The sequence below is a fragment of the Dreissena polymorpha genome, chromosome 15 (genome assembly GCF_020536995.1).
Source record: "Dreissena polymorpha isolate Duluth1 chromosome 15, UMN_Dpol_1.0, whole genome shotgun sequence".
Taxonomy (NCBI): domain Eukaryota; kingdom Metazoa; phylum Mollusca; class Bivalvia; order Myida; family Dreissenidae; genus Dreissena; species Dreissena polymorpha.
In genome coordinates, this window is record NC_068369.1 from 32,033,060 (window position 1) to 32,102,329 (window position 69,270).

General features: G+C 32.7%; 1 protein-coding gene and 1 long non-coding RNA gene across 2 annotated transcripts; both read right to left on the reverse strand.

Annotated features, from left to right (window-relative positions):
• Positions 1 to 31,971: 31,971 nt before the first annotated feature.
• LOC127860101 (uncharacterized) lies at positions 31,972 to 34,494 on the reverse strand. Its single transcript, XR_008039599.1, has 3 exons — positions 34,363 to 34,494; positions 33,720 to 33,764; positions 31,972 to 32,038 (listed from the first exon to the last, which is right to left on the reverse strand). It is a non-coding gene; the product is annotated as an uncharacterized LOC127860101 (long non-coding RNA).
• A 2,685-nt stretch (positions 34,495 to 37,179) lies between these two features.
• Positions 37,180 to 52,468, reverse strand: LOC127859670 (uncharacterized). Its single transcript, XM_052397176.1, has 5 exons — positions 52,321 to 52,468; positions 43,441 to 43,594; positions 43,135 to 43,325; positions 38,608 to 38,717; positions 37,180 to 37,188 (listed from the first exon to the last, which is right to left on the reverse strand). The coding sequence occupies exons 1-5, from the start codon at positions 52,340 to 52,342 to the stop codon at positions 37,180 to 37,182; spliced, it is 486 nt and encodes a 161-aa protein (XP_052253136.1). The 5' UTR covers positions 52,343 to 52,468.
• Between the last annotated feature and the right edge of the window lie 16,802 nt (positions 52,469 to 69,270).

A 69,270-nucleotide genomic window follows, 5' to 3' on the forward strand; every position in this document is an offset into this window, starting at 1 on the left:
ATTCAAGCCAAATATGGAATTGACAGTTTCTTCCTTACATGTAAACGTCCATGACATTGATCCAAGTGTAAACCATATATAAATAAGTGACTTGTTCCTGTTTCCTTATTCAAGTTAAATAAGGAACTGAAATAATCTTTATATAGATTATAAATCAAAATGAACCAACGAGATTCATAAATCAACGAAAAATATTATGAATGTAGGTCGGTTATGAAAATACCAGCAATACATTTCTACTTTGTTTCATTTAATAATTACACAGTTCCTTATCCGGTTTGATTAATGAATAAGGAACGGGTTCATTATTCCTTATTTAAATTGAATAAGGAACTGAAAAGTTCTACTTAACAAATAAATTAATATGAATATAGAGACGCATAAACCAAGGAAATGACTGTAAATGTAGGTTTGGAATAAAACATGATTTTATTGCAGTACATTTCTTCTTAGTTATCTTTTGTAATGAAAACCCAGTGCCCTCTTTGCGGCTGAATGAGGAAAATTTGGCCAGTTGCACTGTCTAAAATGTGACTTATAACCACATGGAACAGCGCCATTTTGTCGGTTCCCACGACCTTTAATCGTTCGCAAATGTTGAAGGTCGCCGGATGTAACGTAGGCATTCTTGGGCGAAAAACGCGCTTTCGGAGATACAAAATATATATTGTCATGAAATAAAAACACCCAATTACATCAGTGTAGGTTTATTTAAAAAACACGCGAAATAAAGATGCATTTTGATGGAACTTTATTGTCTTCTAAAGTCGCCTTGACCGCCGTCCCCGATGCAGTCTTGCCTTTATGGTGACGTCAGTAATTTCGCATTAAACGTTGTCCGAAATATTGGCATTCGGTCCGAATACAGATTGCAACTGTTATGCTAAGAACAGCAAAGGACTGTTTACACTCAATACTATGGCCGTGTGCTGACCACAACTGTCGCCGGATATAACAGTGGTCTGCATGAGAGAGAACACGCGTATTCGCACTAAAACACATCTATGAAGAAAAAAAGCTTGTGCAACTAGTATGCGCGCAGATGTTTCAAGTATTTAAAAACAAATATTGATACATCTCAATGAAACTCTAGTCAGTTAGAGGTTCCTGGACCGCTGCCACCGGTGAAGTCTTGATTGTATAATGACGTGTTTAAATCACTTCTTAATCATATCCCTTCGTAACTGTTTACGTATGATATAGGAATAAGACATGTTTAGTATTCAGCTATCATATAGTCTTTGCCAAAGGTAAGGGTCATATAAGACTTAAAAATACTGTATAGGAGATATAAAAACACATCTTACATTAAACATCGCCTAAATGCCGAATATAAAGCTGTGCCATGCGATTATGATCCGAATTTGAGTATCCAAAATTATGGCCTATGAATAAGGAATTTATAAATACATATTTCCTTACTTTTAAGACTGTGTTTGAAACGATCACTCTCTGATAAGTTATTTAGTGTTAGATGTTGTGTGTCTTATTTAAGCTTGATTATGTTATATTGACGTATTTTGTCACATTTCTATTGAACATCTAATTTTACGATAAACGCTGAAAACAAGTATTATGCAGACGATAATAATGATATGGTATTGTCTTACTCAAACATGCACAATCATTCCTTATTCCTTATTCAACTCGAAAAAGGAAAAAACATTTTCTTGAACAAACAAAATACCAAAGACACACATAAATTAAAGAAAATCCTTCTAGATATAGGTTGCGTTTCAAACATATGTAATATAATACATTTCTAAATAGTTAGTATGTGTTATGATAACCAGTTTGTTCGCGGCCCAGTCTTGGCCAATGGTAAGGGTGAGCAGAGACTTCACGAACTGTAAGAGTTATACAGAACAAGTGTTACTCTAAACATAGCTAAAAATACCGAATATAAAACTGTGCTATGTAAAAATGATCCGAATTTAAATATACACAATTATTGCCTCTAAATAAGAAATTGGTAATAAGTTAGTTCCTTATTCAGAAACCTTTATTTCGGACGATCAATTTCGGATTTGTTATTTTTCAGAGGTTGTGTGTCTGTTATTTAAGCTTGATTATGTCAGATGCATATAATCTGTCACATTTTTATTGTATATGATATTTGACGGTAAAAGATGAAAAGAACTAAAATGAAGACGATAAAAGGAAATTGTATTGTCTTACACACACATAAATTAAAATTAACCTAAGAATAATGCATTTCAATAAAAATCAACAGTTCCATATTCGGTTTGAATAAGGATACAAAGTTGATTTCCTATTTAGTATGCAATACAAATAAGACTTGTATTTTCTTACAAACAAAACTAAATTGATGGGAACTAGAGAGACCGATATATATAAATGAAAATCATTGTTAATGTAGGTTGTGTATCAAAATTATTAATAACAGTACGTCTCTACTTAGTTTAATCTATGAAAACATATTTCCTCATTCGATTTAAAAAAAGAATCAGGAACTGGTTTCGTATTTTGTATTCAAATCGAATAAGGAATTGACATTTTCCTACACACATAATTTAATTACACACACGCCGATACATCCGGCGACATTCAAATTTGCGCACGATGAAAGATCGTGGGAACCGATGGTCCTAGTCTTGGTGGTAATCCGCCTAAGTTTCCAAAGTAAGTGCAACTGTCTTATATTTCCTAATTCAGTCGGGATAAAGAAACTTGGTTATCAATTAAATAAAATACAAAAAATGAAATGAACTGCAATATATATTGGCAACGTACATTACACAGGATCTTTATTAATGTATTTGTATTTTGGTTCATTTTAATTATATTTTAGTAAGAAAATTCCAGCTCCTTAATCGATTTATATAAGGAATAAGGAACCAGCTCCTTATTCCTCATTCAGAACGAACACGACACTGGCTTATGAGTGGATAAAACTAAAAAGCAATGTACCGTAATTCATAATTATGATACCCAACCTACATTAAGAATGATGTTCATGTATTCGATTGTCTCTTTGTTGATTTTAATTTATTTGTGTAGTTATAAAATATCAGTACCTTTTCCATTTTCGAACCGAATTCACAACTCGACTGTCAATTAATAAAACCAAGCAACAATGTACTGCAATTTATTGTATTGATACCCAAATTACAATTATAACGATTTGAATTGATTTAGTTTTCTCTTTTTGTTTATAATAAGTTAGTTTTTGTAAGAAAATGCAAGCTTTCATCATTCGATTTGAATAAAGCTTATTTAAGAAACGTGTTCATTATTCCTTATTCAAACCGAAATAGGTACAGGTTTACCATGAATTTAAATTAAGTAGAAATGTATTGCAGTACATATTTTAAATATTTTACCTATACATACAATTATGTTTATTTGTATGTGGTACTGTGGATCAATTGTATTGATGTTTAGGTAAGGACTTTCAATTACTTATATGACTTGAATCAAGAATAAGAAACTGGTTCCTTTTCATCGGTATACATCGGTTTGAACAAGATGTATGCAAGCGCGAAGAACACACGTGAATTTGTAACGTAATGCATAAAGTAAACTATAAGATAATGCCTTTATCAAAACATCGGAAATTATATGTTAACTACATGTTTACGTCTTTTGACTGCACAATTTAAATAACAAGGAAAAATGTTTGTAAACGCCAAATGACGTTGTACATGATGACGTCATAAATGGCGTTATATGAAATGGCGCCAAAAAATGTAAAAATTCGCCAAAAATGAAATGACGTTAAACACTTACATATTTTGTCTTAATCTTATGTTAAATGTGTGCTTTATATATTTAATAAATTGATATTTTACAATAAAACAATCATCATCATATGTAAATATAATCTTCTTAAACTAATTATCATAAATTAAAATAGGGTAAACGTATTTAATGACTTTAATTCTTTCGATCCATATCTATGTAAAAAATTATAATGATAGTTGATTAAATAATCATATAAACTTGCTATTCTATATATCATATACACATTATGGACAAGATAAATTGCATAAAGAACTATTATTTTTACATTCATTTATGTTGATGATTAATATAAAATGTTTTTTCACATATATTTTTTACAAGATAGTTTCCCGCAGCAGGACATCAAGTTGATTTTTTGTATTAAGTCCATTTGGTGATTGCGTTTGAAACTCCTTTATGAATTCCAATTCTTTAATAAGTCTGTAATAATGGGAACTGTCTCTTATTTGTGTTAACACTGATACACCTATATCCTGCATTCTGAGGCCCGCACCATTGAAATGTTCTGAGATTTGTTTATCTCTTCGTAGCCGCACGTCAGCCTCGTGTTCTTTGGCACGTTCCTTTAATGATCTGCTTGTCTCTCCGACGTATACCATCTTTTGGCATTTAATACAAAATATACCGTACACCAAGTTATAAATGTGACAGTTCTGTTTTATTGCTTCGTTTGGAATTTCACTTTTCGGGTTGTTATGAAAACCTCTTTTAAACATTTTACAGACTGTACAATTAGTCTTACACGATTGTGGTATTAGTTGAAAACGTTTGTTTATCTCTTTATTTGTGTTTTCCATGAACTAAAATGTCTACGATATTCCTATCTCGTCTGTATGCAACTATTGGTACGTCTGGGAATATATTTTTCATTCTGTCTGATTTATATAGTTTGTCGGTATGTTTTCGAATTATTGAGTGGATATTTAGAAGGTTGTTAGAATAAGTTATAGCTAGTGGTACTCTCTTGTTGGCTGTTTTATTTGTTTCTTTCTTCTTTAGTAAGTCTTTCCTATATAAATTATCAACTCGGGATAATTCATGGTTAACAAATTTATTTGGATATCCTCTTTTCTGTAGATTCTGTTTTAGTTCTTTTTTCCGATGTCTGTATTTGTTTTCGTCAGAACATATTCTTTTTAAACGTATTCCTATTCCATAGGGTATTGCTTTCTTCACATTTGTTGGAAGGTCTGAGTCATATTGGACATATTGATGTTTATCGGTTGGCTTCGAGTATAATTCAGTTGTTATTTTATTAAATTCTAGTTGAATTTTTGTAGTCCAAACCCATTATCTATGAAACGTTTATAGAATATTGGTTGTTTATTGTATTCAGATAACTGTTCATCCCATTTTCTCATGTAACAACAGGCATAATTTCTCCCATGTTTTGATCCAATAGGTACTCCCTCTTTTTGTCTGTATTCTTGTCCACAAAATTCGATCACATTATTTTCTAAAACAGTTCCGATCATTTCAATCACCGCGTCAGTGTTGATGGTCATAGTACAGCGTTCATTTAAAGCTTGTTTGCACGCTTCTAGGCCCTCTTTCTTTGAAATCGATGGGTATAACTTGACAACATAAAAACAGTATAAGATAATTCCTTCTGGTAATGGTGAAGTTATTTCCCTCTCTATAGCGCTTAAAAATGCTGTGGTGTCTCTTATAACGCTTGGTGTTTTTATAACATAGGTTTCTAGTTCCTTTTCTGCCAAAGAACACGAGGCTGACGTGCGGCTACGAAGAGATAAACCAATCTTAGAACATTTCAATGGTGCGGGCCACAGAGTGCAGGATATGGGTGTATCAGTGTTAACACAAATAAGAGACAGTTCCCATTATTACAGACTTATTAAAGAATTGGAATTCATAAAGAAGTTTCAAACGCAATCACCAAATGGACTAAATACAAAAGATCAACATGATGTCCTGCTACGGGAAACTATCTTGTATAAAAATATATGCGTAAAACATTTTATATTAATCATCAACATAAATGAATGTAAAAATAATAGTACTTTATGCAGTTTATCTTGTCCATAATGTGTATATGTTATATAGAATAACAAGTATATATGATTATTTAATCAAATATCATTATAATATTTTACATAGATATGGATCGAAATAATTAGTCATTAAATAAGTTTACCCTATTTAATTTATGATAATACGTTTAGGAAGATTATAATTACAAATGATGATGATTGTTTTATTGTAAAATATCAATTTATTGAATATATAAAGCACACATTTAGCATAAGATTAAGACAAAATATGTAAGTGTTTAACGTCATTTCATTTTTGGCGAATTTTTACATTTTTTGGTGCCATTTTATATAACGCCATTTATGACGTCATCATGTACAACGTCATTTGAGGTTTAAAAACATTTTTCTTTGTTATTTAAATTGTGCAGTCAAAAGACGTAAAAATGTAGTTAACATATAATGTCCAATGTTTTGGTAAAGGCATCATGCCGAAACGTCAATTAAAGGAGTATAATCAGAGAGTTATAATTATTGAATATCCCTTCGGATAATTCAACTGAGCGTAAACTATAAGAGTTAGATAGTTTGTATTACTTAACTATTGTATAAATGATTTTCTTAAAAACTCTCTACCAAATAAAATACTACAGAATAAGAGAAAAGCAACCGAAGTACTATCCAGATTGTTTTATCATGTTCTTAGTTAATAAAACGACTAAACAAAACAATCACGATAACTGTAAATGGGATCGGACATGTGCACCTTTTCAAAATACCCCAGAACATGTAATCGCTCATGTCGTTATTAATACATGTAAAATTTAGAGAACTGATATGTCTGCGCTTACAATGTTTGAAAAGCAAGGGAACTTTCCACATAATTGTATAATTTTTTTAAAGAAAATTGTTCAACGTAAGAGACCCAATTTAGTCGATGCTCTTTGTCACTTTGGGTTCTAAACGATGGAACTTAAACTTAATTAACTAGTTAGTGTATAGATAGGTACACGTGGGTGGATAGTTCAATATATGCCGTTGATGTGACGGTCGACACACGAATTAAAATGATCATCTGTAAATTATGGCTTATGAATAAGAATCACACACATATATATAATCATATGTATTCAACAATTAAAAAAATACATTTCAAAATTGCAATCACTTTAGCTTGATCAGGGGAGCAGTGCTGTCAAGTGTATTTAAGTAATATTATTCTATTGAATGCAAGTATAATTATTTACCTTCGTTTTGGTCCAGATGATTTTTGCCATGTCGTATTTACGCAACAATAAACTCCAAATGAACATGTACTCCCAGTATGGCAAAAATTCTTCAGTATTCAGCTGTTTCTCAAATGAGTAGATCGCAGGTAGTTGAGCGTCTTCAATGCCTTTAATTACAAAGAATAGTGAACTGGTTTTGACATGAATACACATTTATATAATCTGAATTTATTACTATACTAATGCATGTCGTTTAAATAAGTATAGTGTGCAATCAATGTTAAGTATGCGATATATTAATAAAATATATTTGTTTTCGACACTAGGCATTTGCTACATCATGAAACTCAAAATTGTAATAAAAACTGTTTCTGAGGTGGCTTATGCCGATATGATGATGATGTAAGATTGTTTATAGCAAAACACACAGCTGAAAGTTGGCATTAAACAATATGTTTTTCTGATGATAAAAGGAAGTTACACGTTGTGTCAATAAATTACGCTCTAGTAACAGATATATTGCCACTGAAATATCAAAACACACATCTTACATCGTGCTATGGCTGAAATCTATCACACTGTTAAAACATGTTTTGCCCGTCGACTAACAATACTAAGTATAATATTTAAATAGTTTGCATAGTTATTCGTAATATAGTGTAAATCAATACTAACGCTGTCTTGGTGGTATTATTGCAAATCTGCCAATCAATCAAATCAATAAGCAATTAGTGCACTGCCTCTTTCGTTGTAATGCAAATATCGCAGTCATGTTGGATAACGATCAGCAACACAATACACTTTTTAAAACAATTAAACGGAATATTTGTTAGAAGCTGGCTGATATTGAACAAACAAGTCGTTAAATGGATTCATAGTGATATTTCGGAAAGTTATCAGATAGAACAAACGATTAAAAAGTAAGACAGATGTTTTGATTGCGCTTGCAAGAAATACAAATTGTTAAGAGAAACTTATTTTCAGAATTCACATATTTTTAAAAAATTGCAGTGTATTTAATATTTGTTTTATTGTTGAAGCTTTTGTCGTATTTATACACAATTAATATTAAAATTATAATGACATAATTAAGAACAAAAGCCATTCAATCTTTTGTTATTTACTAAATATCGAGCCACATGGTTTTTTATGTGCATATACTGTTGAATGCATTTGTATCATTTAAAACCCCGCTATATTTACGTCATAATTGTACAAATATATGTGAATAATTTAAATCATGTTCCATAATAACACGATGTGCAATTTGTGGTTTCAGATATTTGTTTAAATTTATTTTATGTACTAAAGAGTTATCTTTATACATATCATCTCTTGGTTTTTACAATTTCTTAAACGAAACTCCATAAACTATTACAAGAGATAAATTTTCGTTTCAATCCACAACCTTCATTATATAACACTACCTATGTACATAAAATACATAGACTTGGTTAAGCGCCTTGCAACAGTCAATGTATAGCGCTTTTTAGACCGCTTTTAAATCTAGCTCAACATTAATCACATATCTAACGCGCGGTGTTGATCAAACGCACATCCAAATACCCAAAAATATATTAAAATACACATAAGCGTGGTCCATTTATCAGAGATATCAAATTATCAGGTCAGAAATATGTCTACATAGATTTTCCCAACATATTAAGTGTACGCAATATTGTTATTACGTTTCATCCACATGTAATGTTGACTCCAGGATTTGAACAATCTTCATACTATACCACTAGTTTGTGTCATAAACCAAATATAAGAGCACTGAACATGTCGGTTTCCGATCATACTATAACACGTGTTATTTACTATATAAGTCTATATTAACAATATGACCACCAAGGCGTGACTAGTTTGGACCACAAGGGCATTAATTGACTTGAGATTATCAAAGCTGATCTTTTTGGTTAAAACCGGTTGAAATGCGTACTTAATCCCGAACTTAGCACTAACAAATCATAAAACAAACAAGTAATACGTTTAAAAAAATCATGTGCCTTATGTAACAACGTTTCTTCATTTAAAAAAATGACAAAAACATACTGAACGTCGTAATATGCATCATAGCAACATAAATATCATCCTGACATGAATGACATAATGTATCTTTACATACAACATTTTATTATATTTCATATACATCACTCTTGCTGTTTCTGTGACAAAAGCCAATGCCTTTGTCGGCAACACATTTCGCTTTAAATGTGCTCTCTGTAGGCCAACACTTGTTCCTGTACAAATTGGGCACTCATGAGTCTTATAAAATGATTAAGTGAATATAAAGCTGCAAGTAATATTAAGTATTAAAGCATATGTTTTAAAACTATGTTTCAATGTTACAAAAATCAAAATTATCCAGTATATATTACCAGCCCTGAATATTTTTTTAAAGAAATATAGGGCTTTCATTCTTGATTTGGGGAAAGGGCTTGGCCTTCCATTTCGGGAAAATAATATCGATACAACTGAAAATGGGGAACTCAATTTCAAAAGTAAGCTTAAAGTATGGGAAAACTTTCATCATTTAAAATAATCTCCTAGGGACGTGGCCTTTCTCTAAGGGGTATGGGACAATATAATACCCTTGCAAAAGAAGGAAACAAGCCCTGACACACATACAAATTATTATTTAAATCAGAACATTCGACATAACGTTAGCGAAACAGCGCATATTTGGCTAATTAACAAGAACAATACATAACTATAATGGGAAAGCGTACGATACGTTATGCTGTGTTTGCAGTTTAAAATCTAAATGATGCCTCATACGACTCATTAAAAGTTAATGTAAACAAAAATTAACGTAGGAAATTTTATAATTTGTTTACAAATATATCAAAAAGTCGTTGATGTCAAAACATAAATACAATTGAGAACATAACACCAACCTAAACTCGTCCAACTTGTATAGGACTCTCAAAATGTAATGGAAAACAATTCAATTATGTTTTGTAATTAACGGCCAAACACAATCAATGTTGTTGTTTTTTCAATGAGCGCATACTCCTGAAAAATCATATGTATTGAAGTGCGATGCAATGTGCTTGTTTGCTTCAACGTTTCAAAGAACTTTTGAAGAAAGCATAATTTAATAGCACATTTTAAACTAGCACATTCGAAAGCAAATGGGCATTTATCTGAGACATCCGCATCATTAGTGACTGAGTTGTAATTATAAACAAAAGATCTCACAGGTTCACTATATTTAATAAACTTGATTTGCGGTTCAGCAATGCGCGAATGTAAGTGAGGTATCACATTCAGTATATTCTGATCCATAAATTATTGAAAAAAAACAACAACAATTTAATACATGAATTTATTACATAATTTGTTTAGTTATGTTGGTTTTTATTTGATTTATCTGGTCACTCTGTCGCTTGACCCAGGGTTGTCCATTGAAAAAGACTGCCGCGGTCACATCTCAATTCTTCTGACAGATATTGTAAATTGTGAACTCCTCTGATTATGCATGTTTTTATTTTGTCAAATAGTTACAATATAGAGGCCTCCGCATTGCTCATGAAGGTCAAAGTGTGGGATGCCTCCGAAAATGTATAAAACAGCACACGTGTGTTGTTGTTTTTAATTTTCTCCTTAAATGTTACGTTATTTTTATTATCAATATATACTGGAAAATGCGCATCAATTTTTTTGACAATAGTGTTGTAGAGACATACCCAAATGAAGTGTATTATTTTATTATATATAACAAATTAAATTCGTCTACTAAACTGATAACTGTTTGCAACGATGTTGTTCTATAGAGTCTAGTTAAATCCGCCCCAGGAAAAATAATAAACACACACTATTGCACTTTTCACTATATAATACTTGTATTCTGTATAGGTTTATATATATTTCACACACTACTATATTTTTCGTATAAATAATTAATCAACTGTGTTCTATTTTTTCTATTGTTTCTATCAAAATATTTCCATGTCTGTCCTTTCTGTATAACTGCAAAAACTTTAACTGAACTAAAACAAAGCTTATTTTAACAACTTTTTTAAGGTCAAACGTTCATAAAGGAAATTAAATTGCTGCAGTATAAACCAGAGCATAGTGAAATTAATTCTCTTTCAACAGAATGATTTAATGTAAACAACAGGTAACACAATGTTGTTATTAATTTCATGATTAAATGCTATCCATTATTTCCCCTGCAGATTATTCTTCCCTTTCTTGATAAACTTAAGTTTATCAAAATGTCAAGTATACCTGATTTTTTCTTACTGCTTATGCTAACTGTACTCTGTAAAATTTTAAAAGTATGGCATATACTATATTCTATCAAATGCTAACAGTAAGTCATATCTTCTGCACGATGTGCTTTTCTAGATTCAGTGGAAGCGTTACTATTACTATACTAATTATAATTTGCTGTTATGGCATACTATAATGCAGATGAGGAATTGAATCTCCAAATTCTCAACTACAAACAATCGTATCATTTTATTCAACAAGACTATAACATTTCACATGCATATATATGATAAAAGTTTGCAGTAAAAGCAACACAGTATATACATTCTCGATCATTAAAATGTCATACAATCTATAATATACTAAAATGTATTTACAAGACATAAAGCAAAATGTCAAGCTCATCAGTTTCACAAAATGTTCACTATGTTTGTCTTCCCATAAAATATAGATACACAGGGATTATTATGCGCTCTGAGTCAAAGTGCAAATCTGCATATACAAACTTTATACACCTATAAACTGTGGCAACTTTGTGGATTATTATGCCACTTGACACAGCAACCAACATACAACTAGCTTATTTACTCTTGCACTTGGTCTTGAAGCTGAATTTATGCTCTAGTCTTGATCATCTGGCACAATTAAACAAAGTCTTGTAACTGATCTCTTCCAAACGGATTGTCCAATACGAACACTGACAGTGCAAACATGACCATCAGCTCCTGGGAAAATCTCCACTATTCTACCAAGCGGCCATCGGCCTCTAGGCTGCTTAGGATCGACAACAAGAACGACGTCTCCTATCCTAATGTCTCAGTGTTGTTTAAACAACTTCTTTCTTTCAGCAAGCATTGGCAGAAATTCTCACAGCCAACGTCTCCAGACGTGTTTCACGAGTTCTTGTATACGTATCCAGCGTTTAATTGGGCTACAATCTATGTCGTCAACTGAGTCTGGAGCAAACTGGTCTGCAACTTGTCCAAACAGGAAATGATTTGGAGTAAGCGGTGAGCAATCATCAACATTTGCAGACTATTATTTTAGTGGACGAGAATTAATCAAATTTTCAGTACCAGTACAGGCTGTGATGAGCTCTCCATCAGATATATCAGCTGAGGTCAAAATTGCTGATATTGCTCGTTTTCTGATTTAATCATTATTTCATGTACGCCACCCCAGTGTGGCGCGGCAGGAGGGTTGAAAAACCACTGTATTCCTCGGTTAGCAGCACTTTCTTTAATTTTTGTCTACATTCTGCATTAGTTCTCTTAGTTCTTTATCTGCCCCGACAAAGTTAGTACCATTGTCAGAATACACTGAATCTGTTAAACCTCTCCTATTCACCATTCTGTAAAAATGCATTCAAGAATGCGTTTTTGTCGAGACAAAAACAAAGGCTATTTCTAGGTGCACTGCCCATGTTGATAGGCATGTACATACACAAAGAGTAATCGCTTTGCTTGTCTTGTTTCCCTTCCCTGCAATGTAATGTAAGAACCACCAAAGTCTACTGCGACATTTCTATTGCACGCATGGTTACTCTTGTTCTCACATTTGGTAGAGGTGCCATGATTTGATCCTTTGGATGGCTTTTCCTTCGTTAGCATTAAGAACGCTTGTTTTCCAAGTCTCCTATTTGTTCTCTAGCAGCTACAATCCAGTATTTCACTGACAGATCAGAGAGTGTTTGATTTTTTTTTTGCTATATTTGTTCTTTTCATAGGCATCTTTCACAATTAACTCTGTAACTGGACCTTTTCTGGGTAGTAACACAGGATATTTAGTGTCATATGGAAGAAATCCAGAGTACTTTAGTACTCTGCTGCAAAATATATTCTATGTGTTTGTTTAATCATTTCATTTTTGCTTTCTTGAATTTCAACTGCTTTCAATGGCCCACGGACTCGATCTTCTTTCTTCATTTTGCAATTTTCACCGAATCGATTGACCCATGCTCGAATTCTAACACTTTTTGTTATTTTTAATATCTTTCCGGGCTAAGTCTCCACTCTTCTTGTGACAAATAAAACGTACGCAAATTTGTTTGAGCTGTTTTTAGAGTTTTAAAATTTCCATCATTACCCACACCAATTTTGCTATTTGGCTATTACTGTTCACTTTCTTTTAGGACACTAAGGCCTTCCAACAAATTGTTCGCAACAGCAAGATTGTTGACAGGTAAACCTCTTGACACACGATCTGCTGGATTTTTGAATCTTGGAACATTTCTCTATTGACTTGGATTTGTTACTCTGTGCATTTCACAAATTCTTTTTGCAACAAATGTTTTGAATTGTCTGCTTTTATTTCGTATCTAATATATGACATCCATGCTGTCCGACCAAACTATTACTTGTTTGATTTCAATATTAGGAGTTTTGCAAATCCTTGATGCTAGTTTTAAACCAAGCGTTGCTGCGAGTAATTCAAGTCTTGGGATACTAGTAGATTATATGGGAGCAACACGACTTTTTGCAGCTACAAAGCGTACAGTCACATCATCAGTTTCATACTCACATCTCAAATATGTTACTGCTCCATATGCAATTGATGTTGCATCTACAAATGTATGAATTGACATTGACTTCAGCTGTGTTTCATTATTTTCGTTTTTGAGACAACGTGAAATCTTGATCTTATCTAAATGTTTAAGCTCTTTAAACCACATTTCAAAATTCAACTTCTCTGCTTCTCTCAAGTGTTCATCCCAGTCAACCCCACTTAACCAGATGTCTTTCATGATTTGTTTTCCTCGCACTACATATGGCGCTAAAAACCTAAAGGATCAAATAATCTACAAACAGTCTTCAATGCATTTATCTTTGTGATTTCTTCTGGCATGGTCATTAAATTACCGACTTTGTACACAAATTCATCATGTTTTGCTTGCCAGGATATTCTAAGAGCTTTAGTTGTTGGCATATTTCCTGCTCCTTAATCTATTTCTGTTATTTTTTCTAACAGTTATAATGAATTTGAAATCCACTTTCTGGCATGCATATCAGCTTTCTGCCACAAATCTCTCAATTGTCGACATAGTTCTATTTCTACTGTCACGTTTTTTGTAGAATCCAATTATATCGTCCATGTAAGTAGACTCCAGAATTGCCTCAGCCGCCATCGGATGTATGTCAGCATGCAACAAAGCATTATGTTGAGATACATACTGGGCAAAATATGGTGATGAGTTGAACGTGTGAATTCAAATGTGTCGATGGTGCTTTCTGGCGATTCTCTCCAGAGGAATCTTTGGTATTTTATCCTCACTTTCGAGGCTAACTTTCAAATACATATCCGCTTTGTCACAAACAACTGCGTCCTGATTTCTTCAGAACCTTAACAACACATCAAACAGTTCTCTTTGCAATTTTGGACTTGTACTTAGGTACTCATTGAAACGTGTGCCTTCATATTTAGATGATGCATCAAACACAATGCGAACTTTTGTTGTCGCCTTTTCCGGCTTCACTACAGCAAAATGTGGCAAATACCATCCTTTTTCATTCTCTTTTCCTTCAATCTTCTTAAAGTAACCTTTCTCTTCATATGTCCTTATGATGGCACTATACTCCCGCTTTAATTCAGGAGATTTCTTCATTTTTTTCTCAGTGCCATATAGTCTGTTTAAGGCACTACTATATTTGTGAAGTTATGTCTCTTTATCTGATTTTCATGGCAATTGAACTATGTATCTATTGTCTTTGTATTCATAACTGTTTTCTATTTTAACCTGCACTTTTTTGCCGTGAGGTAAAATTTGGTTACACTCCATTTCACTTTCAACTTTCCAAAACTGTTTCCATTAAATATCCAACGTATTATTAGCAAGGAACACAAACATGCTAGTGCTATCATGATTATTCTCTCTATTTATTGGCCCAACAAATGCCCATCCAAGCGGTGTCAATCAAGCCACTGGTTCACCATCGCCACCTTGTATCTCTCCAAGTGACTTATGAAGGTGCGCATAGTCAAGACCTATCAGTAAATCTATCTTCTTCTTTCTACCAGTACTTGGGAATGGTATGTCTTTAAAATGTGGCCACTGCTCTTTCATTGTTTGCCAAGTCACTGCTTGAAGTTTTCCTGTTTAGTTTCTTGTTATCTGTGCTTCCATTGGAAGTTCAAATTCTCTTTTTAAGCTCTGGAATTTGAACATAACATTCATAGGGTTAGGTGCTGAATCTATCTAATTTTCCATTCATCACACTAACTTTTATGACTTTGCATTCATCTTGGAGTTGTAATTCACATGCAACATCTTCGTTTAGATAAGACATTGTACTCCCGTCATCTAACAATGCATTGATGACTTATTCACGATTTCATGCTGATACTACTACCGGAATGGTTCTCAGAGCAATACTTGATCTATAAAAAGCATTATATGTCTTCGAGACATCTTCTTGTAGTACCGGGTGAAATGCTTTAGCATTAACATTCAAAACATCTCTATGTACTACAGAAGCGTTACTGATTGTGTTCCGCGACTAATCGGAAAAAAAATCGCAAAATGTAAGCGTTTTTAACCGATTTAACCGCTTAATAGATTTTCAGCGGTTATTAAGCGTTTTAAACGGAATTCATTGGTTTTTAAGCGTTTTCATCCGTTGAATTGCGCAACCACTTTTGTTAAGCGATTTTACGCGATTAATCGCTACGCATGCGCACGTGTCCATACCGCTGAAGAGCGCTGAATGGGCGGAGCCTAACAGAGGTAGTTGTGTCATTCAATATTTATTTATAGATCCTTGCTTATCCGTGTGTTATCCATTATCAGTTTGAACGTTATACAAAATATATGCTTTACTTGTTTTGTGTATCAAACTAAAATATATGTTATTTAAGAAATATAATCTCTTATTGCAAATCCTAACACAAATACCGAAAAAATAAATGTAGGATACTGTTTGTGGGATAAACATAATTCAATATGAGATGAGGGGATTGACATGAAACACGCTCACAATTGTATTGTCCGACATAATTCTCGTGTTTGATAACGAAGAAACGTGTCGTTATTAACTGTCGATGGAAAAAGTATTTTTCAAATAAAATATTTTAAGAATACACAGTGAGCATGCAAATTGAGAGAAAAAGCAGAAGTGTCTTGTTTTTTTTTTATATTATTCTATGAGAGCCGTAATGTTCGTTTATATAGTATGTAAGCACATTATAATGACATGAGAATTCATTAAAATCTTAGTCAGTGGTACTTCTTACCACAAAAATATTGTTTTCAAACGGCAACTCATTATGCTAATATGACATTTAAAGTTTTAAAATAAATTAATGTTCTTAAAGGGGGATTTCGGTAATTCTAAACATTATAGTTTACACTCGCACTTGTCAAGACCACATTTCCGCGTTGGAAATGGTGTACATTCAATTCCGCTAACTTATCTTTTGATCTCCTAGTGTGGATTAAAAGCGTGAATTAAAGCCATCATATGTCTGCACATGTGAAGATACCGTCATTAATATAATATATCACGCGTCAAGTTCTTATAACAGGTATAATGGCGATCAAGACTTAATTCGTGCTGAGCTTTATTACTCTTAAAATGATTCAGATTAACCTTGCTTCTATTACTAACATTATAACTAAAAAAAATATAATAAAAAATAGACACTAACTATTATGTGGTGATCAGATCGATAACTTTTAATATATTTCGAACATTTACGCTAATTATTACACACAAAAAAAATGCAATATATTCCAATGCCGATGATGGTGTTGTGTGATATAGTGCTTAATTCATGTATTGTGTTTTAATATTCATTTTAGAAGTTCTGACATATTTTATTTTTATTAAAACATGACTATCATTACTAATTGCAAATATTGTCCGTATCAGTAACCAGCGCTTTTGCCAACCAGTGACTGCACATCCGTGAAAAATACCGATTGTAAACAATAACAATCCATTTGTTTTAAAATCGCATCCTCAGTAAAGTACAATTGTGTCGGGATATGTGTTTTGTGAAATTTATATATAAAAAACATACAGTTCAACCACTCCTGTCAGAAATTTAATAAACGAAAACAACTGACACACAGCTTACTGAGTCAGAAATGCAGTCATGAGGATGTTTAGTTTAAAAAAGTAAACTTTTCAACTTACATATTTATCCGTCATAACCAATCAATGAATAATCAAGTATGTTAAATAATTAAAATAGTCACATAAGTAAACAGTAATAGTAACACTCATAACTAACGCGTGTTAATTAAAAGACGATTATTTTACGTGTATATTAACAACAATAGGGAATGGCACCCACTGTGCGTAACTTAACGAAATCCACTTTTATACGTTAGATCATTGGGATTTCGGTACCCACTCGGCGTCGAGAGTGTGTAAAATCTAACTTAAATGCCAGGTATGGAGCGCTTTTTCGTGTACAAAACATGTGGGGGGAAAATATGTCGTTAATATTTTCGTACATAACATGTTTACACACCGGTGAAGATGTGTTAATTTACACGTAGTAACATGTTGGATTTCGGTAAACGCGCACGCGTACCGAAATACCCGTTATAGATAGCTAATATTTTTTAAACTAATAATTTCTGCATTTCCATTACAACTTAATGACACAATCCACTTTAACCAGTGTTATAGGGGATTAAAAAGTTCATAAAAATCACCCGCAATATCGCGTAGTCTGAAGGCAAATAAGCCACTTTGGTATTATCTAACCGCTTAGTCACATGAATAAGTATCCAGACGGATTTACTGCTATTATGAATGATGTCATGTTTTGCTCAATTTTTGAGTAGATTAAAATTAACGAGACGTGTTACACCGTCATTGTTGTTTCATTGTTGATTTAGCAAACGCGATGAAAAGAAACGCATATACGTGTGATTATATCCGAAGCAGTATCAGTAAAATCTACGTACACACGTATGCAGTTTGAATATACGCGTGTACTGGATATCAAAATCAGGATATATGAAGAACATCATTTTTTTAAAGATATTTCTTGCTCTCATTACCGTTGTTTCATTAAACATTTAGTCTAATTTTAAAATCTATATAATGATTAAACAACTCGAGTACTTTGAATACACTAATACGAAATGATAAACTTTACTTTATGCACTTTGTAAGAGTCTTTATGGTATGATATAAAGTAAAATAAAATCATGTTTCTGGGGCAATTGCGACGGACTTCAATACAATTACAGCGCGCTCGTTAAAAGGCAGACGATGAAACGCCGACCGTACAGATAATATGGTATATATAGATACACAAATATATGTATTTTCGACTTTTTATAAAATGGCACGTTTGCCAGATCTTAACTTTATCTTCTTTAACACAATATTTATTATGTTTTGCATTTACATCATATGGGCGTTATTTAGTTACCAAATGTTCTTTATGAATCATTAGTCTGTTAATTTGCAAATCAATAATTTTAGTTGTGTTGTGTAACAAACAATAAACGTTAAACAGACACATTGTTTGCTAAAATTAAAGTGAGCTAATATTTCCTTGCTAATTTCACGGCACAATGTGATTTCTTTGCGTCTTATTAAATTGATTTAAATCATTGATCAGTTGCCCTAAACTTGTTAATCTTATTTTATTTTGATAAACAATGAAAGCATATTGTATCGATGTTGATAGTTTTGAGATAAAACGTTGAAAGGGGATGAAAGTTTACAAATACGCGTTTAATAAAGCTTCTTTTTGTAGAAAAGATGTATTACATTAAGAATAAAAACCTGAAAATATATGTGTCTCTCTCTCAGTCTTAAATTACAAAGGCACGTTTCTCAAATCTTATTTTATTGAATATAGCTTCTTAAACGAAATATACGCGTCAACAACATATGGGCCTTGTTAAATAAGCGAAAATTCACAAATAGATCATTAATGTGTTCATTTGCAAAAAAATAATTATACAGTTTGCTGTGTTACAAATAATGCACGTGAACCAACACAATTATTTGATAAAGTTCAAAGTTTAACATTAATGAGAAATATTTTGTCTTGCTAAGTTCACGGCGCGTCATGATTTCTTTTCTTTTCACTAAATGTAGTTAAATGATTAATTAAATAGAAGATATGTGATGGATTTGGTGAAATATCGATTTTAGTTCACGAGTGGTGATAATATATATATATTTTATATAATCACGAGTGAATTAAAATCGATATTTCACCGAATCCAACAAATGTTATGTTTATTTTATGCTAACAAATGATTATTTTGGTATTTTTCCCCAAAACAGTTTTCCGGTAAAACGATGAAAATTATCAATTATTGTCCCTTAATGGTTTCACTGGAGGGAACTTATGATTTTCGCTCTGTCTGTCTATCAGTCTGTCAGTCTGTCAGTCACACATTTTTGGATCCTGCGATAACTTTAACAGTTCTTAATATTTTTTCACGAAAATTGAAACATGGATAAAATGCAATATGGACATTATGCACGTCATTTCAGTTGGTTCCTACGTTAAAAATTATCGTTGCTTTGGCAACAAATATACTAGAAATACTGCTGAAAATTGTGGTTTTCTGGATAATGCAAATTTTTTAAAAGTTCTTGATATTTGTTTTTATGAAACTTGAAACATGGATAGATGGCAATATGGACATAATGCACGTCATTTCATATTGTTCCTACGTCAAAAATTATGGTTTCTATGGCAACAAGTACAAACAAATTCTGACAATTGTGGAACTTATGACAATGGTTGAGCCAGTAGGGGACTATATTGATTGGCAATGGTCTTGTTTTCACTGTTAATTTGACGGTTTTAAACAGTGAATTATCAGTTTTAATTCACTGATATATTTTAATAAACCACCAGAAAGCATAAAATAACATTGATCAGTTCCCTTACACTTGTAGATTGGATTTTATTAACAATATAAGCATACATTTCGATATTACCGACAGTTAAAACAAAGATATTTAAACGGGTAAAAATGTACAAGTCCGTTTGTAATATTAAACGGGTGTATTGATTCGTTGTTTGTGTCTGAGACATCTCTTTGTGTGTGGAAATGAGGTCTATGTTTAAAAAAAGAAAATATATATGTATTTATTAAGTTTATATATCATTTGTTTCACGTCGCTGTGTGATTTCTTTGCCTCAAAAGTATTAATGTATTAAATATTATATATTACAAATACTGCGATAATTGATGGCAATAAATTATCTTAAGTGTCTCATTATAAGCGCATTGTATGTGTAATATGTTCTCTCAACGGGCTTATCACTGGTTTAATGCATTTTTTCCAGTACATCTTTTTTTATTGATTAACCCTGATTATGGTCACTGCACTGTGACCACAGCCGGGTGTTAATGAACCGAGGATTAATATAATAATGTAAAGGCCTCTGTAAAGACCTACTTTACTTCATTATCGGACCCAACGCGTGTACTATACCCATGTTTATTGACACCCTGTTTTGGTCACAGTGCAGCGACCTATATCAGAGATGATCATTAATAACAGATGCACTTAATAAACTAATACTTTTGCTGTAATTTACGGAATAGGATGGTGACCATACATTAATTCATATATAATATATGTATACGAACAATAAATGCATTTGTAAAATATGTAACTCAATCTTCAAGAAGTGTTTATACATCTATATTCTGATTAAACTCTTCGTTTTCCTTATTTGTCCGTGTTGTCCATATTTTCCAAAGTTTTCTATATGGTCTGCGTTTTCGCATACGATATAGTAATTGAAGAAAAACTAAGACGCAAAGAAATCACAGCGTCGTGAAATAAGCACGAAAATAATAATTCATATCAACTGTAGCATACAGTTTTTGTCTGTTGTACATATATGATGTGTTAAACAACGAAAAATAATAATTTATTTGCCATTTATTAGCAAACTAACGTACTTCTGATTCATTCATGAATATTCGCTAACTAAATAAAACCTGTATGTTTTAAACGCAAAATAATGTATATTTTGTAAAGAATACATATTTAAGATTTGACAAACGTGCAATTTTATATAAACACAGAAATACACGTAATTTCCACACAAACACGAATCAATATACCCATATAATATTAAAACATAATTGTAAACGTGTACCCGTTTTAAATATAAATCATTACTCTCGATAGGATCGATAATACATTCTAACACTGTTACTAAAATATAAGATTTACACATGTGCGGCAACTGATAAGTGTTAAAGTGATGATTTAAATGCATCTAATGAAACGCAAAGAATTACACCGCGCCGTGAAATTAGCAAGCTAAATAATAACTCACATTAATTTAAACAAATATGTTGTGTGTGTTTAACGTGTTTTAGATGTAACACAGCAGATTATATAATTATTTATTTGGAATTGAACAGACAAACGATTCACTTATGAATATTCGCTAATTAAATTAAGCCAAGATGTTGTAAACGCAACATAATAAATATTTCATTAAAACGTATATATTTAAGATTTCACAAACGTGCCAGTTTATATTGAAAATGTTCTGAATAAGTTAAAGACATACTATTTATTAATTGACTCCTCTTCAAACGCTATGTCGTACTATAATTTACGCCAGGAAATTGCCCCGGAGGGTTTCCTAAACTGTATCGGACGGTTCGTTATCCACACAAACAATCGCCCGGTACGGTTTACAGGCGCACGTGCGGTTCAAAATTATGTTAACTGTCCGATACATTTTAGTAAACCGTCCCGTTACTAAAATCATCGTTATATAACATGTTTACAAGGTTAGCCTTAAAAAAAAACACATGTAGAAAGATAAAGGTTCTCTTTACTATGCGAATGATGATGATAATGATGCAAATGATGATGTTGGTGGTGGTGATGATGATGATGATGATGATGATGGTGATGATGATGATGATGATGATGATGATGATGATGATGATGATGATGATGATGATGATGATGATGATGATGATGATGATGATGATGATGACGATGGTGGTGATGATGGTGATGATGGTGATGATGGTGATGATGATGATGATGATGATGATGATGATGATGATGATGATGATGATGATGATGATATTGATGATGATTATGATGATGATGATGATGATGATGATGATTATGATGATGATGATGATAATGGTGATGATGATGCAAATGATGATGTTGGTGGTGGTGATGATGATGATGATGATGATGATGATGATGATGATGATGATGATGATGATGATGATGATGATGATGATGATGATGATGACGATGGTGGTGATGATGGTGATGATGGTTGATGATGGTGATGATGATGATGATGATGATGATGATGATGATGATGATGATGATGATGATATTGATGATGATGATGATGATGATGATGATGATGATGATGATTATGATGATGATGATGATAATGGTGATGATGATGATGATGATGGTGATGATGATGATGATGATGATGATGATGATGATGATGGTGATGATGATGATGATGATGATGATGATGATGATGATGATGATGATGATGATGATGATGATGATGATGATGATGATGATGATGATGATGATGATGATCATGATGATGATGATGATGATGATGATGATGCTGATGATGATGATGATGCTGCTGCTGCTGCTGCTGCTGCTGATGATGATGATGATGATGATGATGATGTTTTTGATGTTAATGATGACGATGATGATTCGCTGTTTGCATTAAAACATTTTTGTTATTTGATCTGATAAGTATCAGAAATATGCAAAACCAAGTCTGTTGTTCCTTCTTTATTATAAAATGTATTTTTTTAGACGACGACAGTGACACACACACGCGAATGCATGCATTTGTCAAGGTTCAAGGTTCAATATACAAGGGAAGGCATCATTAGTCTTGCTGTATTTCTGGACAAGCATCCGCCACATGTTGGAAACGTGGGGGGCACTATGGGTCACTTATGTTTATGACACCCGTTTTGGGTCACTTTAAAAGGTAAACTAATGATATTCAAAGGGTGTTAACTTGCTTTTACAAGTAATAATTCATCTAAATATTGTTTGTGTTTCTGTATATTCATGTTTGACACATCGATTTGATAACTTAAAATACTTCATAACCAAAAAACAAGCAGGTGCTTTTGAATTTTTTATTTATATTCTTTTGTTAACCGTAAAAGGTACCTTCACAATAATTTTGAAACTGAACAATACGATATTCGCTCTTAATTTCGTTTCTTACAATAAACTGTCTTGTACATAAAAGTACAACACCACCATTTATTAGCAAATAAACATATGAACATTAGTTTTCTAAAACAGATAAACACATGTAACGAACAAACTGAAATACATGAATATATGGAAGTGGGAATATCGAGTAGAAAAGTTATTGTAGGGATTCTTCGCAGGAAGCTGACTCGGGAGTGTCTCACGATTTATATGCTATCAAGCTAAAACATATCGGTTGTACTTAACCAAAATAATAAGTGTATTAAAAATATCCTGATTTAACAACTTACACACAATTATGAATAAATAATAAATTTATTTAACTGTTTGTAGTCAACTGTAATGTTTTACAACCTGTTCTCATTTGCGCTTATAGGGCCGTTAAGCACCTGCGACGTATATTCACACGTGTACTGATACCATAATTTTACTTGAAAAACGCTTTCCTCGATATTACATATATCGACTCGGCAGTAATCATGTGTATTTGACGAGATTTGACAAACGGCTACGCCCCCAAAAACGGAATTTCATTTCATTTTAAGAGCTAAATACAAATATATATATAACAGAAATGAAACTTTGAAAACAACTGTAAAGCGGTTATCATTACTTATCTAAACATTGAGACATTATTGATAAATCGATTCTTTCATGAATTAATATATGGCCTCACGGCCTCTGTAACAACCAAAACGTTATCACTGTAAAGAAATTAATTTAATTTATTTAATAAAGTTGCTATAATTTCGAATCTGAGGTTCTTATTTTGTATTGTCTTTGTTTTGCCTGTATTCACGAACACATACAATTTTATTGGTTTGATGATTTCCTCCTTATGTTTATCTAGTATCGTTTGAAAGAAGATTTTCCATAGTTTTGTAATAATGGAATAAACCTAGGATCTCTGATTTCTGGTAGTTTTAAGTTGGCATAATGTTTTTGGCAAGGTCCGTGATAATGAATACCCATGTATTATTTATATTTATACAGCTGCTTTTAATACTGATTTTTTTATCAGCTAAACATTGGAATTCTTCATCGAGTGTGTCCGTTGTCCATGTACTTACATTAACGAACGTAAAAACGTGGACCGCAAATTAAACTATATTTATTATTAACGTATTTGTTGAAAGTAATGAAACAATGTACGCCGAAATTTTCGCAATGATTGAATTTCCGGAATATTAGAATGCAGTCCCCAACCTTGAACGTAATGATAACCTTCACTTTTACTTAAAAACAACATCACAGACTTATACCGTCTAACGCGCATTTGATAAAATAAACGTGTTATTTTCGCATGCATACGAGCCTTGTCTCTTTGAATCAACAAATAACTGTTACAAATATTTATTAAAAAAAAATACAGACTATTATGTGATGATATAATAGACAAAATAACTATTCAAAATCCTCAAATATATTAGATAACATTGCTTCGCTTCCTTGTATCGTTCAGGGACCTATTCAAACACATAGGTCCCTGTATTGTTCTGCAGTAAATAAGTCGTGGCGCGCGAGCATCCAAGGGTGGTTATCCGGGAGTTATCGATTTTGGGGATTGTCTATACGGCGTGCTTTATATCTATAAATAGGACATATCTAAATATAGTGCACATAAGCCCCGCCTTTTCATCGATTTTCATCGCTACGCATCCGCAATGAAATAAGCGCAAACAAACGCAAAACAAACGCTTAAAAAGGTTTAAAACGGTTAAAAACGCAATCGCTATTAATCTAAACCTTGCGGAACACAATCGCTAACTCTACTGTAGTCCGTTGAGTTTTTGTGCAACTATTTATTCCACACTGTCCCTTTAATCTACATTATTTCCCCATATGATTACCTTTAAGGCACCTGGAGCAAAGTCCAGCATCTTTTGCTTGTTTCCATCGTTCTTCTACGCTCACGGCCTTGAATTTCATGCATTTCCGTGATTTGTGATTTTATCTGCAAATTTGACATTGAACTGATTGTTTCGCCTTGCGTCTGTTTTTAGCGAGGAAGGACTTTTGGGGTTTCATTCGCGGATTTTCTTGGTGTTTCAAACCATAAATAGTCTCATTTGCATGGACTGCATATTCCGTCTATTCATTCACACACGTTTTCAATGTTTTAACAGAGTCTAGTAACGATTTATCACGGAGTGTTCTCATATAGCATGTTAACATGGTTTTTGGCAGTGTCTTTAACAAACGGTGGTATAACGATTCTCCTTTAAGATCATGCAGATGGTTTACTTCCTTTAACTTAATAACTGCAATGTAAAGTAAATCAGCGAATTTTTCAAGTTCTTTAGGCGATTCATTCTTTAACGGCTGGAAATTCTCTAACTCATTTAACAATTGCTTAACTACTCTTTTTGTACCACCATATTTCCTGTCAAGCTTTTCCTTTGCAGCAGTATATGCCTCTTTCGAATGTCCCTGATTTGCGATAGAATGTAGCGCTTCGCATCCTAGGTACTGACGTAATTGCAGAAGTTTGTAGTGTGGGGTACTTTGCGATTCGTCAATATATGCTTGAAAAGCTGCCTTCCATGCAGGGTACTTTGTTTTGTCACCAGTGAACACGGGGATCTTTACTCTTTGAAGATGTTTCCACATAAAAATTGCTTAATGCGGAATCTGATATACTTCCGGCTTCATGGTTTGATTCATGATCTTGGACAGACTTGGAGCTTACTGTGTGGTCAAACTTGGAGTTTACTGTTTTGTTAGACGTGGAACTTACTATGTACACTTTATCATATAAACTCATGAGATAGTCATACTTTTTCAAAAATGTCAATTTCATTTAAAGAACTTGCCAATTCTGTTGAATCTTTCAACACTTAGACTAGGTCTTGAACACTTTCGCTGCCATGTCCATAGCCTCTTCAACCTTGTCAAGAGACTCTTTCGCAAGATCTATGTTTGGCATATCATCGCTTAAAATGTCTTTCGTTTAATTACTGGCCTTGGTGAATGCTGCTTTACATCTCGATTTCTTCACTTGTAATTCTACCAAATTCTCCTGAGGGGCCCCTTGAGAGGTGTCTTCATCTTCATTGTCATCAATTGTGAGATGTAGAAATAGGCAAACCTAAATCTGATTCCAGATTGTTTTATAGGGTCTATTTAAACTCGCCTCAGGAAAAATAATAAACACACACTATTGCACTTTTCACTATATAATACTTTTCTTCTGTATAGGTATTTATATATTTCACACACTACAATATTTTTCGTGTAAAGCATTAATCAACTACGTTCTATTTTTTCTATTGGTTCTATCAAAACATTTGTATGTCTATCCTTTCTGTATAACACCAAAACTTTATCTAAACTTAAACAAAGCTTATTCTAACAGCTTTTTAAATGTCAAACATCCATAGAAGAAATTAAATTTCTGAAGTATAAACAAGAGCATGGTAAAATTAATTCTCTTTCAACAGAGTGATTAATGTAAACAACAGGCAACACAATGTTGTTATTAATTTCATGGTTAAATGCTATGTATTAATTTCCCTGCAAAACAGATGTTACTTTTGCCTGTTGAGTATAGGACCAAATCCGACCAAAAATAGATTAAATTGTATGCAGTGTAAACGCTTCGTCTAATACACTTTCTTCAGATTAGCTCGGAAGTTTACAGGTTGGTCATTAAGGAGAAACTGACGTTCGCCAATATTGTCAAACGAAAGCCCATGGTTAACGTCCAAACTAAAGATCCTTCAACAAAACCATCCGACAATTTTCAAATGGTCTAAATTGATTCACAATGTCCAGTATCAGTGTATAAACTATTTCCTTTGCGGTAGCTATTGTATGCAAATGTGCTTTTTGAAATGCATGTAAATATATTTTCTTCAATTTTAAATAGTTTTGGTTTGAAACATTATGTTGCTTTTAAACAGTACTTTAATATTGTGACTATACCTAACTGTGTTTCAACTAAATAACTAAGTACAGCTTATGATCAACTAAGATTAGTTTATCTTAGTGTTAACCGATTCGTGTTATTTAATCAACACAATCTGTTTATGATAAAGCAATGTTTATAGCCGCCGACAAATCGAAAATATTAATTAATCCAAACCAATACTATTGTTCTGTTTATTGTATAATAACATTACATCCACTTGCTTTCGTTGGTGGTGGTGAGAAGGAAAGTTGTCGAGGTAACCTACGCTATATGCAGCCATAAACTCACCAAGACCCGCTGTGACGAGAACGTATTGTTCGTCATTAGTACTGAACAATAAAGAGCGTATTTTATTTTGTGCTTCTTTAAAAACACGATATTAATCAACTTTCAAGCTCGAAACTTAATATATGAAAATAATTTATATATTATTTCTTAAAATAGTTGAATATATGATTTACGTCAGTATCTCATCATACCTTGTTGATTGATGCCGAAAAACTAAGATCCGAATGATACATGTATAACATACCAAATGATGCATATTTTAATCAGTTTATGTATGCCGTTTTTAGTATTTACGTTCATTTCAGGTTCCTCTTTAATGTTAATAAATTGTGTTATTAACAAGACGTTTTGCAATACTATGTGAATGAACAATACCTTCTTAATTGTTGAAGATGCATAACATAATTTTAGATAAATCATGTCTATTCAATATATGAATCATATCAATATGAATTATAAATCGTGTGTGATATATGTAAACCAAGTATTCGAAAACTCTAGCTTTTGCACAACTAGTATATACTAAATGGTTACATTTGCATTTAAATTATATGCATCAACTTTCTTTTATGAAAATCATTCAATTAATATAATAAATGTGTCTTATTGTGCAACAGTGTGTAGCTGTAATGATTACTTAACGTTAACACTAGTCATTTTCATAAATGTTTTTTATCTGATGATATATAATTGATTTTATACGTTTTTACGACAATAAACACGTATGCGGTATTAAACAAAACAATGTCTGAATCAATCTCTTGCACGACGGTCACATTACATTCACCTCTGTGTTGGGCTCAGAACGGACTATTGTTTTGAAAGCGTCACATTCATGTCATGATCATTCCAAGCGTTCATAATTGAGGTTACAGTATACTAAACAATCTCTTGCACGACGGTTTCATGGCATTAACTGCGTTAAAGAAAACCATCTCATACCATGATATCTTATATCAGTCTTAATTAATTATTATAAAATTGATTTGTTTTTTTTATGTTAAGAAACCAACATACATAAATACGTCGAAGCAATGTCTACCGTCACTCAATAAAAAATATGTACAATTGTTTACATTTGTGAAGTGCGTGGAATGATTACATCTGTGTAAATGGGCAATAAAATAGTTCCAAAGAGTTGCATTAAAACTCACAAGTTTTTGCACGATTTATCGTACATTTAAAAGTCATTTTTCTTAATTAAATGCATGCAATCTTAAATATCCACTCAAATATACATTGTATGCGTTTGTTCGGTTTTAGCTATTTGGTAGACAAAATGGCGTGCTGAGCCTTATGCAGAGTTGTTTGTGAGAGCAAGGAACGACAACTCTGCTTGGAGATTGTGTCTGAATGTGTATTATCAAGCAACATATTATTCTCGTCAGCGCTATGGAAGAAAAACAGTAGCATAACCACTGACCTTCCGTTGGTATATTTATCTGCTAACATAACGTATACTATATATGTGACTGGAGTTAACTGTTTGTGCGCAGATTGAAGATCAGGCCGATCTTGGTTCAGAACGTAGTTGTACTTATGGGAAATAAGCGGGACGTCTCCATGAGAGTTGGCAAAACGGGACTTTCGGGCTTGCATATTCTTCTCTTTCGCAGTTGTTCTATTCGCCTCACACGTCTTGACGCCTTTGAAGATGATATATCGTCCGTGAGTGCAATCAATTGTGCTTTGTGCCCAAGTGTCGGACTTTCAGGGAGGTGTTGATTGTGCATTCGAAGCGTTTTGGTTTTGGGACCGTTGTTTATGCTACAAACTTCCATAGAACATTATTGAAGGCAGCCTCGTTACCAGCGCAGGCAGACCTCTGTGTCTGGAATCTGAAGAACCTTCCTTAGACGTGTGTGAAAATGATCCCTTTTCCTATCAAGGGGTTGATATACTTTTCATGTTTCATAGGGATCTCTATTGCGCTGAATAATTTCAGCTTGGTCTTGGTGTTGGTGCCTCGTCTTCTCCAATCATTCCTATATAGTCTTCTTAAGGTTAAGCTGGCTAAGAATATACAAATGTTTACTTTTTATCGATCGTGACATTACGTGACATTATGTGATAGTCTAACAGCACGATAAGTGAAGCGATCCTCTTTGTTTAGTATCTCGCCATATACATGTTATGGCCTACGCACGGCTTTTTATGCCTGGGCTAATTGAAGATGAATGTGTGTTGATGGTAAAATAAAATGACGCAGGTCCTGGAGAACATGTCAACACATTATTGCATATCGGCTTCTGAGACAGCATTAATAACAATGATGCTGAACAGTGTTTGGACAAGGGCGCATCCTTGCTTGACCCCGTTTGTAACAGGACATGTGTAAGATGACCCTTCGCTGTCCTCGACTTTAGTTTTTATCCCTTTGTGGAACAATTGTACCAGGGCAATTCATTTCCTTTGGCATCCGTTCCTGGTCATTATCTTCAATTGATCCTCTCTACTTACAGTGTCAAAAAAAATTGTCAGGTCGACATAGTTGGAGAACAGATAAGTGTTTTTTTCTCATGAAACTTTTCTTGTTGCTGCCTAGCAGCAAGCTCGATGGCTCATCTTTTCTTGCTGAATACCAATGACTTTCAGGTACGAGTTAACTGTAAATATGAGCAAACAGGCGATTAAGCAAGCTACTGGAAGGATTTCCCCTGCAACAGGAAGCAGGAATATGTATCTGGGGTTGTCGAAGGCCTGTGTGTTTCATTTGCGCTTGTACAAATGCATAATAGAAGTTGTTTAAAATTCCTTGGAAAATCGTCTCTTTCCCACGTAAGGAGAAACATCTGATGGAACCTGGCAGTAAATGCTGTCGTTCTCTCATTGTAGGCCTTAGCTGGGATAGCGTCAGTACTCGGCGCACTGCCATTGGAGAGTAGGCTTACATCTTTCTGGGACTCAAGCGTGCTGGAACGTCGGTAATGAAGGTTTGAATATATTCGTAGAAATGTGTCTTCACTTGTTCTGAGTAAGTAATGTTATGAGCGTAGGCGTTTGTAACGGTAAGATTCTTCCTTTCAGCCAACAGTATGAGTTTCATAGACTTACCCTTTACAACCTTGAGAAGTAAAATAAACTTTCAAACACGCGAAGTTTGCATTGCAAAACCAACGTCTGCATCACACCGTTCCTTGATATGTCTACAATTGCAGAAGAAGGTGTATCCAGAGCCTCTTTCAAAAAGCTTGTCTCCTGCAAGCCAAGTCTCATTCAGGGCTGCGATGTCCATTCCGTATTTGTTGAGCTCGTTCACTTGCAGGCCTGTTTTATGTGGTCTGTTTTTTATTGTTACTGGCCAGACGTACGTGTACAATACATGCGCCCTATGTGATAATAATATTCCCGTTGTATGTGTGTTTTTTTTTGTTTCAACCACTTGTGCCTTCCAAATACGGGTTGCTTAGACGTATAGTGGGTTTCCGGACTAAAATTCTTCTCCGCGTCGGATAAGGGCCTCCAAATGCGATGAGGAAAGAGATGCTTTCGCGATGACATCAGATTTCAGTGTGGAATATTTTCGCACGTCGTATACCTCTCTCTCTTTCTCTCGCCCGAGACTATCTGGAACAAGCGGCGGGTGCAGTGGATGGCATCAGTGTATTGCCGTACTCGAAGCGTAGAACAACGCTTGGCTGAAAATCACTATTTTTTAGAACCCACACCAGTTTTTGTATATTAATTGTTAATTTTCAAACGAAAGATATACACTAGAATGTCAAGAATTCATTTGCAATAAATCGCACACGGCCGTGGTGAATATTTCGTGAAAGAGAAGTGGCCCATGCAAACATAACAGATAAATTAAATTAACTAGAGAATACCATGTTACTTTCCAATAATTCGGTAATATTTCAGGTTATACTTACAAAAAATGACGGAGATGTTTTCCGAGCCGTTTTTGTGTTCTTACGGAGCCTGGTATATTGCGAAACGATATGGCGGAAATCTGTGTTATGTTTAGCAAACCTCTTTGTTAACATTTTAAAATAAATATTAAAAAATAGAATCGACACGACGCTTGATTTTATCAGGAATTATAATGTTGTATGACACTTGAGGTAAAAATTAACACGTCATTTGAACGTGTGTTAAATATTTGTTAAACATTTTATTATGTTTATATTTATTTTTTCCTCAAAATAATAACATACCGGTATCGACCTGTTTGTTTTGTGAATCTGAGTTTAGTTAGTCTAAAGCATTACTTTATTGTTGATTCCAAACAGTTTTGCATTCTTCAAACAGTTACGGATATGGGCCCTGTTGACGTGATATAAAAAATACAAACAAAAGGAGTTTTATACCAGGCAGATATCATCGTAGTCGAATGATACAAAATAAGTTTAAGAACTTAAATTTTATATTACCATTGACTTTGCCTTGCACTGGGCGCTCCTGCACTTTCTGCATTAACGACGAAACCATGGGTATGTCCTGCAAATACAATTTGATCGAGACCAATCATAGTATAGTATAACATAGAGCTTCTTACAGCAATACAGACTTACCACAAGTTACTGTTTTATTTACTTTAACTGACCAGTGAATAGTTGTACTATAATAGGTTTGGTATTTTTCTTTTTCTTTTTGATATTTCAATAATAAAGTCTTTAAGAAAAACGAATTACGTATCGTGATGAATAAAACCTATTAATTTTAGTCATATCTTAATCGAACAAAGTAGCCTCTTACTGCGGTCAATCTAAATTTGATTATTATCTTAGTAGGGTTATAACATACCGCAGCCGACCGACCGTTACAATATACATAAACAATAATTCCGACCACTAACATCGTATTGAAAAATAAAACGCTACTAGCGAAAACGGTTTATTACGGAGGCGTACATGGTACACCCTGATACTGTTATGATGCCAACAGCTTAGGACGGCATGATATAAACAAGATGTCATGACGTAAAAAATAACTCATCGTGTCGACTAAAACTATGATGATAAGTCATTTTAACGAGAGCATGACGCAAAAAATTATGTTGATTTGTCGACGTCGATCATGTCGACCAAATATGTTTTCGCGATAAGCCGGAAACTTTGATTTCGATACTTTAACTTAATGTTGTTATGGCGAGTCAAATTTTGTCGAAGCAAACCAAAACTATGTCGACATACCATGTTATTTGACAGTAAGTCGATATAGATTAATACGGCATCTAATATTATTGGGGTGTACCATATACGCTTCCGTAGTTTATAGTATTGAATAGTTGAACATGTTGTGTAACGGTTGTTAAGATTGATAGATTCAAATAGAACACAACAAATTGCTTAACGACAATAACTATTGATAATGATCTGTTGTAATTTTATTCACTATATAAATTTGTGTGACAAACTCTTTTTAAAAACAAATGGGCAGTATTTTGTAATGTTTAATGGATTTAATATGTTATATTGCCCTCATACACACACACACTGCACAAACGTCTCGCAAAGGAACATACATGTGACTGTTACAATTATAACCCAATCTAATATTACTGTTTACAAATGTCAATGAAATCTATCAATATCAGAAACACTAGTAGACTGGCTTATTTACGCGGCATACTATTCTGTCAGTGAGTGTCTGGTAAATATAATGGTCCACTTGTCAATATCCTATTTATACAAGTACATTTAGATTATGCATACCGGTAATATTTTATGCGAATGAAGTCATATATATATACGCGACGTCAATTAATGGCTTACTGCTGCATTTGCACACATTTAATTTCTAGCATCTTGACATGGGTATTAACGGCACCTGTTTTAATTTAAATTATGCACGTATCATTCAAGTGCATGGGCTGATTTTCTTATATTAAACGTAAAATATTCAAGATTAAATAACAAAAGAACAAATAGTAAAAGGCAATGTATTGGAAAATAGCAAAGACGCACGTATAAAGTAGAGTCAAAATGCAAAAGTAAGTGTGGTGTGTATTATGAGATTATTAAAAAATTCGCAATTTTCTTAATCTACATAAACTAAGAATATGTTCTATATTGAATTCGTCTCTTGTTTGCTGAAGAACGTGACGACTGAACAAATTTAACAGAACATTATCATTTCAAATGCATTTACAAGTAAAATTTCACATAGATATAATTACCTCTATCTTTGCCTTCAAACGTTTCAGCACTCCATCATTAACATCCTAAAGTTTCAAAATAAAACATAAAACGTATATAACCGTTTCAAGATTCAACATTGTTTCACTGGCTTTTAATATATAAGTTAATCCATCTTAAATATTTAGTTTTGTTGGATAAAACTTAGGAATTTCGAATATCGAAGTTGAGATTTGATATTGGCAGACGGCAACGTTCACAATATCATGAAAGTGGAGATTTTACATTCACGTGACGTACACATTGACGTGGACATAAGTTTTCACAATGGGCTTATTTTATACCCAGAATCTTAAGTATAAAATTTCGATCTCATGTTTCCGTGTTCGTTTTCGACTTCTCTGGTTCTAACAAGAGAATAAAAGTGTCCGATGCAAGAAGAAAACACGTCTTCACTTAGCGCTGGCAAGTTTTAAATATTATACAATACATATTGGTCTGCCATAATGTGTATTTCTTATAATGGGATGTATGTGTGGGATGAATAAATAAGACAGGCTGATCAAAATTGGCTCACAACTTCGTTGTAAAATAATTTAGTATGTCAAAAGCGAATATTTAATTATAAATACTCATAACTACTAGCCATTTGACTTACCTAAATGTACTTTAAGTTCAACTTACACGTAATTCAATGTATTGCCAAGCTTCTATCCACGCTGAATTCATGTCAACATTCAGTTGAACTAACGCTTCAACAACTTCTACATCATTGCGAATCCAGAAATAATGCATGGTGAATGCGATATCATCACTCTGTAAAATACAAAATGCAATCAAGTGTTTCAGATTTGTTAATCAATACTAACAATTACATTTTCATTTTTTTCAGTCACTTAACTAAAAGCATAAATATATATGTTGTAGACACGCAACCTATTGAGTTGTTATGTTGTCAATTTAGGATGAAAACTGTATCAATGTTTTTGGCTATTAAACTTTAACTGCAAAGTAATAAATGTATGTGATGCCTATCAAATAAATGATATTTGTATTTTGCAGACTGGGCTCTTGAGTACAGTATATTGAACTGTGTCAAGGTTGATATGTATATTCAGATGATGTAACATCATTAATTTGTGTAGGTATTGTGGATATTAAACCGTTTCTAACCGTATTTAAGTAGTAACTTTGTGTTCACGTGTTATTACTTCACAAATTGTATCGATAGCTGTGTTTATTTGTTAGCTTACGAGGCCAACATACATTTGGTATTACACTGCTATGTATTGTTACGGAGTAAGTTGATATTATAACAATGACCTTCATATTTATTATGACAAATATGATAATCAATAATCTTTTACAAATACATTATAATAACTATTGATAGCAATACATGGCTGTAAGCTATGCGCACATACATTTCCTACACAGCTGAGAAATAATTTATCTCATTTAATCACTACTTCCCACTCGGTTGATTTTCAATAACACGTCTCTGTATACTAAACTATTAACCACAAAAATATAAACAAAATGTCCATATAATTAATAAGACACTGAATAACCGTTATTTTTTCACGAAATAATAATTATACTATTTAATACTGTTCATTGTACGTCGATATGATAGCTTTGTATTCTTAATTCGTTATCCAAAGTGAACTATTGGAACCATCTGTGCTCATGTTTATTCATAACATTACGATGTAACTGAACATGATCGATACAAATAATATTGATGTTGCTGAAAATTGTTGATATTCATACCATTATTAATTTGAGTTGTAATGGATGTAACTTCAATATAGTATGTATACTGGTTATGTATGCATGTATGGGGATAAAGTGTTTTATTTTTTAAGTCTGTGCCCAAACGGGTATATCAACGGTATTTTCACCAAAATCCAGAATTATCTGTAATGGCAGTGAGCATTTCATTCTTTAAAGGATATTTGCATATAGAAGCCATACAAAATCACGCATGTCAATTTTCAACTCGCCACTGTAAATCATAACCATATATAAATATCGATCGACCAATCAGCGATCGATAAATCGCCCCGGTTGCTAACGACCTGTCCGTCATTTTCTGGACAAGATGCTTACTTTGTTCGTGCACAGCGACTCGGTCACAAAAACCCACGACATTCCCATCAAAAAGACCGATTTTAGTCATTATCTGATAATAACGGTTTAGAAATTTAACAGATAATTTTACAGGGTGATTAGGTTGTATATGTTTTTTTCAACATATTTGCATTATTGTTAAAATCAGCGATTATACATTCATACAAAGATGTACAGACACATCCAATTATAACCCATTCGGAAACATGAAACCTTTATAAGTTGTGGGAGCAAATTACATAAAACGATTGTATGAACCTGTTAAACGTTATGCGTGTACGAAAACATCGGCTTCTCGCCAAACTTATATATACATTTGATTTTTCAAAAAAGAGATGGAGCCAATGTAAAGGAGGTGGTGCTTAGAATAAGAGGTGACGCCCACGCACATGTATAGCTAATAAATGTGAAATATTTTATGTAATTGTTTTTATATAATGTTTACAGTACTTGTATTATTTTTGTAAGTTGACTTCTTCAGCACTTTTGAGTCGCTTGCGTTTTTAATTCGGTAAAAGTATGTCTTGATAGATTTAAACCTCCGTCTTTGTACGATAAGAACATTAGATATGTAGTATACATAAAATAAAGGAAAAAGACCGAGCTATCTTCCTTTTTTGGAGTTGATAGTGAACAAAACATTATATATGAGCCTATTTAAGATTCGTTGACCTTTGCCTCTTAGTATATTAAGCATTTGGATTAAGGAAAAACAAAAACATACTTTCAAGAAGAAGTATTATCTTATATTAATTTCGTGATTTATCATACTGTATACAAATATTTTTATTGATGAAATATTTTGATCATATCTAATATTAAGTTATTCATTTTATTGAGTATGACATATTTTGGTAAATATCGTACAATATGTTTTATATATGTTGGTGACTTCTTAAATGTAGTTGATCACTAATATATTAAAAAATGCATCTTATTTATTATAGAATATGTTACTGTTCTGTACAGATTTGGGCCTGTGTATGTACGTTGACAATACACCTATAAATGTCTGCGCAAACATGACTTCGTTGTTAATCAAGATTGTATGCGTTGACAATCAATCAACGCATATATTTAATCTGTCAAATAAATGATTATGCCAAAGCTTGTGGCAGTAAATATGCCTTACTAAATTAAATAATAATCATCTGTTCATACTTTTTAAATGACGACGTTTGATCGACATTTGCCAAGAGCAGAGGAATACACCAACATTGTGTAATTAAATTTATCGTATAAACAAATGACAAAGGGCCATAGTTTGTCAAAACTGTTTCATTTGCGATCACATTCGCATCAAAGTCAAACAGATCTTATTGTTTAAACAAAATGTTCACACTATTCGAAGAGCAATACTTTCTATAACTAAATTTGCTGTAATATAGAAGGGTCATACTTGTCGCAGACACAAAGTATTCCATTTCATTGATGTACACAGTTAGGTCATTCAGTTATGAACAAAGAGTAATATACACTTATTTTGGAGATTTTGGGACGTACAGGCACAATTTCAAGACTTAATGTAAGCAAAAGCTACGCAGTGCATTTTTAATAACTGTATATCAAACGAAAATAGGTTGAATTTAATTACAATGCTTATTTTACTCAAACTAGATTCACAAAGTAAATAGTTTTTATGATTTATGCTTGCGGAACATTCAATACTAAAAGTGGATAATACTTAAGATAATTGTAGAGCTCTGGATAACAATAATTATATTTGACACTATGAGGTTTCGATTGCTCAGGTTATCACAATCCAACTGTACTACAACACGTGGATTGTGAATGCGTGCGTTATTTACCATTGATATTGCGAAATATAGCTCAACCTGACTTTATTGCGTAAAGATGCTACATATACATGTAGAGTAAGAAGGTTATGTGACATTTAGTGTTGCTTTTGACATTTAGCTTCAACCTTGTGATATAAAAAGCCGGTGCCACATTATATGTTGCTCCTCATATCGTCATTGTAATTGTCTAGTAAAATGTTATATTGTAATTACTAATAACACTCAGACTGATAATTTACATAAAAACATCGTGTTAAATAAGCTATCTCTGTAAAAATGACCTATAATATACTTAACTAAAGCCAATAAGGGTCTTTAGAAAAGAAAAAAAAGCTTCACAATGACAAGTCTCAATATTCTGAATTAAAACAAGTGTAATTGCGGACTAACCTACGAACCGGAAGCCGATGGATATAATCTTGCTCATTTGATGGGTGAAATGAAAATAGTTTGTTTAGCGTCGTTACTTGCAATGTCAATATATTGTATTCCAATTTCCTTCATATATGCACTGCGATGTTTGAATATTCTTCATCATATGTTATTTTATTATTAGTAAATGTTTTATGTTGTATGTATCATAAATGCTAAAGTAAATGTGCAAGATACAATAACTGCATTATTTAAGTCCTTGTCTCACGAAAACAGTTAAATATATTAGGGTTTATCCGGGTTTGTTTAGATTAAATTAAAAATGGAATGAAATGGCGAATATACGAGTGCAACTAGTCGATTTATTCCAAAGGTATCGCAAGCAAACGTATGTGATTAAACATTTAATAAACACTCGCTAAACTTAATTATCAGACGACTTTTAAAAAGATATGTTTCTTAGATGTGCACGCAGTTAATTTGTTATCGTGTGTGTGAACGGTTTCTTTAACGCATTGTTCTAAATTTAACGCATTGTTCTAAATTTAATAGTAATCTTTTCGTAAACCAGTATATACTTTTTACAACGGTACATTATATTACCATCCGTAAATGTTATACTTACATTCATTATGTTCTTTCTTATGTCATCTGTACACACCAGTCGCTTGACAACACCAGCTCTGTCACGATCGCAAAGAACCCAGTTCAAGAGACAAATCCCAAGTGAATTATCTATCAAGAAATAAATCACATTATTTAATCAACATTCGTCTAGTCATTTCACTCAAAATTGCGAACATTTCCAAATAAAACATCACACATTCATCATGATGTTGATGTAAGTACATGATTAATAGACATTGATTATGTTGGTAAAATGTGATCACTACATTAAAGAGATTCAACACTATTTTAAGAAATGTAAATGATTATAAAGTTAGGTTCTTGACTATGCTTGTGTGTAATATTGTGGTATACTGGCATTTCACCGGGTTCTATATAAACAATGTGCGTTTTATGGCTTCTATGCGCACCTATACAATTATAAGCAAACGAAATAACTGGTGACCTTGAATCTGTATTTTTCATTATATGCCATTAAATACATACAGTTTAACGGATGACGTGTTTTGTAGGTTATAAATTGTGAGGTTATTTTGATTTTACACATTTGTAATTCTGCATGATTATGAGTCATTTTATTGGTGCTGGATTACTTTCGGTATGCAACAGCTAATCCCAAAGCGGTGACCGATATATGTTGTGTGCCTTGCTTAAGAAAAAAAGTTTTGATTAATGCGATGACAGTACAAATAAGAATACATTTTGTATGATGAATGCTAACATTTAAAACATTGCTTATACCAAACAAATATTATAATAAATAATGGTTATGTTAGTAAGAGAAAAATGACTGAATCTAGGAGTTTTTACATAGGTAGTGTTAGGAAAAAGTAATGTTTATATGATGATCAATAATGTCTTAAAGGGATCTTTTCACGCTTTGGTAAATTGACAAAATTGAAAAAAGTTGTTTCAGATTTGCAAATTTTCGTTTTAGTTATGATATTTGTGAGGAAACAGTAATACTGAACATTTACCATGGTCTAATATAGCCATAATATGCATCTTTTGACGATTTTAAAACCTCAAAATTATAAAGCTTTGCAACGCGAAACGATTGAATAATTCGGAGAGTTCTGTTTTTGTCGTTAAATTTTGTGAAACTACGAAGATTGCTTATATAAGGTATAAAATACATTCCGTTTGTGTACTCGGCGGAATAGCTCAGTAGGCTAAAGCGTTTTTACTTCAGGACTCTGGCAGGACTCCAGGGGTCACTGGTTCGAAACCTGCTCCGGGCAATGTTCTTTTCCTTTTTTTGATTTTATTCTTGATTTTTTACTGAAGCTTTTACGATCCAATGTTTATATTTATCAATATAAAGCATTTAATGAATAAGTTAAAAAATGCCAAAATCTGTGAAAAGGCCCCTTTAAGTCAGAAAATGGAAGGTTGTCAAATGCAGAGTAAGATTTATAATTTAAAATGTAAAAGGGAAACGTCAACAACAGAGGAAATTGTAAAATATGCAATAATAAGATGTTTGAGATTATTTTAAAGCTTTTTAAGACCCAGACTCGCATTTGAATAAGCAATACGGTTACATTTGTTATTTTAATGACATATATATTGAAGGGGAATTAAAGTGTATGTTTGAAAAATTAAAGTTTTCATTTACTTTCAAACAATTAAACAATGTTAGGGCAGCAGGACCTGATTATAAGTTGATTGATTTTTTAAATATGGTATTTACTTTTAAAGTGTGTCATATGCATGGTTTAACAATCTCATTTTGAAGGGTCGATTCCCTGATTACTGATCTGATGGATGGATTGTTCTTCTACATAAAAAGGGAGAACAAGACGATATGAATTATTTAAGGGGCATTACGCTGCTTAGTACTTTTGGTATATTGTTTACAAAATTGATAAACAGTAGATTTAATATTTGGGCTGAACAAATATCATGTATATACTGAAGCCCAGGCTGGTTCTGAAAAAAACTTGGATAATATTTGTTTTATCCATTGTGTAATTAACAATTTGTTTCATAATTATAGGAACCAATATGTTCAAAGTGTGGACTACACCAAAGCGTTCGAATTGTTGTTATAAGGGATATTGTTGTGTGCAAACTAATCAAAGTTGGTGTAAAGGGTAACATGCTTATGATAATTAAATCGATTTGTACGAATGGCAACGTAAGGATAAAATTGGAAATATAATAAGTAAAGATGAATTCGTTTGCTTTGTTTATAAACGGAAGTGGGAGTCGCTTACGGTTTTATACGAGATGTATTTAAATGATTTAGACAAATACTATATGTTGCACAGCTTTAATGGCATAGATTTAGGTATGCTGAACTTATTTTTATTTATTTTATGCGGATAATATTTGTATACTTACGGAAACTGAAGATCAGTTGAAAAAGGGTTTGTTATGATTGTGATAGATTGAAACAAAATGAAAATTTTTCGAAATCAAAAATAATGATTTTAATTGGGGTAAATTCAGAAAAAAAGATGTGTTTGTGAAACACTATGTCCCAATATATTTTGCCTTTGACCTTAAAGTATGAGCTTTATCTTGCCCTTTCACCACTCAAAATGTGTAGCTCCATAAGATTCACGCATGCTTCATATGAAGTTGCTATCTTTAATATTGAAAAATGCAAATAACATAAGCGAGTGTGACCCATATATTCGACTTTTGACCTTCAAATTGAAGAATGACATTTACCTTGACATTTTACCACTCAAAATGTCAAACTCTATGAGATACACATGCATGCCAAATATAAAGTTGCAATCTTCACTATTATAACATTTATGGCAAATGTTAAAGTTTGACGCAAACAAACAAATACATAAACACACAAACAAAGCAACACACACAGGCAGGGCAAAAACAATATTCCTCCCTTAATATTGGAGGAGGGCTTTACAATACAATTATTTTATAAAGATGAACAATTGGAGATAGTCACTAATTGTATTTATTGGGTTTTGTTGTTAGGATATGTGTACAAAAAGCATCGATGCCTTAGCAGGTCAGCAATCAAAGGGCTCTGGTTAACTAAATGCATGAATGTTAAAATACCCTACACTGTATGTTAATTGTAAATTGTATAGGCTCACATGTTCTATTTTACATTACGCGTCGGATGTGTGGGGATAAAACAACGCTCATGTGCTAGAAAAAAAGTGGAACTTTTTCTAAAAGAATACAGATGTAAAGATACAGTCTCAAAATAATTTTGAACATGGTTAATTAGAAATAACCTCTTTCCCTACTATAAAAGCTGTTAATTTAGTTGGATACTGGTTAAAATTGTAAAGTTACATGACTGTTACTATGCTAAATTTGTGTACAAAACCATATGTAGAATAATGGAAAGCAGACAAAATGTAACAAAACTGTTAAAGCTGGTATGTTTGCTTTCGTAATCACTTTGATTTCAATGTTCGGGGATATATATATTTTTGCTGATGGTATAATATATTGTTATGTTAAATTAACGATGTCATGAATTATTTCTACAAAACTTGCAAAATAAATTCATTTTTTCTTCTCGAGTTTGGACTTTGTAAATTTTGTAACATTGCGTTATTTCAAAATAAATCATATCGGAAAAGTATCAACACACACAAGATAAAAAGTGTCTTAAGTTGGCAATATTCTTCACTTTGACTCTAATGTTAGACCGTGAGATGACAAAACCATACTCCAATTCCATACGAGAAACAATGTAATATGTGTCATATGCTCGAAAATGGGTATCACTTCAAATTTGAAGGTACACTATATTCAAAATGTGAAACATTAAATGTTGATAAATACTATTGGAAAAGGACAAATATGTTTACATTTGTTGAATTAATGAGATCCGAAAAAGGTAAAACAAATAACAATTCTGCATTATATGTGAACAAGCCTTTCAACTATCCCGGTCCTAACTTCTTTAATCTTTTCTATGATTATCTTTAAATAATTAGGACACATTCGAACGTAACCAATTTGTGTAGATTCATCCTGATAACAATGATTGATCTCTCGCTTATGTTTTGTTTGTATATCAACATGTACTTTAGTTGTATACAATGTTCTAATCACTTGATCATTCGTTTGTTGGATGCATAACAGGTGTGTGATGTATACCCATTGATATGTGTCTATTGTATACAAAATAAACTGTTTTAACTGTGTTACAACTATAGGTCACTTTCTATAAATGGGAATAAATTGTGCTTCAAAATAGGGATCCTTTGTGGCGCTTAATAACAATCATAACAATTATCATTTTTTATATCATTTATATGACATACACTATGCTAAAGCGAGAACATTATAAAGAACTGCATATACAATATTACACATCTACACGTTTGATACCATTATATAAAACACATTTATATTTATTTTCATCAGACATATGTTTTAATCAGATTTAAATGTCTATTAACTAACGAAATTACATTAATAAGCACATGCAAATATAGTATAATTATCGTATTAAGAGAACACTCTTTATTGCTTAATACATAAGGACGTTCGAAGAAAAAGTTAACCACGAGCTACTACGCACCTTCCCAGCAAAGATCAAATATCATCTCCGCAAGCATTTCGGACATGTCGCAAAGCTTTATGACCGCCATAAGGTGTAGCTCCTCCTCGTAAGTTTCTTCAAACTGTTTGATAGCGTCATTTGGAATAGAACTGTTTCGAAGCATTTTTGATTTGATTTCATTATTGCTGTCCGACGTGGCACTGTCTTGTCTAAACACCAACAATAACTGTGTAAATGAGATTTCATACAGCATGTATATCATATTTTATTTACAAATTTAAATCGATTCCACATAATGTTTTTTTTTATTTCAAGAAGTATTACCGTTTGCGAGTATCCGAGTCAGTAGTGATTACAACCACGGAAGGTATGCCTTTGTCCATAGCAGAGTTTACAGCTTCCAACGTTTTTGGGTCATTGTTCAGAACGAGATTGACCATTCCAACTCGCACAACTGACCAATCTTGGTAGATTTCCCCTGAAAGTTACACACGTGACTGATGATCTTAATCTACAAACGCAAATTAGTTGGAATACTTTTGAACAGATGCTTGTGTTCTTTTGACGTTATTACTTGCTAAATTTACAAATTTTAACTATGTAGCGATGATATTTGCGTGTAAATACTATCATTTATTAATAACGCTTTCCAGCGTTGAATTATTAAAGGGACTACACATGTGTAGTAAAAGAAGCGTCCGTTTATAAATGTGTATAAAACAATATGGGTTAAACATGTATATAATACTGTTTCACTTAGCGGTTAAAATTTAGAGTATGTTACTTTTGTAACCTGATGCAATTGATACAACTGTTAAACGATGTGTATGTTTGCATTAAAACGTGTGTAAACACAGTGCTGTATGATAGTGTACAGTGTAATTGATGGGAACGCGTCATTATATCGCACATTAAAGTGTTGAGTCGTCGCTTGCGAACAACTTTGATAACTACCACATTTTTAAAACAACTGGATTAATCCACTAAACTTCACCAAATGAGTGCAATATATCTAAGTTCGCAAACAAAAGTACCGTTTTCAATAATTTTATATATCATATAATGCATTTGTTTTATTGAAATGGAATGTTATATTGAAATCAAGAAAAATTTAAACGCAGGAAATTTGGTTTTCTCATGCGAAATTTATAAAAAATAGTTTTCCTTAACACTTTGTTTCTGTACACGTCTGAGTAATGTGTGATTTATTTAGGCGTATAAATCGTTCAATTATGGTGAAAACATGATTTTTTTAACGTTTTACTGTGTGTGATTGATGTGGTGTAGTCCCTGCTAGTTTGGTGAAAACAAACAAGGATTTGGAGATGTTGTTTGTGTATTTGTCAAACTCTCTATTCACCAGAAAACTATCCATATATTACTTAAAATGGTTCAGCAAATTAATAAGAACTCGAATATGAACATGATCGCCGACATACATGCAACATCGGCATATGGTCGTCGTGTCGCATTTTGCAGCGTTTCATATCTTAATAATATTTTGGAAATTAATCTTTTACATATAAAACGATTGACTTTAAAAGACTTTGCTTCGATGCGTTTTAGTGAACAAGCAGCACAACTAGATTTGGCTTCGATATTAACATTTAGATGACAATGCATTTTATTATTTTAAGTATGCTATTTTAACCGCAAAGTAGCAACCGACACGCAAGTTTGAGAACAACAAACATATGTCTATGATTCCTTAAAACACATTTTAAAATTATAATAAAAATTATGTTACACTGAGGGCAAATATATCGTTTTCAGTTTCGCTAAAGTTAGAAATTTTCAATATAACAAACGTATTCATCCGGGCAATGTGCGGGAAATTTCTCCAACAAAGAGCCAACCAAACTGAATTCTGGAAAACGCTTAGGTATAGTTGCAGGCGGAAATGACATAATTGTCCTGCTTAAATACTTGTAAGAGGGACAAAACAAATCTATATAGAAACACACACGAACAAAAACAGATATACATAATTGATGTTGTTTTTGTATTTGTAAAATATATTCCTTGATTGTTAAGAGAAAACGGATCGCATATTGTATTTTATCTGCACAGTTCTTAGCTACATCATGCCCATATCAGATGTGGCGTGTTGCGCAAGTTTGAGTGTGCTTTTTTATTATTATATACGTTTATTAAGTGTCTATAGAAACAACACAACATACAATGCGAACATAAAAGGAAAATAGGGCAACCGGCAATAGGCGAATCATCAATAGATATGTCAAATATATACATAATGTAACAGGTCTATAATTAGTGTTTTGTAACCTATTTCTTGTATGTAAGGTGATGTATCGGTTGTGACTAGTAATACACAGAAGTTCCGGTTTATGATGCTTGGTTTTACGATTCGAGATTGAAGGCTTGAACATCGATGAGAATCTAATCTATGCTATTACATCTTTGTGACAGGTATGGTCATCTTTGTGTAAAGGTATATGTCCCTGTGTATTTCCTGCATTTATGGCCCATCTCGCTTCTATTTACTTCTTCCATTTTGAGAAAACTCTTGGGCTGTCAATAACTTTTACATTGGTTGTTGCACATCACTTTCACATTGAAATATTAATATAACCGCAGTCACAGCGCTAACCTCCTCAAGACTGAGAGGGACCCGGAACAGAGTAGCTCATTCTCCGTAAGTAATATGTGTAGTTTGTCAAAGAAGCGCCGTATAAATACTATTGTCATTGTCACTGTTTTGTTTTCAGGATACCTGTGTTTATGTTAATTAATAAGTTATCTCACTATGCCATTTTATTATAAATATGTTGATTGGAACCACCACGCAGCATACCATTATGTTTTAAAAATGAATACGAGTTTGATGTGTATGTATAATTAATGAGTATGGTTACCACGGTAACCATCTATAATTTGTAACCTTATTATTAAATATGCGTATTGATAACTTGTATTTTTTAAGACGGTCAGTTACAGCTCATTTACCAACATCATTTATTATTATATATCCACTCAATGAACTTGTACATGTCAGCGCCTTTGTTGGGATTCTGCCCCCACATTTTGGAGCTGCTTGGGTTACATTACATACATATTTTATTTATTTGCCGTAGGCAGCATTATATTCAGTTAAATGTTTGCGATAATGAAAGATATTTCGTAAGGATTATTGTTGTGAAATCAATCCACAAAAACGGAACAAAATTCTTATTTAAAACAGGTCAATAACATATATTTTACATGGCATGTGTGCATGATGATTTCTACTCAAGAAGTTGTAGTAATAGTATAAGTGGTAGTAGTAGTAATAGTACTAGTAGAAGTAGAAGTAGTGGTAGTGTTAGTAGTAGTAGTAGTAGCAGTAGTACTAGTAGTAGTAGTAGTAGTGGTAGTGGTAGAGGTAGTGGTAGAGGTAGTAGTAGTGGTAGTAGTAGTAGTAGTAGTAGTAGAAGTAGGGGTAGTAGTAGTGGTAGAAGTGGTGGTAGAATTAAAACTGATAATTTCACTGTTAAAACAGTGAAAATTATCAGTGAAAATTATCGATAATTTCCATTGTTTAACCGGCACTATTTTTACCCCATTGTGACCCCCACGCATTCTTTCACCAAGAGCGAGAACTCTTCGATGAATATTAATATCAACATACGGAGTAACTTCCCTTGAACATACATGTACACACTGTTAGCGTTATTTACGCTATAAATATACTCCGCATATTAATACGCTAACATGACATAAACAAATTGTGTCATCATATGCGTATTTATTTTTTAAATGATGTTATCGGTGTTTTTTTCTTTTCACTTGATATGTGTTGCATTGTAAACACAAAAAAAGTTTTTGTTTAACGTTTGTTTTCTTGTGAACTATTTGCAACGCTTATTGTAAAAGTGGTAATGATATTTTGGGGCGCCCAATGGGAAATTGGTTTGAACGGATTGGCAAACGTATAAAAATATTAATTTGTGAGCATAAAATAAAAAGAAAATATGTTGGATTGGATTGAATATCGATTTTAATTCACTCGTGATCATAGAAACAATATTTTTTCAGTCGTGGCTGCGCCACTCGTGAAAATATAATTGTCTTTAATCACTCGTGAATTAAACTCGATATTCCACCCAATCCAACAAATATCCTCTATATATTTTATATGTTCTTTGTTTTATGGTTTTGTAAGTTTAGGTCAGATTCTTAACTACATTTAGATGTGCAGTACGTGTAGTCTACCTAATATATCAATATTACTTTACCATGAATGTTCTTATTGATCCAATATCCGTAGTTGTATAATATCTAGTTATTATGTAACAGTTCCTTGGTGTATCCATAACTCAACAAGGTCTATTTGATTCATTGTATGTGTGATGATCATTTTTTTATTGTTTTTGGCTCTATTATATGCGTCTGTTTGTAGCATGATATGAACATGGTTGTTTTAAATTTATGCAAATTAAGAATTGTTATTTAGTATCGAAAAATAATAATGTGTCGGGTTTAATACTTTGATATTCTTTCGTTCGCCATAAATAGGAGTTTTTGATGTTTATAAGCATACTTTATTAAAAAATCCATTTTATTTGTCTTATGATTCGCGCCTTTTTGATCTCATACTTCAGGCAAATAGTTTAAATTTGGTGACAGATATGTGTATTGTTCTTGTTGCTAAATTGATACTGATTAACGACGGAAAATACATGTCCGAGTTATGCTCCAGCTTCCTTTTTTTACACACACCATACTATTTAAATGATAAAACAATGTCAAGCTTCTCAACATGTAGAATTAAATCCATATGTGTGTGCCTTTCACTTTCTTAATATATTCTTTAATATGGTTTTTCGTCCGTGTTTATTTTAAATTTCGATGCGTTTCAGTACACCTCGGTAACGATAAACATGGATTGTAAAGCAATCACTTTTTTAGAATAAAACCTGATCGTTTGCGCATAGTATCTAACACAATTTAAGTTAAATGATTGGAAAGAATAAGTTCACATTCGAGTTTATATTGTTAAAAATATGGTTAAAGAGTACAATGGACGACACGGATAACCCACAATCTCTCTGTTATACTCCTTGATGAGAGTTTATTAAGTCCGATAGATCGTTATCATATTGTACTGCTGATTTGACAGTAGAATACATCGCTTTAATAGCGGTAATCATTTGCAATATCATAACGGTTTGCATAATTTATCAATATATTGTTTAATGTTTTGTCCCCTGTAAATAACTTTAGATATATAAGCCTGTAGCAAGTAAATGTACTAAGTAGTGTCGTTGCCTTGTTGATACATAGACTGATTTATTATTTATCGTTTCACAGTTTTCCGTCCATATTGAAAGACCATTTAGCAGAGTATGTTAATATTTTTAGCCAGTATATTGATGAGCATTGTTCCTCGGAAATGTTGTAAAGTGTTAGGATCACCCCTTTAAATATTTGTATATCGTAGCCCAATCCCCAGTATTCAGGGTATACAGCTCTGTGAACTATACTGTTACATAGTGTATGTACATGAGGTGATATGATAATCAAACGCATGTTTTAACTGTCCTGATACTTTATTATTATTTTTGTTCAAAACTACCCTTTGTATTTAGTAAAATGTTTTTCTCGCAATCTAAAGTATGGTCATGTGTTGCATAGCTTTTAGCGTTTGTTTTCTGAGTTAGCTCTTTTATAGTTTGAGTTTATACTAGAAGAAATTTAATTTATTCGAAAAATATTTATTCATTTGTTATGTTTTTTTAACCGATTTCACAAACTGTAAAGGTTCAGCGTTTGCGACATTTTAAAGAGTTATATTTCAGTTTATGTAAAATATAGCTTTCGCATATTTTCTTTGACATATGTCCTACATGTTTGGGGTTGGTTTAAACACTGTCTATAAAGTTATGCGAAAGTACACAACAATATAAACATACATGCTATGTTCGTAACGATATAATGGATAGAAAAATGCTGTATTACTGAACATGAAGACTGCAAAATACATCTTGACAGTTTGAGAAAAAATCTCGAGGCTTATGCTATATCCCTCTTCTGTCAGTAATAAGTGCTGCTGGTATGGTGTTATACAACATGAAACACCACTTTAAAGACTTGACTAAATTTATGAAAAATAAAGTACGGTTATAGGTATAAGAATAGAAATGAAAAAGTAATATACACTACATATATTATAACATGGTAGTTAAGATAGCAATAAAGCTAATAAGTTGAGTATGAAAGACAAAGGAGAGAAGGAGTAGAGTTTCATAATAAGAGATTTTGGGGCAAGAAAAGAAGCAGTTGCGGGATCGGGCAACGTTAGCAGAATATGGTTTGTTCTTGAGACTGAACGTGTGTGAATAATAATGAATCAACATGGGACGATTCGTCTTGAACACCAAAAAGAACAAGTTATGGGTTTGTAACTGGACAGATTATCAACTATATATATATCTTTTGTTCAGTATAAACAGGGAAACTGAAGAGTGATATGCATCTCCAATCTCACCACATTGACACTATGGACTGTGTGCATTGTTTTTCGCTAACATATGTTCATTTAAGCTTTTACCATGCATTCATAAACGTGCTTGTAGAGACTTAGATGTCCGCTCTCGATCGTAGTAATGCTGGGGTATTAATTTTATCTTTGTTTATATTTGCTTTCAAAGCAGGGGCCGTTCTGACATGTTCCGGTTGTCTAAGATTGTTACATTTGTAGTTTATGGAAGAACGAATAGTGAAGCAAGTTGTGATTTACACAGAATGCTTCTACAATCGTTAGAATTTCAAAGTGAACAGCCTTCCATGCTAGAGGATATAAGTGTACACACATATTGGGGCTGTATTGCATTATACATTTTTATAGAAATGGGTCAGTTGATAATCAGATCTCCTTTTTAATTAGTTCAAAAGCTGAAGAATTATATAGATTCTGCAAAGATGCCAAACGTGTCCTCTCGCTAAATACCCTTGCCGCGTCCTGCTGGATCTTTTTAAGTCCTATTTCATATTGTGTAGTAATATTATTATAGACCACATCATCGTATTCAGGATTTGGTTAATTTGTTTTTAGTATTTCGATATAAGGGTCTTTATGACGAGCGTAAACTTAACCTTTCTCATAAGATTGATCATGCTCCATGTTTTCTTCTTGATTGATTCAATACACGAATCGTCAAATCAGGAACATGAACCATATAAAATATAAGCCTACATGTTTATTAGACGAAACCTCAATGATTTGGTAGTCGTTGAGAAAAAGAGGAGAAAAAAGGATGAATTGGGCTGTTGATTTTTCAACATATTAGCCATGATTCGGGTTTGTATGGATTCAAGGTAAAACAACTCTTATCAGCCCATGAATGGAATTTTGCAAAGTCAGAGTTAAGATGAATAGCTGCATCAAAGGGGTTGTCAATGTATATTTATTTATTGGCAATGGGTCAGATTGGAAGCCGAAGATAACAACACACTGGTTCTTCTCATGATAGAAGATTTCACGAGATACCGCTTAGTCGGAGCTTGTGAATAAGCATTATACGCCGTTCTCTATCAAATGTCCTAGACATATCACAAAAACGGATCAAACCTCGATACCTTTGTCGTAGATTTATGTCAAAAGTAGATGTAAGTAACCAACATACTTTTTAACAGTATGCATGAAATGAACAGAAACAAACAAAACATGCAACAACTAAACACTTGTCCCTGAATCCTAATTCTACAAAATATATTTAAACTTAAACGCGCGATAGAAATCTTTTGAGCATTTTTGGTGAATTATTTAAATGATACCGGTATTGAAAACTCACAACATACATTTGAAACCAATATCTCAAAATGTCTGTGTATGTTTATGATGTTGTTGTAGATTTTTACTCCGTGTCTAAAAAATATTGCAAGAAACACAAATGCGATGTGTATACGTCAATTAGTGTAATGTCTTGAGAAAGGTACTTCCATTGTCCGCTTTTTTGATTATTTGCATAGGTTGGTGTTGAAGCGGTATGTTTGTATCGTTTAATGATTATATGAATTCATTTGGCGGCTTCCACAGCTTCACTGCACATATACAAGTGATAGTTTTTGCTGGTGTGAATGACTTTACTTTGAATGTAAGGGCTTTAATAAACGAGTTTGATGCGCATCATTGATAGGAAGATTTAAAGCGCAGACCAACTCAGCTTTTATGACGTAGTTTCGTGCGCATATAGATTTGCATACAACTTGATTATATATCAAACCAATACCCTATTAAGCGGCCCTTAACTTTTTGTTCGTCGTCTTAGATACCCACGTAAAACATTGTAAACAAATCGGATGTTATAATGTGTGCTATACCTGATTGATCGAAACTATTGGTTAATCTTGTTTAAACTAAAGTGTGTGGACGACGTCATCTTATATTTGCAGATACTGGGGGTTATGCTATGTTTACCCTGTAAATTTACGATTTGCCAATTGCAATATTTGCCTTCCGTAAGGTCAGATTTCTGTTGGAATGTAAGTTTCCAGTATTAAAGTTGGTTAGTTTTCCTCTGAAGGTTTTTTTGTAATATTCGCACATTTGATCGGGAGAAGGGTGTTCATCAGCGCATACATAATAATTTTCCCGTGGACACGAAACACAACGTGGGCATGAACAACAAAACCTGTAGAAGACAATCTGATGTTGCATACACACAATCCTTTGTGTTATAAATAGACATACATCAGTGTCGCTAAATACGAAAATCATAATGTATTGTCATCGGTTTGATACCAGAATAAATGATCGCATAGTAATCGCTCTTGCGAAGAGGCCAAAAAACAAGAGGGAAATTATAATTTTTGAATCAAGAGAAAAGGAACTGACAATGAAAGAACATAACAGTCTTTAGTTAAATATCGGGGCGGGGCTATTCTGGTATTTGTAAAATACACTGCAAATTTTGTAGACACTGTTTCAATATAAAGAAGGAAAACTCCAGCTGCTGGAGCAGTATTGAAATCTCATTATATACGAATAGTTGTTCCTTTATGTGAGTCATTATATATTTCAAAATACTGACCATTCATATAAAATGGAGATCTGTTTTCAAAATATACATATTCAGCATATCGTTTACTTGGAACCGATCATAAATTGTTAGAAAGCTGTATTTGTCATCACGTTACCTGGCTAAAGATGTTCAAACATAATTATGTTACTAATCTTAAAATATATTGTATACTACTGCATACCTTTCTCTCGTGATCGGATCATTTCGGACAAAATTCGTTTTTCTAGATTAGCTCGAAACTCAATTTCTCCACCGAATTTGTCTAGCGTAGAATCTTCCACTACGACGAATAGGTTGTGATATGGACCCAAATTACGTTCTGTATGCACTCTGTCTTGTAAATCATCGATTGCCGTGGTCAGTTGGTATTCACAGATGCGTGTAGCATCCTTCAATCACACATTTTACAATATAAGGATACATATGTATAATAATATATTCCATATTACACATAATATTTTTATATAACTCACAAACGCTATTATCATGTGTATATCATACATCAAATTAACTTAAATTTATTTGAAGGCTTTCAATACTTTTCCCAATTATTGCAATCAACCGTTACGTTTGATGACATGCTATATACTAGTATGAGATACTGTAAAAAGAGAGCGTATCCAACAGTTTAAGGTTGTAGTAACATTTTCAATGTGTACGTGTGTGTTTTTTTTTGTTATTCATGTTTTGAAAATGTTTTATCACATATGATCGTTTGAGTAAATATTTTACTGAGTGAATACTGCTATAAAATCAAATATTTATATGCAGCGAACAAATAATTGTTTTATATATGTAACCAATGCGAAATGTTGGCTTTATCAAGACTGATTGTGGCTTGACTTTGTCGCATATTAATTATATGTGTTGATATATTGCTCTTAAACATAACCTTACAGGCGCGTCGAAAGCTGTCGATCATTGAGGCTACGACATGTGAACTGATTTCAGAAGTATGCTTTAGGTCATTGTTGTAAGTACATGTAATTAGTTACTGATAAGTAGTGGATATGGAGTCCGTTTAGCGATCGAGATGCTTTTAGGTCAATCAAGCTAAAACGATAAGGCCTATTAGTTGCGACAGTCTATTAAATATATCAGTCCTAGCAACAACAGCCCTTTTAGCGCATCGTTATGTGAAGCTAATAGACAGCGTAAAAAGTGCAAAGGCTGTTAATTAGTTTGCATATAATATCGAGTCTCAACTCTCAACAGATGCAGATATGTTGGGCATTAAAGAAGCCCCATGCAAACATTAAATATTGTATTTTCCGTCTTACAAATGTGAACAGTACCTGCATGTTTTCTATCAACAACAACATAGTTATACAACAAACACACACTAACCCCATAGATGGTTCCATAAGGAGAATATCAACGGTATTTTTAGAAAAAATATATGACTGACACATGTTCAGATTCCTTTTTTTTAAGCAGATAATGTGTTATCGAATAACCATGTTACATTTATAAAAAAATCGATTTACGTTATCTTGGGATACGCACTAACGTCTCTTAACACTTCAAACTTAACAAAATACCCAACACTTAATTCCCATATTAATAGTGCACAAGTGGAAGCTCGATTTTGCATGCATTTTAAATTAGAACGAGTTCACCACAACGGTTGATTTTGAACCACGCGTTTTAAATTCCCCAGGTTAAACTTTGTATTATTTTGAATGTAACTATTTAATTGAGCGTACGTTATAACGAGAGTGCGTGTCTTTAAACTTGTAAAAACAAAAAAATAACGCACTTGTTTCATAATAAAATACCGTTTTGATGTGCCATTTACGTGCACTCGTGCCAGCAGAGAATTTGAACAGAGTTGACATTTTCAAATTCAAAATCAACCTTTGATAAAGGTTTTAAGCGGACATGACCGATTATAGAGATGGATCGTGAACTAAATTTATAAGTAATACACTTATAGATGAGCACACAATAAGACCAATGTGCTCGACGGAAAGACGAAGAGATAAACGGAAGACAGGCACGTGGAAAACGTAATTGCATACAACCACGGTATGTTAAACACAATTACGCAATTTCATATGTTGTATAATACTCTGAAGCATTTGATAAATTCATTGGCTTTGGAGTTTTATTTGAAAAAAAATGATGCGTACCAAACTTTTAAATCTCTTAGATATGTGTACCAAAGTAACACTTTTTTGTTACTATGAATTAATTTTCAAAAATGTTTTTTTTTACTGAAATAATTAGCTGTACATGGAAATTATCACACTGCTGATACGAACATATTAAAAAGATATTGTTTTAAGTAAGTCTTAGCAAAGTTTGGTAATGGGTATATCATTGCGACCGTTGAATTCACATGATGTCGTTCCACTCGAAAGCAACACCTGTGATGACTTATTATACAATAATAGTGGCATGTTGCTTGGCGAAATCCATGAAGCCTGTGACATATGTTTTTGATGATTTCGAAATAATAAATGTTAAACTATCAGTCACTTTTCACTTTGAGTAAAATCACACAATACGGACTCATTTTTTTCAACATTACCAGTATTATATGTGTGTACACTTCTTTAACAGACACAGAGCCGTAACCCGATATTAAATCGTGTATCTATATCATATTTGCTTATTTAATTAATGAAGATTGCAACATAGAAATTTAACGAACCAGTCGAACCTTATTGAGACTTCTATAAGATATGTAATTATGTCTTCATTGCGTATTTCAGTCTTACTTTGTAAGCCTTTCGTATTATTGCGGTCACTTTCTCGAAATCGTCGTCGATTACGGCTTGGTAAAGCTCGTCTCTCTCACATGCCGGCGAATGCGTCTGAAAGTGTTTCTTCAACAGGTCAAAGCGCACTGAAAAAAGCTGTGCGATACATTTTGTGTTCAGCATTACAATATTTATCATTAGTATCATATTCGTAACGACATTTGACTATTTGCCGATTCGTAGGGATTTAAATGCGAAAATAAAGAGGTGGAGGCTATCGATGTTTTAAATCATTCAGTCTTCGTATACAAACCTGAATTAAACCGAAAACTATATTGGTTTCAAGATCCCTACAAGTTTTACATCAAGTACCTGATTTAGTTCTACTATATGGATTTGAACACACTCACCGAAAGTTTGATTGCCAGTGACAGCAGCTCATTCTTATTTATTTTTATCAGAAGAGAACATACTCATAACAACATATGTTTTTATTGCAGCATTATTACTTTCTTAGATATTTTATTTCAAACAATAATATACATTCGTACATATAAAGACATACCAATTGCCTTAACACAAGGAAACACATTAAATTTAAACTCATTTCATGGTAAATAAATAAGATATTTTAAGAAGCAGTTAAAAGTAGAGAAGACATTTTACAATTTTCGCGATCGAAAAATGCCTCACGTTTCGACAAGAGCGGATCGTTTTTATGTTTGCAACTTTTGAAATGAGGTTTCTTTTTAGGAATATTTTTAATTTAAAGCCATTAAAAAATTATTAAATGCTTACAAAAAACATACTGTTCGAGACCCACTAAAATGCACGAAAAAAAGCAACGATTTCATTGGCGGTGGCTCTATACAAACTTGCCCAAATAACAAATGGTATCATCAACATAACATCACAACAGTCGTTTGACATGCACTAATTTTGTATAATATGTAAAACCGTTAATATAGATGTTTAGTTTACGTCATTCTTATTAGAATAGTTTAATGTGTTTAATAGTGTTATAATAAACATTATAAGTAGTAGTAGTAGTAGTTATATAAGTAGTAGTAGTAGTGGTAGTAGTAGTAAAAGTAATAGTAGTAGTACTAGTAGTACTAGTAGTAGTAGTAGTAGTAGTAGTAGTAGTAGTAGTAGTAGTAGTAGTAGTAGTAGTAGTAGTAGTAATAGTAATAGTAGTAGTAGTAGTAATAGTAGTAGTAGTAGTAGTAGTAGTAGTAGTAGTAGTAGTAGTAGTAGTAGTGGTAGTAGTAGTAGTAGTTGTAGTAGTAGTAGTAGTAGTAGTAGAAGTAGTAGCAGTAGTAGTAGTAGTAGTAGTAGTAGTAGTAGTAGTAGAAGTAGTAGTAGTAGTGGTAGAAGTAGTAGAAGTAGTAGTAGAATCAGCAGCAGCAGAAGTAACATGAGTAAAGCAGCAGCACAAGCAGCAGCAGCACAAGCGGCAGCAGCAGGATCATTAGTAGTATAAGTTATAGTAGTAGTAATAGTAGTAGTAGAAGCAGAAGTAGTAGTAGTAGTAATGAAAGTGGTCGTAGTAGCAGTAGTTGAAGTTGTAGTAATAGTAGTCATACTGTACATAAAAACTGAAAAAAAGCATTGAGGTCTTAGGTCCTTAGTCATTAATAATATTGACAATGTACAAACCCTGACCATTTAAAGTCATGTAAACATTATTAGGATCCAAAAAATCCATAAAAAAACAATATCCATCGGAAATAAATCCCATGGGAAAAAACCCGTTTGAAAACAAATACCCATGGTAAAAGAATCCCAGGACCTTTTTTATTTTTTCAAACGTGGGTAAAAACGAGTAGAAAATTGGCGTAGATTGTTTATTATCTGATAGGATATAGTGTTCATGGAAGTTTCACGAATGAATATCTCAAAATAATAAAAAATCCCATGGATTTTTTCATATAATTTTTTTTTATAACTAAACAATATAAGTTTTTGTCAGCATAAAACTATAATAAAATCTTTAAATCACGTTTACTTACTTAAATCCGCAAAAATCTCATTTTTTTTCTCATCCTGAAGAAATTATGGAATAACAATTCCCATTTGAAAAAATCACATGGGAAAATTTAAAATGCAAAGGGAAAATTTAAAAAAAAATCCGCTGGAAGACCAACTTTGGTAATGAAGAAAAAAAAATGTTTATAGTAAAAAATGCATTTTGTAAGCAAACATTATCAATTATTTTTTTAAAATACGACTCTTATCTATTGCTTTATCCCAAAGAATCCAATCTTTAAGAACAATGGTATTTGGGTTTGCGAAATTTTGGTTTCGCAAAGTTTTTTCGGTGGCCGTTATAAGCATTACATTATCAACTCATCTTGCCGTCAGTGTAAAAAGACCACTGGAATGTGACAATTCTGGCTGACAATGTTAGCATTTACTATTACGAAGACTTTCAGTTTAATTTATATATTTTTTAATCGTGAAATTGACGACCAGATAATATTAAACAAAGGTTTATTTTCACAATATTGACTCGATTTGATATTGTTTTAAGCTTCTCAGTACTTTGTGTCTCAAAATAAAAATCCTAAATGATGTAATATAAACATACATATTTGTATTACTGGTTTTACAAGTATATTTACATATATTATAAAATTATTGTGTCAATGGTCAATCAATTTAAGTTTAACTTATAAATCTATACTTTGATTTAAGTTTTTTTATTGGAGACAAATTGATAGTACAATACGTATATTACTTTCCCAGCAGTATTCCTTGCATTTCTGCAAGTACCTTAGAACAGGCAATTATTATTTGACTTAGTCGGCCTTAATCTTTATATTATCAGTGTTAAAACAGTGATTTATATTCACTCCAAGATACATCAAAATAATAATGAAAAATGTAAACAGCAATAAAGAATAAATAATACTCATAAACTCTGCAATTGTTTCAGTATTGTGTGAAAGGATTTGTGTTTTTTTAACTATCATTTATGTGAAATTAAATCAAGATATCAAACTTTGAATGAGCATCATCTTGCGGTTTGTATCAAGTATAACTTTTTATTTCATATTTATAATCTATTTTTGTTATATTTATTCGTTTTTTTTGTACAATAATCATTTTACCATGCCTTGTTTATGTATAGTGATACCATATTTCATCATTCTGACCGCATTTATAAACCATGTTCTTGCAAGAATAGACACGGTTTCATGTTTTTGAATATAAACAAAATCAAAGTTAACCTTTAGTATGATGTTAATCAGTTTTTATATGCAAGTGCCTACTGTACTTATAAAACAGTATATTTTACGATATTAAAAAGATTATTTCAAGATTGATGTATTATTCCGACTTCGCATAGTATAGTTTATTGGACATTGTATTGACCTGTATGGAAAGCTATATTTGTAAAGTAACAACAAAATGCATTTTATCCCATTTTCACCGCGACATTGACGGTATAACACGTTGTGGGATATACTTGCTTGTATTCAACACTGTGGAATATACCTGTCGCGTGCACGGACTACTTTTTAAATGACGTCATTCGATATGCGCTAAAATTAGGTCGATATTGTTTGGTTCATTGATCGAATTTTAAGGTCACCCATTAGAAGAAAATGTGCATATTTTGCAGAAAAACATATATCTGACATATTCACCAAAAGATATGTTGAAATAAAATATGAAATTACACGATTTTTGTTTTGTTATTTTTTTATTTATAACAAAGTCGACAAAACTTAAGCTTCAAAATTATACGACCTTCAACCTTTAAAACTAGTCATATGACATAATTTTTCGCCATCCGTATAATGAATCAGCTGATTGATGGCGTCATAAAATGACATACTTATTGCGTCATTTTCCCCATTTTTTTGACGATTTATTTTAAACGCGACTTATTTCACATTTTTTCTACATGTACTGTATGTCGACATATCTGAATTGTCAATTGATCACATTCTCCTTATTTCGTGTAATGTGCATTGTTTATAACCAAAGCATATACTTTTGACATTTAACTTAAATATTAAGAATGTACAACAAGCCATACACATATCGCACAGTTCATGAATAATCTGCTATGTTTGCTTTCCTATTTAATTCACGTTAGGCAATGAGCTGTGTAAAGTATATGATGGTAAAAATAGCACCACACTGGCATTGGGAACGTCCCATTTTGTACACGGGTATTTTCTACTTATTTATCTGTTGTGTACTGGAATGTTTTCCATTCTTTGTGTATTTATATATTAAATTATTTTCTCGTACAATAAGGGCATTTACCATAGATAAATAAAACATTGTGCAAGTTTAAACATAATTATGTTTGTATGCAGAAATCTGCAAATGCAACCGAGTTTACCAACGGCTATTATTAGATAAACTGCTCCGGTTCATTTGAACAGCAGTAATGTAGAGTACATGACGTAGCGTGTGACGAAGAAGAAAGTTTATCGCGTTCATAAACTCATTTGAATAAAGTGATAGAATGGCATAAGGGTCTTTATTTAACTATGCTAAAATAATTATTAAAGACCCTAGATGCAAAATCGTCAATTATTAAGTTAAATGGATTATTAGATGGATTTTAAAGGATAATTAAAGGTAAGATACTAGTTCTTACGTGTTTTGATTTTTGTTTGTACTTTTGTCGTTCCCTGTTCTCGGGGAAATGATTTTAACATGGGCGCCATTGATGCATCGGATCACACACGGCATACCCATAACATTATATAAAAAACACGTTCTGCGCGTCCTAAAAGGGGCCTTTTCACAGATTTTTGCATTTTTTAACTTATTCATTAAATGCTTTATATTGATAAATGTAAACATTGGATCGTATCAGCACCAGTAAAAAATCAAGAATAAAATAAAAAAAGGAAAAGAACATTGCCCGGAGCAGGTTTCGAACCAGTGACCCCTGGAGTCCTGCCAGAGTTCTGAAGTAAAAACGCTTTAGCCTACTGAGCTATTCCGCCGAGTACACATTCTTGACGTATTTTATACCTTATATAAGCAATCTTCGTAGTTTCACAAAATTTAACGACAAAAACAAAACTGTCCAAATTATTCAATCGTTTCGCGTTGCAACGCTTTATAATTTTTAGGTTTTAAAATCGTCAAAAGATGCATATAATGGCTATATTAGAGCATGGTAAATGTTCAGTATTACTGTTTCCTCACAAATATCAAAACTAAAACGAAAATTTGCGGATCTGAAACAACTTTTTTCAATTTTGTCAATTTACCAAAGCGTGAAAAGATCCCTTTAAATTCGTCGTCCGAAGTCGGAAAACGTATTGCCCTGTATATTTTGTCAAATAAAGTGTCAGGCGCTGCAATTGTCTGTTTACTCGTCAAAATTGTCAAGGTCTTCGATAGCTAAAGAAACTTCAGCGTACAGTTTATTTAGTATTGAAAGACCTGTACAAAGTCGCGCCAGTCAAAAATCATAAAAAGCGACATTTAAAGTTATGATAGCCAGAACTAGGTCGTCGATGGTGTACATGAATGTTGACATCGACAGCATTTTGCCAGGAGCAATCGCCGCCATATTGGATTTGATCATTTTCTTTCGAAAATAAAATGAATTATAGTAAAGTAAAATCTTCTTTTCGCGGTCGTAATGTGTTAAAATTCGCATACTGCGTTAAATTGAATGTAGGCATATGGTGATATTTTTTACTTGTTTTACAGTTTGTGTGTGAATTTTTTAAAGACTATTTTGCGTACCAGAACAAATACATGTATATCACTACGCAGGGTTACATTTGTTAGATTTTAAGCGCTTTTATGACTGAATTAAAATTATTGTTAAGGTTATTAGATCTATTTATGTTAAATGTCACGTTGAAAAAATCAAATGGGATAAATAGAATACTAGGATTAGCGTTGAATACAGAGAAGTTTATGTTGCTCGGCTCGAACACCGAAAGCGCTCGCCAAGGCTCGCGCTTCCGGCGTTCTAAGCCTCGCAACATAAACTTCTCTGTATTCAACGCTAACCTAGTATTCTCTATATTTCTGTCACAAGTATACCATATTAGGCCTACTGCTCTTGAATAGGTACTGGTATGCATATGACACTGTTTTGTATTACTAAACTTGAAAATATTCTGACTTTGTTGACGTTTTTGGAAAAGAGTTTGTTAATGCATTTGATAATAGACTTATAACACACTCCATTTCTTTTTAACATAGCATATTCGTACATTACGGTAGAAAGAGCGTAATTGGCTCGGATCTTTCCGTACAATTTCGTAACATTTCGAACGATTTCGATGTAACTTCGCTGTAACTCGAACATGTCCGTTTTTTGTCTGGAATTTGAATATTTGTTTTTCAAACACAATTATTTTCTGGCATATTGACGTTCATTGTATCGGATTTTGATACATCAAATTAATTTACCATAAAAGAAAAGAAAGTTTTCAATTGTTCGTCATTATTATTGGAAATTCCTGGTGAACCCCCCCAGGGGAAATCACTCTACTCTCAAAACCAAAACATTTACGAACAACAATGAATGGTCACAATCGTAACAAAAAAGGACGTATTAAATCCATTGAGCACGTCTTAAGTATATTAACGTGCACAGAAGGTAATTGTCGCATGTTAAGCAATTGAAAACAAAACGACAACTTGCATGAACGTCAGATTGTGGAATTGCATATTTTATTGAAGAGCATTCAGTCCTGTCAGTCATGTAAATAAGGACCCGTGTCACTAACATTTGACAATGTTGTGGATGAACTACATAAACGGTTTGGGGGCTACTTGTATGTTGTGTGTACAAATGTTGAATGTAGTGCTGTAAACATAGTGCCAAATGGAACAACACACCATATCAAATCCAATCAAATTTAAGACAATACAAAGCTTGGGATAGGTAAGAAGTTTGTATGAATTTTGAAATTGCTTTTGATAACATCTGTTTTGAGTATGAGTGTAATTTTGCAAGGAAATGTAGCTGTGCAAGTTGAGAAAATGACTTTTTACTATGAGCATAATTCCGGACCGTTTGGTCTGAGCTGTTTTGTTGATGGATTGTTAAATTTTGGTGCAAAACATGAAATGTACTTATCAGTGTATGTTCTTATATTTACAGCAATTATTGATGGATTGGGTGGTGCTGTAAATGTTATCAATTTTCTGTCAACCCTGGACATGAAAGAGGTCCATCCAGAGAACCTCAAACTGATGGAAAACCGGGCTGAGGAATTTATTGAAACTGTCGCCAAAGAATTTGCAAAAGATGCACATCAGGAGAAGATGAAAAACTCTAACGGTCAACCGCGAGTTACTAATATGAAGAAAGTACTTGACAAAGTTCTGCCCCAAAACTTGCAGCTTTCTGTATCACTTAAAAGTGTGTGAAAATATCACAGCTGTTTAATTATGAGTGATTTGTAATAATACGTGCTATCAAGCACATGGTTGTTCAGTGCATACAAATTTATCTTTTTGTCTTGATACTTCTACAGTTGCAGCCATTGGAGCCATCACATTTCTTGTAGAGTGCTGATTTTGTTTAGCTATATGAAAAGCATTGCAAAATCTTTTTTTCTAATGCTTTACAATTGTTTAAAAAAAGTGATTATTGGATATTTTGGCTATTTTCGTCGATTTTCGTTACAGATTTATGGTCCTTGTTTACTTTAGAATAAGACTATTCTACAGGTCTTTATAGTGTACTTTGTTGTTAACAATATCCTTAAAGTAAGTAGACCTTTTGAATGAATTACGGTCTTTAATTTTGACCGTATAGAAAGTATACATATAAAATGGACAAGTTTGTGCTTCATTTTTTTATTTCATTGCCAAAGTTACCACCCTTTCTTTTGAAAACACACCTGGAAAAATTCCATATAATTTCTTCAATTTGTTAAGCATAGATACAATATAAATTTTGTAAGCAAAATTTTAGTACCCGAATATACTTTCATTAATAAAGTTATTACAAAATATTCCATATACTTTTGTTTTAAACATTATTTTTATGAAACAAGGAGTGGTCACCATTGTATATCTCAGTTATTTTAGTGAGCTGTGGTAAACCTTGCTATACACAATATAGTTTTGACAACTTATGTTTACTGATACTTTTTAAGTCAAGTATATTAGTGGGAAATGATAATTTGTTGTCTTTTTTTCAGATTCAAAAGTTGGTCATTTCCATGTGTTTGGTAAAATTTATCGAAAAAGATACTCCACATTATAAAATTCTTTGATGTGTATAAAAAATAACAACACGTATATTGAAAACTTTTTATTTGTTTTTTGTAGATATATCATTATGGTATACAGGAAAGTTTTTCCTGATACAACAAATATACTTTTAATGATTTTGCTCCAATTTTTTGGTTCATACCCAATTACTTCATTTTGTAGAAATCCGAGATGGGGGTAGGTTTACTAGAATGTAAATTATTTCTTAATCTGTGGTTAGATTTTTTGATATTTCAAAAAAGATACTCTTATTGGTTACACAATCAGAAAATGCCAAGATGAGATAGATCCTACTACATGTGCATTACACTCCCTCTACCTTAAGAAAATTTCTTTGTTGTCTAATGTTAGTACTTGTCATTATTGATGTGAGCTAGTTTACAGTGTCAAACGAGTTTCAAACGTTATACTTAATTATCAATTTACTATATATATTCTTATATCTATATAATAATTCAAAGACTTACAAATGTATCGCTTTTATTGTATATATATATATTATATATTCATAAACAGCGATATATTTGTAAGTCTTTGAAATTGCTACATGGTTTGCATTTGTTGTTTTATCTTTGAATGCGAATGTATATGCCAGTTTCATTTTCTTATGGTTGAGCAATTAGTCGAAATCTTTGTTATTGTAATCATCAGCAACACTTTCGATACTTTCTACTTGCAATTACATGTTTATTTGTGAATGTAACATAATTATCTTAGTTAATTTATTATTTCAGACCATGACTGGACTAATTGATCAAGAAGACATTGTTTAAGTTTTTGATAATGGTATGTTAAGTTTAGATTTTCATGCTATATATAGCTTAAGACTATATAAGGTTAAAATAGCTTTTGTCTAGCAACGTTTCAAATTATTGTAAGCCAATGTATCATATTTGTTATGTTTATTTTACTTCGATCTTATAGGTGTTGGCGAGTAAATAATTATTTAACGTTATTAAGGAGCCATCATGGTGAACAGCCTAGCTCGGCCATAACCGACTGCTATTGATGTCTGCTGGTGGACACCTTATATATATTTACAGAAATCGAGATATATTGAGTATACGTCAATGTTTGATAGACCCTCCAAACATCGCAGCCAACTGTTAATCTTGGTACAATTAACATGTCAAAAATAAACAATATCGTTTTTACTTTGAGTTTTACTCTATGAAGGAAGGACAGAGCGTAATTACATGCCATAAAGGATTATTTATTGAAGGGTTTAACAGCTTAATAGAGAATCCTTATAATTAAATATGATACCAAAGTTATTAAGTGTTGCAACAATTTCAATGTTTTCATTGCTCTATGGTCATGAATTATTGTAAATTTCATTTTTGTGTAGAGTATCGATATAAAGAAACAATATGTTATTTTAACCAATCCACAAATAGAAATAACCAATCTAGGGGGATTATATTCAGTTTACTATGCATTTTAATGTTAATACTAAATCAGGTTGCTAAACTGTTAGCGGTTGCCAGAGGCTACATAAATGTTAGTAAAGCTGATGGATGCATGCGCTTGGTCGATGTATTTATACATTGAAAGCATGAACACAAACAAAAAAAGCCCTAAACTTGATAAATCGTTGGGCCGGAACAATGGGATTGACTTCACATTGTAGCGGAATGATGTTAGAATATGTGCATGCCCATTATAAACCACATATAAGTTTTCATAAATTTGGGTAATTGGTGTCCCACATCCCACGCGAAAACAAATTATCACTTTAATGTCAAAATCCCTTTATAAAATTACTGACTCGGGATGACCTGACAATATACGCCCGTCCACCGTATACGAAAAGCGTATATGCTGTGTCGCCATATTCGGATCGTTAGCCCGTGAGATCGTACATGAAAATGTAAAGCTTCATTAGTAAATGTTTTATTGTTAATAAAATGGCAATACTTCCCCAAATGCATTGGCGAAGATATATTTGAGGATATGCGCATGCATACGCTATACCGATGCTGATATCATGTTTAATACAAATCGGATCACTTGTCGTGTGTAAGAAATCTTGGGAGGAAACATATATTTATTGAAGGGTCAAACCCATAAATTAATACACAACGCATGAACAACCTGTAGTGATACTGAACATAAATTTAAATGAAATTCGGATCATTCGTTTCCTTAACATACATAAACGTACTATAATTTAGAAAGATTGTTTTGCAAGATAACAACCTGTACCTAAACACATGTTTTCCAAATAAGGATACTACATATGCAGTTTCATGAAATTCGGATAATTAGCGTCCAAGATCTAATGCGGATATGAATTATTGTTATATATAGTTCTTGGCATTAATTAACGGAATTAATTATGGACCGTAATGCCAAAGTATAAACCAACCCTAAAAGGAAAGGGTATTTACAGTGTTGTCAATATTGAAACGTGTGTTACAAAATTAATTGGTTATAATCAAGGAGAACGGGAAATGATTTACTTGGAAATTCGTAAAAGATCCAAGCACATAGGTTCAAAAGTGGAGTTCCTACGGAAGAAAACGGGAACGACTCTTTGCACCTCCTACCCCCTCCCCCTACACACTTTAAGAGAATAATAAAACGCAATTCTTAAATTCCGATTTAAAACAAATTTACAAGATCGTTTTCTTATTTATAATTAAAAAAAAATTCTTTCATACAACACGTTGTATGCTGTATACACTTAAATATTTATTTATACTCGTCGTAAAACGTGCAGCTAAGCAGACACCAACTGATTCTTCTTGTTTTTCGGAATGGAAATAATGGACGGAGAGAACGATAGAGAAAGATGTAGAAGAATATCATTAACAATAGAATTTGAGCGGCCTGATAAAGTTGCGACTATCGAGGAGCATAATAAACAAACATTTGGACGTGTGAAAAAACAAATTGTTTAGTTTATCTCGATTTGTCAAGTTTATTAACAAATCACGTGGATATTAAAACAGTTACACAGTCGTGTTCTATAGATGATATATACGGAAAGATAATAACTTTTTGATTAATGAGAATTCTCATTCACATGTTTAATAATACATCTTACACTTTTATATCAAACACGATTTCGGAAAATATATGTTTACCATCATTTAGTTTAGTTTAAACTTATTTATTTTAGCTCGATTGCATCGAAAGCCTAAGGCTTTTATTAACGCTTTCGAGTCCGTTTCCTGAGCCTAGAACCAGTACGTGGTGTCCTTGGGAGAGATCTAAAGAACGCTCCTACGTAAAGGGATCGAACCTGTGACCTCCCGGTCGCTAGGCGGACACCACATCAATTAGAGCACGGCGACCTTACCATAATTTACCAACGTGAGTGTTAAATTAAAAACCTCTTCATGTATTACTTTTAACGCTGTATTGCATATTTTATGTAAACTTAAAACATGACCTAATACTGTAGTTTCGGTGTATACCCGTTATTCACTTAAAAGCGTGTATAGCCAATGTACACCTACTGAATTAATATAAAGAAGTGAAACTCCAGCTGCTGGAGCGGTATTGAATTTTTATTATATACAATTTGTTGGTTCTTTATTTAAGGCAAGTGACCGATGGCCCAATCAGTACAAAACAGCACAAAACAGCCGAATACAAAAAAAAACATCAACACATATACGAATAAAGCTCCGGTCACCGCCTTGGAACGGTCAATGCAAAGCATTGGGGTTTAAACCGGTTTTACAGCGCTCAACCTAAAACCTGGCCCAGCGATATTCATGATGAATTTAATTGTAAATAAAATGTAAACTTATAGCATTGCAATTCAAATTTAACATTAATAAAATGGAATTAAAGCAGCACTAATGGGTGTACACGTTCAATTTTGCACAGCTTGGTTGTTTATCTGACTGCTAAAAAATAAATCAAACAGAAAACGCCTGTCAGAGATAAATAAACATTAACATTGAACGCTATAAACCCAATGACCTATGCGTGTATATAAAACCAGTGACAGTTGGTCGTTTGAAGCAATATAGAAGCGATGACGTCACAAAAAGCATGGTAGCCAGGAACAGAGAAAGAGTATCGTTTGACGTAATTGACAAGCGTAGACACGATGACGTGAACACAATCCAGGGGCAGTATTGTAAAATAAAAATAAAAATATTAAAGAGGCGGTACTGTAAAATTGAATTACCAATAAAACAAGCTTAGGTGATTAAATATTTAAGAATCAAACTTATAAAATGGTAAGCCTGATCATGATCGAATTAAAGTCAATGATCTTCAAATGTGAACTTTTAAGTGAATGACTCTGAAGTGGACACCACATCCTTCGCAGCGAAATATAATTTACATGTTCATATAACGTATCCCTAAACTCTTAACTTAAACGAATGCTATGCTTTCCGTGGCTATCCTTACCTCGGTTCACTAACGTAACAGATTTCCGGCGGAATGAATAAGAACACCCGAACGCTCTTATGATGAGAACATCTTTGAACGCGACCATTACTGTGCCAACTTCCTGAAAATAAAAAGCTATATTGATCTTAAAAACATACAATCGCGCAATAAACAAGTATTGAAATACCGCGTTAAACATTAACACAAATTTTAATTGTTTGTTGAAACGAGTGTCATTAAACTATAATGACTGAGTGACCATGTAAAGACAAGAGCTTCTAAATGTCAGCGATATGTTGTACACAAGAGCAATAATGTTGAACAATTTGAACCAGATTTGATTTGTCTATCTAGATGTGGACAACCGACCGATATTCTAACTTCCTCTGCATATTTTCAAGATAAACACTCTGACAAATCTGCTCAAGAATTCCCTAAGTTGGTGAATTAAGAGTGGTACAGTGCTTAATGTTTACACAATACATGCGACGCCGGACATAAACTGATCACCCTTGGGCGCATCGCATTACAGAAGCAAATGTTGTTGTTCTTGTCATATATCGACTACAATCAACTCGATGTTGAAACACGATAAGATACAATTGGTCACGCCAATTTACGATGCAAACCAAAATGATTGAATTCGTACTATAATTCAGATTAAGAAATAATCAAAGTTTACCTTGTAAGACCATTGACGATCGTTAAAAAATATTCAAAGATTTATAATACAATTGTAGTTTTTTACATTCGTCGTAATACTGAATCGTTAACTATAGATAATGGTTAATGTATAGATACCTTTAAAGTATATAATACTAGCTACAATCGCGTGTTCGTTGGTTCTTATTCAGCATCGACACACAAACTAAATGATTAATAGATTAAACAAAAAAGGAAATGTATAGCATGTTCTTGATTGAAAACGGAAAAAGGAAATGGTATATTTAACCTCTTTAGCATGAACATAGGAATCTGTGAGTTTTCATGAAATTAAACACAGGCAAAATGCATATAAAAAGCTGTTGTCAATATCCTACCTACACATAGAAAGAGTTTCCTAGCTATGTAGCACATTTTGGTTCATTTTAGATACCTGTTTAAGTCAGAGAATGTTCTTTCTTTATTCGGCTTGAATAAAGAATGAAAACAGTTACTGGATCCCTTATCTTATTTCAGCCATAAACAAGGGACTGGATTATTATGAAAAAAGCTTATTAATAATGTGTAAAAAATAATAGTAAATAATATCATATATAAATATGTATTGTTTTACACGAATTCTGTACACTTTGGTTTCTTTTAATTCATTCTAAAGTCAGAAACTGTATTTTTTTTCGGTTCAGTTTTTATTATTCAGCTTGGACAAAAGAACTGGAGTATAAATATAGAAATCGTAGTAGATAAAATTGTTTATATATTTAATGCTTACAGAAATATGAATGGGTTAATCAATGAAACACTAATGATGTTTAATATTTAATGTGTAAGATACAAAATTCCTATTCCGTTAGAACAAAAAAAATATATACAAAAATGACAAACACCCTGCATATTGATCACAGCACATTGAATACATGGATTCTAGATGTTTGATATACGATTTAATGTGTCGAATAGATGTATCGTTCTAATAAATTTGGTACGGTAACGTCGTTCAGTAACAAAGCAACAGTCGCTTTATTTGGTTTAAACATGGAATGCAAAACGAGTTTTTTAGAAGTAAATTAATTCATGTTTTAAATTACGTTTGGATTTTTGTATTAAATGAAGAGTTGTATGTATTATTTTTTCATAAAACAGTCTTTCAACAACATGCTAAGCCTCAATACAGAATAAGGCAC

What these genes read in the sequence shown, in the direction of transcription:
- LOC127859670 (XM_052397176.1), bottom strand. Translation starts at nt 52,342, where the DNA reads ATGATCCGATCACGAGAGAAAG. An exon ending in GATCCGATCACGAGAGAAAG is followed by an intron (nt 43,595 to 52,320) that starts GTATGCAGTAGT and finishes TGTAACTTTCAG; the next exon opens with GGGAAATCTACCAAGATTGG. An exon ending in ATTTGATCTTTGCTGGGAAG is followed by an intron (nt 38,718 to 43,134) that starts GTGCGTAGTAGC and finishes ATTTCTTGATAG; the next exon opens with ATAATTCACTTGGGATTTGT.